Raw genomic sequence first — 72,089 nt, 5'->3', positions numbered from 1 at the left:
GCCATTATCGGATCATTAGTGATAAGTTATAGCCAAGAGTGCTCCAGACCAGAATGACTTACATAAGGTATTCTTAACTAAGATACTTTCAGGAAACACGTATTAACGTTAAGATACACCTTAGGGTATAACCTAGGTTTCGTGAAATCCTGCCCTGTTCCAAGCTTTCAGTGAAACAGTGCCAATTAAAGGCACAATATGTAAGATTTTTTTATTAAAATATCCAAAAACCACTAGAACAAAATGTGTACTTAAATTATCCCAAATGTTTCCAACAATGTTTAAATTGAGAGAAATCCACCATTTTAACCAGTGTAATGACCCATGTCATTGCATCGCCTGTAAATGACATCATATACTGTACGCTTTACCTTTAATTTCTGGTTTTACTTCCGTTGAAACCATGGAAACGCCAAAGACGCTTTAATATATTGTGGTTTGGTTTGCCAGGTCCGCAATTTTCCATACACCAAACATTTGTAGCATGCCTTCCATCCAATAATCGCTAAGAGCTTTGTTACTTCTGATAAGAAACAAAGTCTCAGCTTTTAAACTCTGTCCTTTTTATCACTAAAGTCAAACAATAAATGGCGCTGTAGCGCCTCAGTTCAAGTTGTTATAGCACAAAATAAACATGAATGCATATCAGACGGTGCTAAAAGATATAGTGCAATTTGCTGAAATGTCTCATGTAGTTGATCATTCAGCGTTTCAACCGTGGAACAGCTTGAGAGCAATGTCACTTACAATGTCAGGAAAGTTACCCAAAGTTTACAGTTCCAAAGTTAGCTATGTAGAAAGGGAGCTTTCTGTTAATGATGTTTGAATACATTTGTTATGAAGACAAGTGTTCATGAAAACTACTTTATGCGCAACTTAGCCTATACAAACATTTGTTTTTTTTTTATTTGCGTGTAATTATTAGCCTATATCTAAAATAAATAGCAGTGGAATGTAATAGCTTGGGCTCTTTTATGAATTTCAACCTCTAGTATTATGTACCAACTGAGCGAGCCGTATTAGTTTACAGCAAATTTGGAGATTTTTTTCTAGCCTGGTCTTACCAGACTCTCGCACATTTAATTTGTACAGAGAGTCTGGCCACTCTCCATTGACAAGCGTTTACTTCCTTGAAGGCGGGAACTCTGTTGAAGTTTAAAACTATTGGATCTGCCAAGAGCCAATCTAAATCTGCCTTACCAATCGCTAACTTTGGTCGTGACGTTGGTCATGCGCCGTACGCCTTTTGTTTCTCACATGGAAGTCCGTAAAAATAAATGTGCAGTCACCTCAGTGATAAAACCTAAAACTCGTGCATTCGGATTGTGACATGATTGTATGCTGTAAATAAAATGTCACATGCTTAGTATGATAAGAATAAATGCTGCCGTAAACAACGGCCCAATTCAAATGTTTACGTGCTTTTCTTCTTTTTATTTTTTGAGCGGTGATTAAATATATTGCTCTTGCAAATACTTGCCAGCATTTAAAGAAATACAAGTCTAGAAATGCATCCAAATTACAGCACAACCGCACGGGGCTCTGCAGTGGTCAAAAAGGATATAAAAACGGAATGAATGGCTTCGTTCGCATCTTTCTCCGGCGCCATTACTGAACTACAACTCAAACTAGCGCACAACATCAACGCCATCGTTCTCAGCCACTCCCTCTGTTCGCTGATTGGACCGGTTAAGATTTGTTTGGAGAAAACCTAAGAATGTACCGCAGTCCCAGACGGAGTACTGAAGGAAAATTAAAATTGAGTGGAAGTACGTAGGAGGGCGGAGCCAGGCTAGATCCCCCTCCCCCCCTTTAAAAAATGTATTTATCAATATTGCCAGATATGATTCAGCAGAAAAGTTTAGTATAGGTGCAAAATTTTGGTATCGGTGCATCTCTACTACAAACCTATGTGTTTATGATTAGAATTAATACATTAAAATATTATAAATAATAGTCTGCAATATCAAGCTTTAGCTAATGAGATTGGAAGCCTTGATACATTGAACTTACAAATGGCCGCATCTATTCCTACATTAAAAATAAGGTGAATAGCTGTGCATTATGCTCATTTGCACTGCCGACTGTTATTTACAGTACCAACTGTTTACATTTGCATTTCGCACCTGTTTCACTGGTTACGTTAGCAGTAAAAATATGTGCTCAGAAAAGTCTAAACTATTTTGTTTGTGAAGTATTGTCATGATATCCATGTCAGGCATTATATTTAGGATCCTGATAAAACAATTTTGCAATAACAAATTGGACATTTGAAATTTGAACAAGCAACTAGAAAGTTTGAAGATGTGTAAACTAGATGTAGTTATAAACTGTCATTTGTTCCATGATGTTTGGATACTAGAGTTTCCTGGGTGATTGTTTACAGCCTTAAGAAAGTCCACTCCAAAGTCTCTATGATTGTCCCTAGATTATTTTAACTGTGAGACTTTGGCCTCTTTTGAAAAATCCACCAGGCAAACATCAGATTCAAAAAAGCACACCTTTCTCCAGCAAGCTGCACAATTTGCTGTAGCATTCATGTCTGCACCACAAACATGCGAGACAGGATCCGTGCAAAATGTGAGAGAGGCTTTAATACTTTAGTAAGTGCCACTTATAATAGACAAAAAGTTTGGTATCGGTGCATGAGCCTGTTTATCATAGTAAGGCCAACAATATTGAAAAAATATATATAAAATATATATAAAAGCATGAAGATATATAAAACTCTATAGAGACTAATTTGCACATGCAATTTTATCTATCTATTTGAAGTGCATTACACAACAACATCGCACATTATTAGATAGCCAATTAAATGCCTTTTTAAATTATCGTGCAACTTTTTGGATGAGTAGTCTCATGCTAAATGCTCAATCTGAAGGTGTTGAATTCTGGTCTAGCATTTAAAAAGCCTGGTAAAATGCTGGACAAATAGCCCCCTTTTCTTTGGGTTTTTATTCCTAGTGCTGGTCATTATACCAGGTTGAAAGCCTGCTCTTTTGTCTGTAATTTACAGAGTAAACAACCAATAATTGCAGTCAGAGAGAGTGAGGGAGATTTTCTGAGCAAGAGTGCTGAACTGAATTATTTACAACCACAGATATACACTATATTGGCAAAAGGTTTGGGACGCCTTTACATGCACATGAACTTTAATGACATCCCATTCTTAATCCGTAGGGTTTAATATGGGAGTCGGCCCACCCTTTACAGCTATAACAGCTTCAACTCTTCTGGGAAGGCTTTCCACAGGGTTTAGGAGTGTGTTTATGGGACTTTTTGACCATTCTTCTAGAAGCGCATTTGTGAGGTCAGGCACTGATGTTGGACGAGAAGGCCTGGCTCGCAGTCTCCGCTCTAATTCATCCCAAAGGTGTTCTATCGGGTTGAGGTCAGGACTCTGTGCAGGCCAGTCAAATTCCTCCACATCAAACTCGCTCATCCATGTCTTTATGGACCTTGCTTTGTGCACTGGTGCGCAGTCATGTTGGAACAGGAAGGGGCCATTCCCAAACTGTTCCCACAAAGTTGGGAGCATGAAATTGTCCAAAATGTCTTGGTATGCTGAAGCACTAAGAGTTCCTTTCACTGGAACAAAGGGGCCAAGGCCAACACCTAAAAAACAACCCCACACCATAATCCCTCCTTCAACAAAATTTTAACTTGGCAAGTACCAAGGCAAGTACCGTTCTCCTGGCAACCGCCACACCCAGACTCGTCCATCGAATTGGCAGACAGAGAAGCGTGAATCGTCACTCCAGAGAACACGTCTCCTCTGCTCTAGAGTCCACTTTGCATTCCACTTGGTGATGTAAGGCTTGGATGCAGCTCAGCCATGGAAACCCATTCCATGAAGCTCTCTACACACTGTTTTTGAGCTTATCTAAAGGCCACACGAAGTTTGGTGGTCTGTAGCTATTGACTCTGCAGAAAGTTGGCGACTTCTGTGCACTGTGCTCCTCAGCAAGCGCTGACCCCGCTCTGTGATTTTACGTGGCCCACCACTTCGTGGCTGAGTTGCTGTTGTTCCCAATTGCTTCCACTTTGTTATAATACCACTAATAGTTGACCATGGAATATTTAGTAGTGAGGAAATTTCACGAATGGATTTATTGCACAGGTTGCCACCCATCACAGTACCACGCTTGAATTCACTGAGCTCCTGAGAGCGAACCATTCTTTCACAAATGTTTGTAGAAGCGTCTGCATGCCTAGGTGCTTGATTTTATACACCTGTGGCCATGGAAGTGACTGGAACAACTAAATTCAATGATTTGGAGGGGTGTCCCAATACTTTTGGGAATATAGTGTATGAAGAGTAGAGGAATCTGATCCAAATCAGCATTCATTGCAGTTTCTTCTTCACTTGCCTAAACCCTTTTTGGCATTCACAATGGTCCAAATGTATCTTCTGCATTCAGTGCTTTAAGGTCCATGTTCTGCATAGGTGCTTGACTCCAGAATGGGTCAAATTCTGGCTTCCAGCGATTTATTATCGGTTCACAAATAGAAAGAGCTTGATTTGAAAAGAAAGGAAAGGTTAAAGCCATTCATCACACAGCTGAGTGAAGGCCGCTTTAATGTCATTAAAGTTGACATTACTGAAATGTATGCCCCCCCCCACAGATAAATAAATGATTTAAAAAATGGGGGAATGATGATTTTCACAAATTAGGATAGGCTATTAGTATGCATATTAGCACCTGTTATCATTTAGATGCACATGCAATCTGCCTTTCCTGTTCTATTGTTTGAACTTTAACTGTCGGATGAAACATTGAACTCAGATGCAGATGATATGAAAGGATGTCAAGACCCAATTAGCTAGCAAATCATGTAAAAGATCAGAGTTAATGTGTTTACATAGTAAATGAAGGCAACCAGTTATGTATGGTTTCAGCTTGTGCCATGAATATCAGATCAAATGTCCTCCGGATGTCAACAGCCTTTTCAGTATGGTCTGAGAGATTACCAGCAATTTATAGATGAAAGCTATTCTGTGATATAAATTTAGTTGACCTTCCATTTTTTTGGAAGGTTTATTTGTTTATTTGTATAGCACATTTCATACACAGTGGCAGTTCAAAGTGCTTTACACAGAAATGAAGTTAAAATATTCGTAAGTGAATAAAATAAAAATAAAAAAATATATAGTATAACCTGTATCTGGAGTGGAAGAAAATTGAGAGTCAGGTTTACGTTAAAATATTATAAACATTTAAACATTCCCCTTACAGACAAATCTTCCTGGACTGAACCACCAGGGCTATCTCTACAGATCTATCCGTCAGAGCAGATCTAAATGGATCGTCCTCGTGCTGGAGGGATTCCGATTTATCGCCCTCCTGTCTCTCAACCTCTTCCACCCAGACAGCCTTAACAAAATAAAAATAATAATAATAATAAAAAGTATAATTAAAACAGTTATAATAGGAATTTAAATATATAAAAATAAAGATGAAATCCCCTATCTGGGGTGGAAGAAAATGGAGAGTCAGGTTTATTTTAACCCTTAATCGGCCCTTGGGGTCCAGCTGACCCCACTGGACTTTTCATCTCAGGGCCATGAGACTCAGTGACTTTTCCTAAATAATCTATCTAAACATGCACAAAAAATCTGGGCTTGATTTGATTTTGGCAATTTTTACCGTTTAAGTCCCTCGGGGTCAGATTGACCCCACATTGAAAATGAATGGGAAAGTGTAAAAAAAAAAAACTTTTTTTTTTTCACTTTTTTTTGTCAATTTTTTTTCACTAAATCCAGTATAAATCTGAAAATTTCTACATTTATATCAAGGTCTGGTCCTAGAGCATAAACACAAAGTAGAACGAACTTTCTATCTCCTACACACACACGTACACACACACACAAACACACACACACGTGTGTGACTGCAACAGAGAGTATTTTTATAGAAACTGGCAAATAAAATCAACAAAACTGGCATAAATCTGAAAGATTTTCATACATAAATGAAGGAGCACTTATACTAGAGCACAATGCAATATGGAACAAGCATGTTCACTCACACACACACACACACACACACACACACACACACACACACACACACACACACACACACACACACACACACACACAGGTGTCTGGAGCATTTTTTTTATTTTGGCAATGAATGGGAAAATGTAAAAAATGCACTTTGTTTGTAAAAAAAAATCAACTAAATCCAGTATAAATCTGAAAATGTCTACATTTAAATCAAGATCTGGTCCTAGAGCATAAACACAAAGTGGACTTCCGGGTTAAGCATGGCGTGAGTAGGCGCACATGAGTGTAGCTCCCGACCGCTTTCGTTTATTTGGTGTTATTTTTTCCATTATATGCTCACTACAATAGATTGTCTGGCAGCTGTTATTACTTAAATCACGGTGGAACAAAAATGGTAAATGAGTAAAAAGCAACTTCGGAATAAAACTGGCGACAGAGACGGCGAAGCTTCGAGCAAGGCCGACGACATGGCGCCATTCCCTGCGGGCGTAACGGCGTTACCTGAAGATCTCGAAAAACTCCGGTCAGCGCTTCTATCTGACATTAGTAGTTCATTCTCTTTTAAAAACAGAACTGGCCGGCGCACTGTCACCCGTAAACACGACATTGGAACAAGTGAAATCCTATTACGAAGCGCATGATGACAAGCATCGCATCTTCAGATTCAGCAGGCAACAGCGGGAATTGTCCTTTCGTGGACACAAGGTGTTTTTCCACGAGGATTTCAGCGCTGAGTTGGGGAAAAAGCGAGCAGCGTTTAAAGAGGTGAAGTCTCGGCTCTACGAAAAGGGAGTCAGATTCGGTCTCTTGTAACTTACCCTGCAAAGCTCCGTGTTACTCATGATGAGGGAAAAAACGCACTTTTTTGGCACGCCAGAGGAAGCCAACGAGTTCTACCGTTCTAACTGGAGTGAGGAATAATGTGTAAGGACGTCCCTTTTGCCTCCTCCGGTAAGATAAAAAAAAAAAAAAAAAAAAATGTCATCGCAACTGTGTGCAAAACCCGAGGTGGCGCAGGACTTCTGGCTATCTATCTTATAAGCCGGATAACGTACTCAGTTTTTGACACAATTTTTTGTTTCTGAACTAATTTTAAAGGGAGCTTCACTCATATTCTGTATGACTCCTTTTGATGTTAGTTTGTATACTGTGGAAGTTTGTCGTTAACATTTATCTGCGATCATCCTCTGTTGGGGAATTAGATCTAGGAATTATAATGTTTTGTTTTTGTTTTGTTTTGTTTTATTTTTTTCTCTCGGTTGGGGGTTCCGGGATGGGGGTGGTTTGGGTGGTTGGCAGCTTTGTTTACCTCTGGATTCTGTGGTATCTTTCATCTCATTTTTGTCATTTACAATTCATGGCTACAACTTATTTTACATGGGAACCCCTGCATGCTTTTAATTTCTGTTTTATACAGGTAATATAGGTGATGATTAGGGATGCACCGAAATGAAATTCTTGGCCGAAGCCGAAGCCGAATAATAATGAAATGCTTGGCCGAAGGCCGAAGGCCGAATACCGAACGCGGTGTTTCGCATTTTTTTCCATTTATTTTGCCAATATTTTCACCATTACAATAATTAAATAGTAAAAATTAGCTTTTTACTATTTTGTGTTGCTTTTCAGAGAAATAAATCAAATAACAAAAATACAATTTCAAAATATTTATTTAACACTGAACATTTTTTTAACATTCCAGCAGATATAATACAAACAAAGCACAATATAACTTAAAATAAATAAATTAGTAAAATAAAAAAATATTTTTTATTTGGCCATCTTTGAAGCCTCCCTTCTTGAATAGCCTATGTTAGGCCTATAACTGACTGCTGAAAGAATGTAACTCTGTATGTCTACAACAACAAATGTGCATTGAATAGTGCAAAAAATGTGGATGAACCCACAACAAATAAATAACCGTCCCAGACATTAGCCTACTTAGCCTACTTCTTCAGGAAAAGTGGCAGGTTCTTCTTTATGAAAAGTAGCTTCTCTGCTTTCTCACATGAAAGTCGGTTCCTCTTCTCATCGATGACATGAGATGCAGCACTAAACAGTCTCTCGCTGTCGGTGCTTGTGCATGGAGCAGACAAGTACCTGCAGAATAGTTGACATTTTTATTGCAGTTTTCTGACAGTTGCTCATTTCAAAACGAACAATGTCTTCAAGATAATGACATGGTTGAAACAGTGTAGTCCTACTATTAAACTACACTGAAAATAGTTAAATTTTTTCACAAAATACATCATATAAAATATAGGTAGTAACACTTTACAATGTTTCCTTTTGTTAACATTATTGCATTAACTTACAATTAGCAATACATTTGTTATGGTATTTATTAATCTTCGTTAATGTAAGATAATAAAAAATATTTAGTTCATGTGAGTATAAGTGCATTAACAATTTTAACAAATAGGCCTACCACTTTTGATACTTTTTAATTCAAAAATTAAAAATGTGATACTTAATTTTAAGACTGTATTAGTAAATATGAACATTAAGATTAATAAATGCTTTTAATAAGGGGTTTTCATTGTTAGTTAATGTTAAAAATAGAAACTACTTATAAAGTGTTACCATAATCCAAAATATAAATAAAATCTTAAATTAATTTCCCATACAAGTAGCCTACCTGCGTGCCATCTGCGCCAGGTCGGGAAAGCGGCCTTGATTGGTCCTCCAAAATTCGAGAGGGTTATTGCTCCTGGGGATTGGGACTTCTGAGAGATAACCATCTAACTGTTGAGCGGTTGAGCTTGTCCTCTGTCTTGCAAATGGGTTATTCTCTTGGAGGATCTCATCGAACATGTCAGACAGCGAGACTGTGCGCGGCTCATCTGTAGTACGAGCGCGCTTACTTTCTGCGCTGTTTTCATCTCCTGCGCTGTGCATCACCTGACCGTCTCCATCACTTAGCGGCTTTCCCAAATCCAACTCGGCCTGGATCATTTCTCGTGTGCGCAGCTTTTTCCCCACATCCAAGTAATGATCTTTATATCGTGGATCAAGCACAGTCGCGATGCAGTACAGGGGTTCTGAGTCCGCCTGACTAAATCGTGTGCTGACAGCTTCTAAGAGCGCACTTTTAGTTGTTTTCACTCCGTGGTCTGTTTCAGCCTCTTTGTTTAAAAGACGCTTTAGTGCTGCAAGTAAGGGTATGACGTCTGCCACAGATGCATCAGATGAGCTTATCTCTTTTGTTATCTGCTCAAAGGGGGCGAGAAGAGAGAGAACGTTCTCGATTAACACCCACTGGTATGCGGTGAATGTCGCGGGCAGGTCATGATCTGCTATGTATGTAGCCAAGACTCGCTTTTGCGCAAAAAGGCTTTCCAGCATATAATATGTACTGTTCCACCTTGTGCTCACATCTTGTTGGAAACGTTTCTGTGGCGTTCCGAACTGTTCTTGGATAGATTGTAGGCGCGCATAGGCAAGCGGTGAATGCTTAAAATGGCCAACAATTTTCCTGCCTATCGCTACCACATCTGCTATACTGCGCTGACTCAACAATCCCTCGTTGACCGCCAGTTGAATTGTGTGTGCCATACACCGTATGCCTTTCAGATCGCTATCTTCCATGGCTTTAGCCATATTTCTTGCGTTGTCACTGACTACCGCATGCACTTTAGATCGGTCGATACGCCAAGTGTCAAACATGTTGGCGAACGCCTCGGATATGGCTATAGCTGTGTGGGACCCTCTAAACTCTTGTGAGTGAAGCACAATCTTTTGTAGCTTGAAATCTGTGTCGATCCACTGCGCAGTTAAACTCAGCATACTGGTGGGGCTCACATCCGAGCTCCAAATATCAGTCGTGAAGCTGAGGGCTGCAATATCTGTAGCCAAGAGCTCATGGACGTGAGATGAAACGACGTTATACATCTCAGGCAAGCACACGTCTGAGAAATACCGTCTACTTGGCATGGTGTAACGGGGCTCAATATGGTCTATAAGCCTGCGAAATCCAACATCCTCTACAACAGAGAATGGTTGATCATCCAATGCGATGAATTCCATTATCCTTTTAGTAATACCTTTAGCTTTGGCACTGTCATTGGTAAACTTTTTTGCCTTTTCTAGGAAGTCAGCCACAGATGGAGTGGGTGTCCTAGGACTGGGAGGAGCTATTTTCCTTTTCACTGCTGCTGTTGCCGCTGCCGCCGCCGTGTCTTTCTCGTACTCTGCATGATGTTCCGGGTGTCTTGATTTTAAGTGATAAATTAAACTTGAAGTGCTGTACGTTTTTGCAGATGCACCCCCTCTGGACAATTCAGCAGAACAGTGTCTGCAAACGGCCGTTTTTGCCTCTTTCTCTGACACTTTAAAGTGCTTCCACACTGCTGACATGTTTGCTGCATAAAGCGCGCGCATCTCACTCTACGCGGGTTACTATTTGATCGCGTCATTAAAAACGTCATTGTTCGGCAAAATTTATTCGGCCTTATTACTTATTCGGCCGAATACCGAAAGTGCTTTTTTTGGCTATTTTCGGCCGAATAATTTCGGTTGCCGAACATTCGGTGCATCCCTAGTGATGATGATGATAGAGGTCATCCTGTGAGGCTGATGTCATGGAATGTCAGAGGATTAAATGGTCCTGTTAAAAGAGCTAAAGTTTTCTCCCATCTTAAATCTTTCAAACCAGATATATTGTTTTTACAAGAAACACATTTAAGACTGAATGATCACAATAGAATTCGTAAGATATGGGTCAGTCAAATTTTTCATTCCAAATTGAATAGCAGATCAAGGGGGGTGGCAATTTTAATTAATAAGAGGGTACAGTTTATACCTTCTGACACAATCTGTGATCCTAACGGTCGTTACATTATTGTCTCTGGATCCCTCTTTCAAGTCCCGGTGGTTTTAGTTAACGTTTATGCTCCCAATTGGGACGATGTTCACTTTGCAAATAGTCTCCTATCATTAATTCCTAAACTAAATACGCATCATCTGTTATTCGCTGGCGATTTGAATTGTGTTTTCGATCCTCAGCTTGATAGGTCCACTACTAGTAGTAATGTGTCTGATATGGCAAAGGCCTTTTCTCAATTTATGCAACATAATGGCTGTGTGGATCCTTGGAGATTCTTAAACCCATTGACTAAACTATTTTCCTTTTATTCTCATGTCCATCACTCCTTTTCTAGACTAGATTATTTTTTTATAGACAACTTGTTTATATCAATGGTTAAGAAAGTTGACTACTCCGCTATAGTTGTATCCGATCATGCCCCTGTGGTTCTTGACCTGCACTTCCCTTTGAACATCAGGGAACGACCACTCTGGTCATTTAATCCATTACTGCTATCTAATGATAAGTTCTGTAACTATGTCTCAACTAATATAGATAATTTTTTGGAATCCAATAAAACGGATTCAGTGTCTTACTCATTACTTTGGGAGACTTTAAAGGCTTACTTGAGGGGTCAAATATTATCTTATACATCATATGCTAATAAAGAACGTAAGAAGGAACTACAAGCACTCTCACAATCCATATTAGATGTAGACAGACAATATTCTGAATCGCCCACAGCTGAATTACATAAAAAAAGAGTTGACTTGCAGACAAAGGTAAATTTTTTATCCACTACTCATGCAGAACAATTAATAATGAGGACACGTGGTCTTTACTATGAGTATGGAGACAAATCAAGTCGGCTCTTGGCTCACCAGTTGAAACGTCAAACTGCCTCCCGTCTTATTTCTCAGATAAAGGACTCTAATCAAATTTTAACTAGCAACCCAAAAGAAATTAATAATATTTTCAAAACATTTTACTCCTCATTATATACTTCTGAATTCCCTCCAGATTCAACAGATATGGAACATTTCTTAGATAATTTAGATATTCCTACATTGCAACCAGATACAGTGATAGATTTAGATCATGACCTTGAGATTGAGGAAATTAGTAGGGCCATTATGGCAATGAAGAGTGGTAAGTCTCCGGGCCTTGATGGGTATCCTATTGATTTTTATAAGAAATTTAAGCAGAAACTTGCACCAATTCTTTTTGAAGTTTTTAAAGAGTGTTTGGTCGTAGGCTCCCTGCCTCCAACTTTTTCACAAGCATCCATTTCACTCCTTCTTAAAAAAGATAAAGACCCTACGCTGTGTGAATCATATCGTCCTATATCTCTTTTAAACTCTGACTTTAAAATTTTAGCTAAAGTGTTAGCATTTCGTTTAGAACACTTCCTCCCCTCAATAATTTCAGATGATCAAACTGGATTTATTAAAGGTCGCCAATCTTTCTCTAATATTCGTAGACTCGCTAACATATTGTATATTTCTGATTCTTCTCCGCTCCCGGAGGTAGTTATCTCCTTGGATGCGGAGAAGGCATTTGATCGAATTGAATGGCCATATTTATTTGCAGTCTTAAAGAGGTTTGGTTTTGGCAATAATTTTTTGTCTTGGGTTAAGTTAATATATCATTCCCCTTCGGCATCCATTCGGACTAATTATTCTCGATCAGACTTTTTCCCATTAACACGAGGGACTCGTCAGGGATGCCCTCTGTCCCCACTCCTTTTTGCCATTGTGATTGAGCCCCTTTCAATAGCTTTGAAAACAACCACAGTGTTTCAGGGAATTAAGAGAGGGGGTATTGAACAACGTGTGTCTTTATACGCTGATGACCTTTTGCTTTACATCAGTGATCCCATATTTAGTTGTCCTTTAATTATATCATTATTAGGTCGGTTTGGTACCTTTTCGGGATACAAATTAAATTTCCAAAAAAGTGAATGCTTCCCCATTAATAATTTGGCCTTACAAATTCGACAAGAATCATTACCCTTTCGTTTTTCTCCAAATGGCTTTAAATATCTTGGAATTCAAATGACGCGTTCCTTTTCTTCTTTGTTTGAAGCCAACTACAAAGTTCAGTTAAAAAAAGTAAGTGAAGAGTTGGAAAGGTGGCATAGTCTTCCCCTTACTTTAGCAGGAAGAATAAATTCCGTGAAAATGACAATTCTTCCCAAGTTCCTTTATTTGTTTCAGTCCTTGCCGGTTTTTTTGCCCAAATCCTTTTTCCGTTCAATCGATCAATCTATATCCTCTTTCATTTGGGAAAATAAGATTCCCAGGGTTAACAAACATGTTCTTCAGAGGACCCGTAATGCAGGTGGTTTAGGCCTCCCAAGTTTTACTCATTATTACTGGGCATCAAATATTCATAAGATATTATTTTGGCTTCATTGCCCAGAAACAAATTGGTGTTTAATAGAAGCACAAACATGTCACTCTTCTTCTCTCCCTGCTCTAGTGTATTCTTCCTTACCTTTGAAAGCTTCTCGATTTACATCTAACCCTGTGGTACTTTCTACTCTCAAGATCTTTAATCAGTTCCGTTGTCACTATAAACTCACATCAGCATCAGTTTTGGGTCCTATTTACAAAAATCATTTATTCCCTCCCTCTACACTGGACTCATCATTTAAACAGTGGGTAGCTTCCGGGTTGATATGCATCAGGGATTTATATTCTGAAGGTTTATTTAACAGCTTCGAGAACCTCTGCAGATTGTATGACCTCCCACAAAACCATTTTTTCAGATATCTTCAGATTCGCAATTTTGTTAAGAGCAAATTTCCACTCTTCCCTGTCGTTCCTCCTACCTCGCCCTTAGACAGTCTTACTCTCAATTTTAATAATAAAGGATTGATTTCCATATTGTACTCCCAGCTCATATCTTTGGAAGGGTACAATCTGGATAAAATTAAATCCAGATGGGAAGATGAACTGGGCACAGAGTTATCTGAGGCTTTTTGGAGGGAGGCACTTAAAAAGGTCCACTCATCATCATCCTCTGTTAGATTAGGGCTAATACAATTCAAAGTGATACACAGGGTTCACTTGAGCAAGGCATGGTTAGCTGTAATATATCCTGGGCTAGATGCAACCTGTGATAGATGCTCTTTTTCCCCAGCCAGTCTGACACACACGTTTTGGTCTTGCATCTCTCTAAATAACTACTGGGCAGTGGTTTTTAAAACCATCAGTGAATCCCTTGGGGTGTCTCTCCTGCCCTGTTCCTCAATAGCTATTTTCGGAACTCCCAGTGACACTATAACTATTACTTTAACTGCAACCCAAAGGGACATTATTGCTTACACTTCTTTATTGGCCTGCAGAAGAATTTTGTTGAGTTGGAAATCCCCTACTCCTCCTTCTGCAACAGCTTGGCTGGAAGATGTGATGTTCTTTTTAAAATTAGAAAAGATAAAATTTACTTTAAGGGGATCTGTGGACAGGTTTTATTCCAAATGGGAACCCATTCTGTCATATTTTAAAAATCTGAAAGAATTACCCAGTTGTTAACTTTTACTTTCCATATATGTATCTTTCTTTTTACCCTTGTTGTGATGCTGTATTTGATGTCTTGACCTTAGTGTAGTTTGTCTCGCAGAATGGCTTTTGTTTTCTTTTCTCTTAATGTATTAATACTGTAATATTATTACAGTAACAATAATAATATCATTATTTATGTATTGGTATGCATGGGTCCATGCCATGAAAAGTTGTAATGACATAATTGTACTATTTTACCTTGGTAACCACCAGACATTGTTAATTTGTTGTACGTATGCTGCCTGGGGAATGTTTGGGTCTTGGGGTGGGGGCCTGTTATAGCAAAAATAGAAGGAAGGAAATTGTAACTTTCATTGCTTTACTGTAAGCTGTCTCACTCCTTAAATAAAAAAAATAAAATAAAAAAAATAAACACAAAGTGGAACGAACTTTCTGTCTCGCACACACACGCACACACACACACACAAACAAACACACACACGTGTGTGACTGCAACAGAGAGCATTTTTATAGAAACTGGCAAATAAAATCAACAAAACTGCCATAAATCTGAAAAAATTCCATACATAAATGAAGGACTAATACTAGAGCACAAATGCAACATGGAACAATCATGAGAGAGAGGGAAAAGGGCAAATAAAAGAACGATGAAAGGCAGCTTAACTTTTGCATAACTTCCCTATGGACCTCTATTGGATAATGTGGTCATTGCACTCTCTTTCTCTTTAACTATAATTCCTAAAGTTTTTCCACAAACCTACAGATGGCGGTATTCTATCCCTAACACATAGAGCAATGTCCAAACACTATTTATATTTATTTAAGATCATCATTCAAGTGATTTTTTCATAAAAAAATAATTTTTAATGAGCCAATTTATGACCTAGTTAAGTATTTGTGCAGTAAATAGGAAAAAAACTACCAAATACCCACAAAAACACAGCATAAATGTATAGTTGAGAAGTAAATAAAAAAAATGATATATAGTTTTCCATGTAAAAAATTTATATTTCCTTATGCAATCGCTCTGTAAAAGTTTGGGGTCTATCTGACCCCAAGGGACTCAAACGTAAACCCTACTTGAGGGACGATTAAGGGTTAAAAAAATTTGTCAGGTAACCGTGCGTTTAAACAGTACCCTTACAGACAAATCTTCTTGGCCTAACTTGAGGGCGTTCTCTAGATGTTTTACCCGTCAGAGCAGATCTAAACGGGTCTTCCTCGCACCGGAGGGAGTACTCAAAAAATATTTGGTATATAGTGTAGGTAACTGTGCATTTAAACATTACCCTTACAGACAAATCTTCCTGGACAGGAACACCAGGGCTATCTCTACTTTGTTCGACCGTCAGATCGGATCTACACGGTCCTTCCTCTCACCACCAAGGCTATACAGATCTATCCGTCAGAGCAGATTTAAACGGATCGTCCTCGCGCTGGACGGATCTCGATTTATCGCTCCCCCGTCTCTCAACATCTTCCACCCGGACAGCCTTAACAAAATAAAAAATTATAAAAAATACAAATAAAAAGTATAATTAAAATTAAAAATGAAAACAGGGTTAAATTGAAACATAATTAAAGTGCAAGCAGTTCGGACAAAGCACAGAGCTCATTCAGTAAATGCATAAGATAAGGTGCAATCAGTCGGATGTAGTGGCACAGTGCTCATTCAGTAAATGCACAGCTGAACAGATGTGTTTTTAGTCTGGATTTGAAAGTGGCTACTGTTGGAGCACATCTGATCTGTTCAGGAAGCTGGTTCCAGCAACAGCTGGCATAATAGCTAAAAGCAGACTCTCCTTGCTTTGAGTGAACCCTTGGTATTTCTAATTGACTTGATCCTGATGATCTGAGTGATCTGTTGGGTTTGTACTTTATCAGCATATCTGCAATGTATTTAGGTCCTAGGTCATTGAGTGATTTATATACAAGTAATAGTACTTTAAAGCAGCACTAGGTAGGTTTTGCTCTCGGGGTCCCCCTACAGTTGGGAAACAGTATTGTCCTCTACTACTGTCGTAAACTCTGTCATCATACATCGGGGGATGCGCACGTGCATTTGTTGACATGACAACCATGATAGCCCTGAACACTGCAGGAGGAGTTCACCTGTCTATGGAGTTCACATGCAGATGTTCTGCTTGCGTCGCGTGTGAAATGTCTTCATCCCAGGTACAGTGGCATATGATTCAGCATGTCATATGAATATAATTTCATGGGTTTTATTTTTTTTCAAACGCCAAATGATCGCGATGCTCACGTTTACAAGCCAGCGTCATTATAGAAGCCTAGTCTTCAATGTTTGAGTGGCAGGTAATAACCATATAATTATAATATCAAACTACCATAGATGAATCTGCAAATTTGAAAATCGATTTGCATTATAGCTTAAGGCAAGACAAATAAACAAATATCACAGACATGTGAGGTATCCTAAAATATGATTTTGTATGTATTTACTTGCAAGAATGTAGCCCCTCCTCCTTCAGCTCACGCCAACGAGCAAACGCTGGCCCAATGTTGATCCTAGTCCTGCCTTTAATCCGATCACTTTCTCGTTTTCTCTTTTTGCTTTCCTCCGACAAAACCTTTGCTTTCTTATTTTTCTGTGCTGCCTCGGCCATGACTATAACATCCGGCAAACAAATGATAGTTGGGCTCGCACATCCGAATTTAAGGAAGTGGGGGGTGGTGGAAGTGACGTATATGTCGTGAAGCAGTCGAATTTTGTAGTTCTTTTTGTTCTAGGGTTACTACCCGAAACCCGAAGTTTAAAAGTATGATTAAAAATGATACAGACCCCGTCAGACTATGGCAGATGTGTCATTCAACCTATTGTAAGTCAATGTATCATCACAAGAGTCTTGAAAATATATTATGAAGGTTGAAAAGTTACCTAGTGCTGCTTTAAAATCGATCCTAAATGTAACTGGAAGCCAGTGTAAAGACCTAAGGCCTGGTGTGATATGGTCATATTTTCTGGTTCTGCTCAGAATCCTGGCAGCAGAGTTATGTATGACCTGCAGCTGTCTAATGGTCTTTCTGGGAAGGCCGGTGAGAAGAGCATTACAATAGTCCACCCTATTGGTGATAAAAGCATGAACGAGTTTCTAAGTCTTGCCTGGAAACAAAGCATCTAATTCTTGCAATATTTTTGAGATGATAGTAAGCTGATTTAGTTATTGCTTTGACATGACTACTGAAACTCAGGTCTGACTCCAAAATCACACCAAGATTCCTGACTTGATTTTTTGTTATTAGACCTTTAGCCTCAAGATTTGCGTTCACTTTGAGAATTTCATCCTTGTTTCCAAATGTAGTGATTTCAGTTTTGTCTTTGTTTAACTGAAGAAAGTTTTGGCACATCCAACTGTTAAAGGGTTAGTTCACCCAAAAATGAAAATTCTGTCATTAATTACTCACCCTCATATCGTTCGACACCCGTAAGACCTCCGTTCATCTTCGGAACACAAATGAAGATATTTTTGTTGAAAGCTGATGGCTGAGAAAGGCTTCAGATAGGCCTCCATTGGCATTCAGTACATTTACACTCACAAGACCCATAAAAGGCACTTAAAACGTTGTAAAAAAGTCCATCTCACCACAGTGACTCTACAATAATTTTACGATGCGACGACAATAGTTTTTGTGCGAAAAAAAAAAAATAACACCTTTATCCAACTTGTTCTTGTCTTCCGTGTGTGCCTCCACGACGCATGCGAGAGAATATTACGCAGATCCGGCGTTCGGACACATGACCCAGAAGCGATTTGTTTACAAGCAGAGGAAGACGCGCGTATCTAAGCTGTTGAATTCTACATTGATCGTGCTTTAGGTCTCGGCGTAGTGCTCAAAATGGGGTTAAAGTGTGCATTTCATGGATTCCCGAACCTCGGCGCTACGTCATATTCTCGCGCATGCGTCGTGGAGGCACACACGGAAGACAAGAAGAGGTTGAATAAGGTCGTTATTTTGATTCTTAAGTCGTTTTATGGTCGTTTTAAGTGCCTTTTATGGGTCTTGTGAGTGTACATGTACTGAATGCCAATGGAGGCCTATCTGAAGCCTTTCTCAGCCATCAGCTTTCAACAAAAATATCTTCATTTGTGTTCAAAACGTTATTTTGCATTTCGTAATAAAATTGATAGAATTTGAAACCTGAGACTTTGCTTCATATCAAAAGAAATAAATCATGTTTTTTTTGTGTGTGTGCAAATAATAGAATTGGAAACACGCTAGTTTTGTTCAATTAACAAACTGAAAACAGCATAGACTAAAAGATGGATTGGTAGGCCTATTTAAAGGGATAGTTCACCCAAAAATGAAAATTCTGTCATCATTTGCTCACCCTCAAGTTGTTCCAAACCTGTATGAGTTTCTTTGTTCTGCTGAACACAAAAGAAGATATTTAGAAGAATGTTTGTAACCAAGCAGATAGAGCAACCATTGACTAACATAGTAGGAAAAAAAATACTATGGTAGTCAATAGTTGCTCTATCTGCTTTGTTACAAACATTCTTCACTCTATCTTCTTTTGTGTTCAGCAGAACAAAGAAACTCACACAGGTTTGGAACAACTTGAGGGTGTGTAAATGATGACAGAATTTTCATTTTTGGGTGAACTATCCCTTTAAAGGCAAAATATGTAAGATTTTTCCATTAGAATATCCAAAAACTAAGACAATTGTTATACTATGTTTTGTTGACTTGTGTAGGCCTATACATTATCCCAAATGTTTCCAGCAATGTTTAATCAGCTATTCAGCCAGAGAAATCTGCTATTTTAACCAATGTAACGGCTCCATTGAGTCGCCTGTAAATGAAATTATATCCGCGTTACCCTCGATTTCGGTTTAAAACACAAGGAACACCGCACTGCCTTTTTTTGGTTGGTTGTTTTTTTAATTTAGAAAAGAGCAGTTTTTTTATGTTGCTAGGCAACCCCCGAATCTGTCCTGTCAGTCTAAACAAGGTAACGGTCAATACAACGGAAGGCCCGCCTCTCCATTCATTCGATTGGACAATGGGGAAAAAATTTGATGAAGTCGGGCGCTTTTCTGCTCAGAGTTGATTTTTTTTTTCAACTTCAGGTGCTCAGAGCGCTCCTACAAAAATGTGAGGTGCCCGGGGCGCATAAACAGTGCGCATAACGTGCACTGCCAATATCATTTTCTTTTTAGAGGGGTACTTGAGCGCTGGAAAGATGAATGTGTATTTAAACTGGGACGTTTATGTAGTAGAAATGTGAATTTATTTTTGAATTTGGTGCCTTCTAGACCGAGAAAAGACAGAAAATGTATATTTGTCTCATGTGGATGAAAGACAACAACTCCCAGAATGCATTTGCTTTACTGCCCTACGAGGCCACTCCCAAAGCCACGGCTACTGGTTACATCTCTTGCCCACCGCGGCTCCACTCCACCGTCGTTTTGATTTTCATTGTAATAAAATAATTTAGTTCAGTTAGAGAATAGACACTACAATTAAAAACTGAACGTGTCTTTTCAATAACGTGTGAGTGAGCCGAACGAAAGTCGAAGAGCTAAGCAGAGCTGAGGTAAGCGCAGCAGTCATTCACGGCACGTGTCCAGTCTGGCACGTTTTCAGATCGTGCCAATGGAAGCTAAACTTTAATAGGAATTCATTGAAAAGTTGAAACACTCACTTTTCTCTGCACCACTCTGTTATGAATGCCTGAGGCAGGGCCGAGCACATTTACATTCTGAGTGAGATCCCTCCCCTGTGGGCGGGTTGATAACATGCAGAACTAGCTCCCTCTACTGGCTGTAGTCTCTAGGCTCTGGCCAAAAAAATCATCCGATGACGCAAAATGACGATATTTGCGTCATCTGATGATTTTTTCCAGATATAAAATGCATAATTCTCTCATCTCAGGGGGACATGAGGGGCGAAAGTACCATAATTTGAATATACTACCGGGTTTCTACTGATACAAAGCTTAATGCTAAATCACTAAAGTTACCCTTCAACAAATGTGCCTCTCATTGTAAAATATGCGTTCTGTCTGATCGGGGCCTAAGACATGTGAGCAACTGTTTAGATATATTTATTGACAGAAAACAAATCATTAATAGGCTAGCTCAAGGTTAGTTTTCTTGATTTACATACCCAAAAAGTACTAAAATCAGATAACATTTTGTCAAGTGGGCAACATAGTTCATTACATATTGTGCCTTTAAGAATCGATATCGGTTCATCAAAATGACAATCAAATGTTTGTGCAACTTTGTGCATGTCAAAATCTAGGGGTACAAAATTCATAAAGTGCTATCTATGTGACATTTTATTAGCCTATTCTATTCTTAGTCCTGCTTACATTTTGAATTTGAATGCTTGACCATAAGCATATGGTTATGTATCCGGTTACTGCATAAGTGTCCAGCAGGGGACGCTGCTACACCGAACTGAACTGAAATTGGGTGCAAATGGAGTCACTGGTAGTTGTTTACTTATTGAATAAGAATGAAAACAGTATATGGTATATGCAAGAGTGTTTTTGGTGTCTGATAGTTCTCTCTGCTGATTAAAGTTTTATTATTTTATTTTGGAGTTTATTTTGAATTTGGAGAAAAAGTTAATGCGTCGTGATTGACAGATGCTCACTGTCTCTACTTTCCATCTCCAAAATATGTAATTAACCATTTAAAACAAACAATTGTCGTGGTGCTGGCTTTAAACCCAAATAGAAGGGTATAAGAACAGAATAAACTACATTTCAGGAATTTAAAGAACATAAATATTTTTAAAGGGGTGGTAAACCACGATTTAAACCACCAACATCAAGAAATCTTATAATCTTTTGAACAGCTGTTGCTGATTAGTGGGCTTAGAAAACGCTTCAAGAATTTTAATGAACATGAATATTGATAATTGTTTCATACAGAAGTAATAATAAATCTATGTTTGTTTTTTTTCCTAGGAAAGAAATCTTATAATCTTTTTAACAACTGTTGCTGATTAGTGGGTCTTTTGTTATGACCACTAACTGCAACCTATGCAGATAAATGCAGCTTCTTCTAGTAATAATAATTAATTACCCAACAACACTTTAATGATACAGCATTCAGATATGTACACACACATACATCTGTGCACGTATGCTGAAGACACAGAACTCTGTTGCCATCATGTGGGCTTGCAGCGAAGTACAACTCATTGAGGGTAGGCTACTTACAGTTTGTTTTAAAAAACTTTTTTCTTGATTTACCCCCAAAGAATGGAAGTGAAATGTGACAACATGCCCCATATGTGGGATACATTGTTACATGTGAGGGGCACATTGTAACATGACCAAATGACAGCTTAAAATGCTACCTGATATAATCAAAAAAATATCCAAGATACAAAACAATTATTAACTTTTTAAAATAAAATAATGGCAGTTTTTAATCATTAAAAATATACACATTTTTGAGTTGACAACAAACACAGCGCTAAATACAGCTATACAGCATAGTTCAAAACAAAATAATAATAATGAATAATTTCACCCTTTTCTCATGGTTTCTCTGAAGAATTCATAAAAGTATAGAATATAATAGTTCTAATATGGGCTCATTGTAACGCAGTGTTACAACGCATCCCGTGGGATTTAAACATAGACAGTAAAAGTTAAACCATTAAAGGTGAACTATGTAGGATTTTTGCAGTAAAACATCCAGAAACCACTAGGCCAGTGTTATATATTTTGTTCAGTTGAGTACTTAGAATATCCCAAATGTTTTCAACTATTTGTAAATCGTGAGAAAATTGCTATTTTAACCAAGGAGCCGGGACGTGTGAGCTATGCGTGTGAGGGAGTCGCCTGTCGATTGCGTCATATCTGCGTCACCCTCGGTCTCCGTTTTTATTCAGTGAAACACTTTACTCTCACTGCATTGTGAACAAGTGTCATAGCAGCCGCCGAGCGAACGTCATAACTTCCTTTTCAACACACTCAGATATATCTAATACGATAAACAGAGCTGCGTTACCTCACACTCAGCACTGGAGAAGAGGAAGTGCCGCCGGCAACCGTGTCATAATAAAAGTCCCGCCAGCGACTATGCCATAATAACAGTCCCGCTCTTCAATCGCTCCTGCGGCCTTGCTCAGCTCCACAACACTCGGTCCTGCTCTGCTTCAGACTACAGTAATGTTAATAATCGCATCCATGAACATGATTTCTGCAGAGTCCTATCCTGACTGTTTCCCACCGGCTGTGAGGTGAAAACCACGTCCCGAGATTCTGCGCTCAAACGTGGCGTCATCAAACTACGCCTTTGTTTTGAACAGGCGACCTCTAGTGGACGGAAAAGTTACATAGTGTAGCTTTAAAGTTAAACCGGCTCGCGTCTTCTGCTGGTTAGATCAGCAGTTTCCTTTCCTTTCGGAGGTCTTTCATATTGCGTATGGGAAAAGCTCCTTTTCTCGAGAATATGAAGCAAAACTTTTATTCATATAAGCATTTATGCAAAACGCAGTGCCGCTGCACAGCAGTACAACAGAGCGAGCTACGCACTGATTGGCTGTGCTGCGGCAACTGCAGGAACCTATGGCAAGGCGGCTGAGAGAGCGAGCCAATAAGAGTCGCCAGAAAAATCCGCCGAAAAGGGTCTCTAGAATTAGCATACTGAGGCTATAAAAGACTGTTTCGCAGTAGGATTCAGATTTAATCTCCTTCAGCGATACCGTCGCTGACCTCCAGAATTAAGCAACCGAATTAAGAAGGTCTGCGCCTTCAACCACCTGCTGTTCCAGCTACGCCATTCGGCACGTTATATCCTTTTAATTCTGTGTATCTGTGCGTGTGTTGCCGCTGCAACCACACTTCCGAAAAGAGCACAAGCGTTGTTTCATATGTCTCGCACCAACTGCGGCTCGTGCAGAGCCCCTCTCCTCGGCAGCGACCGCTACATCATCTGCGTGGCGTGTCTTGGACGGGACCATGTGCAGGTCGCGCTCTCTCGAGGCGGCTGCCCGAGTGCAACGAGATGGCGCTGCAGACCCTGAGGGCTCGCCTCACCACCTTCGACCAGGTTCCTGCCCCTTCCGCGCCTCTTGGACCACGCAGGAAAAAGCGTCGCAACCAGAGGCCACCTGAGCGTTTGAGCGACTGCGCGCCGGGTAATTCCCCACGTGCCTCGCCCTCGCCCGTCATGTTCACCCAGGAAGAACAGCGCCCCTCCCTTGCAGCGGCCTGTTCTGTTTCCTTCGGTGGACCAGCACAAGAGGAGGAGGAAGACAGCCCCAGCCCCATGAGTTAACATGGAGTAGGCTGGACGAGTGGTTCCTGGAAAACTGCCGCCTTTCCTCCCCTCAAAAGCCCGCCCTCTTCTTCCCGGAGGTACACGACGAGCTGACGAAGTCTTGGAAATGGCCTTATTCAGCTCGCGCCAAATCCTCCTTTTCCTCAAAGGATAAAGGCTACGAGAGTTTCCCTCCCCTCGAAGAGGCCGTCGCTGCGCACCTCTGCCCACCCTCCTCCAGAGGATGGGAGGCCAGGGCGCAACACCCCTTGAAACCTTGCCGCGCCACTTCAGCATTCGCCAGTCAAGCATATGCCTCCACCGGCCAAGCTGCCTCGGCGCTCCACACCATGGACGTCCTTCAGGTGTTTCAGGCCAAACTCCTCCGCTCTCTGGACGAGTCTGTTCCTGACTCCGAGACTCTGAGGGACCTGCGCAGTGCTACGGATCTAGCCCTATGTGCTACTAAATCCACCGCGCAAGCCATAGGTAAGAGCATGGCCAACCTGACCTGTTTTGGAGCGGCACCTTTGGCTCAATCTAACTGAGATGAAGGATTCGGACAGAGCCCCCTTCCTGGATGCCCCCATCTCCACCACTGGTCTCTTTGGTCTGGCAGTAGTGGGTTTCGCTGAGCATTTCGCTTAACGTTTCACAGAGGCGCACAAGGCGTCACAAGCGATGAGACACTTTTTGCCCAAACGTTCCAGTTCTTCCTCTGGCTGTCAAGCCAAAGCGCTGCTCCCTCAGCCTGCTAAGGCGGCGACGACGACTTCACGGCCTCGCTCAGCATCCATGACATGGCAGCGTTCACGTTCAACAAACCGCAGCAGGCAGCCTGAGCGTCGGGGACCTCGACCCAAGGCTGTGTTGAACCCAGAGCCTCCGAAGCCGTCCTAGCTACAGGGAGAAAAAGAAGGTGGTTAGGTCCCACCTCGGCCGGACCCCCACCTCGCCCTCTCGGTCTCCCAGTTCCCTGCAAACAGGTGACTGGCGACTTCACTTCCACAGCCAATGAGCCCACTGTCAAACACGCTCACCTGTACACAAACGCCGTTTTCACGGCGACCCAAATAAATCTCAAAAAGAGCTTTTTCTCTGTAGTGAACGTGCCCACCCCTCAGTATGCACTCCTACACTTAAACACGCACGCACTGTCTTGTGCCATGTCTTGTGCCAAACACAAACACTATCCCCTCAGAGTTACAAGCACAAAGCAACCAGGCTGCCGGGTCCCCACTATTAGGCGACCCTCCCCCGTGTCAAATCCAACCCCTGGCTTCTCGGGCCCAGGCCTGGCAGGCCATCCCGGTATATCAAATTAGGTGTTGAACATAATAAAATGAGGTTACTCGCTACAGTTCACTTGCAGACCCCCGCGCTTTCGCGCCGTGGTCAAGACCTCGGTGAAAAGCAGCGTCAGTCACGTGCTTCGCACCGAGGTGTCGAAACTGTTGGAAAAGGAAGTGGTGGAATCCGTACACCCGTCACTAAGCGGGTCAGGCTTTTACAGTCACTACTTCCTCGTCCAGAAAAAGAACGGAGGCTTCAGGCCCATCCTAGATATCAGACGTCTGAACAAAGCGCTCATGTTTCGCTCATTCAAGATGCTGACAGTGAAACAAATCCTAGCGCATGTTTGCCTGGCGGATTGGTTTTTCACGATCGACCTGAAAGATGCCTACTTTCACATTCAGATAGCCCCTCACCACAGGCCATTCTTGAGATTCGCCTTCGAGGGGCGGGCTTATCAGTACACATTCCTGCCATTCGGGTTATCCCTGGCACCCCACACTTTTACGAAGAGGGATGCGTATACTCAACTTCCTCGACGATTGGCTTGTAATAGCCCAATCAGAGACACAGTTGATGACCCACAGGTCCTGGCTCCTCAACCATCTAGAATGTTTGGGTCTCAGGATCAATACCGCCAAAAGCTCACTGTCTCCCACCCAGAATGTTTCTTTTCTGGGGACAGTCATAGACTCAATACACATGAGAGCGCGGCTTACGTCACAGCGGTGTGCTCTCCATCCAGAGCATGGCAGCGTCATTCAAGGATGGTGCTTGCGTTCCTCTAAAGCGTTTTCAGCAGTACTTAAACTGGGTCTATTACACATGCGCCCCCTTCAACGCTGGCTGTATTCCCGCATTCCGGCTCACACATGGAAATCAGGCCAATTTCACATCAAAGTGAATCACAGCTGTGTCAAAGCTCTGGTTCCTTGGAAAGCGACCGCCTGGTACCAAAAAGGTGTCTGTGGGCATGGTCACGAAGCTGAAGTGTTCTCGACAGATGCCTCCACCCTGGGGTGGGGCACCCTACATGAGGGCAAGCCAATCTCTGGCCTGTGGGCAGAATCCGATCGGACAACATGTCAGTGGTATCCTATATAAATCGCCAGGGCGGTCTGAAGCAGTGGTGGCTGGTTATAATTTTTATAATGGCGTTTTTTTCTCGGCGGGGGGGATAAATACAAAGCAGTATCAAGATGCATGTTGACTAAATTCAAGCATTAAAAAGAAAACAGTGTCGTCACTTTTATCGTTTTACACATTAATTTCTCACATATAATTGCATGAGGAAAGGAAGAACAAAAGAAAACAGCAACAACAGACTAGCATGTTGACTACTTGAACATAAATTTTGCTCTACTTTCTTTCTGGCCAGCAAATTTCTCAATGACTCTCTGATTAAAGTCAGTCATCTCAGTAGAGTCATGACGTTTGCATTTTTCAGTCAGATATTTGAGGTCTCTTACCCCCGTTGTTGTCCACAAAACTTCTGTACCGACACTTTGAAATAAAAGACAGGGAAAGCAATAAAGGGCATTGCTAACAACACATCCAGCCAGCCACCAACGTTTCTCATAACAATGCGCGTGAAGCTGTGTAGCTTCATCCTCTGTCACTGGCCTGCTGCTGGATTTGTAAATCGCATTGGTTCAGTTCGGGAACCTTGATCCTTTTTTTTTCTTCCAACGAACGCCTTGTGAAAGAATTTGGTTTAACTGCTGTCATCTCTACGAAAGTGAACATCCTAACAAGGTTTTGGCGGAGTCGGAGTGATGGTGTCGCCCGCGCACCATAGCCGCGCACTTTTGCTATAGTGGCCAAAAGCGGAAAGTTGAATGAAAGGTGACGAGAACCAATCAGATTGGATAAAATAACACGCATCCAATTCTGATTCGCCAGGGACGCAGCGACCTGCGTCCGGAGGAGGATCTTTAAGAAACCAATTAGAGACCAGCTTCAGGTCACATGCTGCGCATAGATTTTTGTACTCAGATAGACATCCATTTGTCCGGCATCCCTCGCCCATGAAACCGCATGAAACATATTGATGAACATATAAAATAGTTAACCGATCAAAGCCAGTTTTTATTAAATGCTGAGGCTCTTACTAACAGCTGGCACGTCGTATGAGTAAACAATTTTATTTTTATTTAATTTTTATATCATTTTTGTATACATATATATTTCTGGAATTTTGATGGGAGCGGCGCCCCAGCGCCCTCTATTGACAAGCCGCCACTGGTCTGAAGTCAGACACTCTACACTCCATGGCGAAACACCTCCTTTTATGGGCAGAGCGCAACACAAGCTCTCTGAGAGTGGCTCACGTGCCAGGTATCCTGAATCAGGGTCCGGATATGTTATCCAGGGGCGGCATTCCCCCAGGGGAGTGGTCCCTTCACCCACAAATGATTAAGTTGATTTGGAGCACCTTCAGCAAGGCGGAAGTAGACCTCTTCACCTCAGAAGACAATGCTCACTGCCCAATATTTTTCTCCAAACGCAGGGATGCGCTGGCCCACGTTTGGCCCAGACTCCCTCTGTATGCTTTTCCTCCGGTCGCGATGTTGCCACAAGCCATCAAAAAGATCAGAGAAACGGGATCCAGAGTGCTTTTAATAGCCCCACTATGGAAAAACCAGATATGGTTCTCCGAGCTGATTCAGCTGTCAGACACAACCCCATGGCGAGAGGGAAAATCTGGCATCCCCATCCGGAGTTATGGGCCCTGCATGTATGGGACATCAACAGATAACCGGGGACCTCCCTGAAAGGGTTGTGAATACTATTTCTGAAGCCAGAGCCCCCGCAACCAGGCGGCTCTATGCACTGAAATGCTTAGAGAATATCTGTCGGTATTCTCTAACTGGTGTACAGCACGAAGCCTCGATCCATATGTATGTGAGGTGGCGGAAGTGCTCTAAAGAGCTAATGGACGCGGGTCGTTCCCCCTCCACGCTCAAGGTATATGTTGCTGCCATAGCAGCATATCATGCTAAGGTCTCGGGACAATCATTGGGTAAAAGCGAACTCATCGTGTGCTTTCTTAAAGGGGCCAGGAGGCTTAACCCCCCTCCCTTCAGAGCACAGGTCATTTCACTGCTGGCCTTACCCGCGTCACAGGAGGAAAAAGATGCGAATTTGCTCTGCCCAGTCAGAGCGTTGAGAATATACCTATAGCGCTCCGCCCCTTTCAGGCAGTCGGATCAGCTCTTTGTATGCTTCGGTGGCCGCACTAAAGGTTGTGCTGCCACGAAACAAAGACTGTCACATTGGCTAGTGGACGCGATCTTACTGGCGTATAAGTCTAAAGGTCTCGTTTGCCCTATAGGCATCAAAGCCCATTCCACTAGAGGCATGGCCTCGTCGTGGGCATGGTCATGTGGCATTCCTATGGAAGATATCTGTGCGGCGGCAGGCTGGGCCTCTCCATCCACTTCTATCAGATTCTATAATTTGGAGGTTCCTGCTTTACAGGCTGGATTTTCTCCATTTGATAGGCTCTATCAACCAATCTATGGGCCCGAATTACTTCCTATAGTGTCCCATTCTTCATGTACAAATTGCTTTCACAAGCATGTTACATTATTCCATAAGGCCCGACTATGTCTGGTCAGGTGTTTCATACTGCCCGATTCTATCCGGCCTTATTCATTCCCTTATATGAGGCCCACTCTTGTCGGCCTCCCCAGGGATTCACTGTAACCCATTTTTAGTGTCTCCGGTTCCTCAGACCAGTTTGGGTCAGTCAGCGCGCACAGCGTTTTAAATTTGGTTCCCATACGCAATATGAGAGACCTCTCGAAAGGGAACGTACTCGGTTACTCACGTAACCTCGGTTCCCTGAGAGAGGGAACGAGTATTGCGCTCCGCGCCGTGCTTGTGCTTCTCAGGGTATCGCTTCAGTCGATTTTTAAACCTGAATCCTACGGCGAAACACGGTCTTTTATAGCCTCAGTATGCTAATTCTAGACCCTTTTCGGCGGGTTTTTCTGGCGACCCTTATTGGCTCGCTCTCTCAGCCGCCTCGCCATAGGTTCCTGCAGTTGCCGCAGCACAGCCAATCAGCACGTAGCTCGCTCTGTTTTATTGCTGTGCAGCGGCACCTGGTTTTGCATAGATGCTTATATGAATAAAAGTTTTGGTTCATATTCTCGAGAAAAGGAGCTTTTCCCATACGCAATAATCGTTCCCTCTCTCAGGGAACCAAGGTTATGTGAGTAACCGAGTACGTTATTATACTGTTAAATAACAGATATAAGATTAAAATAATATCAGATTTGTGCCACCTGGTTTTGCATAGATACTTATATGAATAAAAGTTTTGCTTCATATTCTCGAGAAAAGGAGCTTTTCCCATACGCAATAATCGTTCCCTCTCTCAGGGAACCAAGGTTATGTGAGTAACCGAGTACGTTACTATACTGTTAAATAACAGATATAAGATTAAAATAATATCAGATTTGTCTTATTTTAAATAAATACAAAAAACAGAGATGAAAAACAGATTTTTTTAATTTTGGCGCAATTTTTTTTCTAAATAATGTTGAAATGGCAACTAGTAAATAGCCTACACTAAGTTTCGTCATCCTGGCATGTGTGGAAAGTTTTAAACCATGCGTGTTACCCCTAACCCCGCATTAGGTTGTGACCCGCGCTCCCCTACACATGTTGCAAAACGTCACTTCATTCAAAACTATTTGAACACACTAAGTGATTAGCCACATACATACAAAACTACACAAGAATGTTGAAAAGGTAAAACACTCGTGTCTTTTGCTTGTTCAGTGTGCAGTGGAGTGTACAGGAGTTTGCCATAGCACTTATACATAAATACACTGTATATAGCCTACAGTATGTATGCACAATTGATGAACTTCACAGTTATTGAACTGAACTGACCTGAGCTGAATAATGACACTATTGGCTTGTTAGAACTGCTTTACAGCAGCATTTTAATTTGTTACTAATGTAAAGCTGCTCATATTGTGTAAAGGTGACTTGACTTGTATGCATATTCAGTACAAAATAAAGAGAAATGCAAGGTTAAAACATTTATTTGTTTCTCAAAACATTGAGTTTTGATTCCTAAGTGATCAGTTTATGTATAAGCGTTTTACACACGAGGTGTTCGTTTTGAGTGATGTGTCTAATGCAGGGGTTTTCAATCTTTTAGATGCCACGGACCCCCAAATATGATCATCCCTGCGTGTGAGAAACCCCCATCCTAAAATGTATAAAGCATCTGTCTTTTATAAACACTACATTGATACACAAAAAGAATATTATAAATCTAAAATTAGTTTCAGTTACATTATATAATTTGCTCTACTCAATGTAGTAATTATATTTATTTCTTATTTAATTTATATTATTATATTATTTTTTTCTTATTTAATTTTAATCAAATTTTATTTATTTATATCTAATTTATTGCTTTACTCATTTATTTTAATCTAATTGTATTTTATTTCATTTTTTTTACAGATTTTTTCTACACTTTTCCACGGACCCCCTATCTCGTTCTTGCGGCCCCGTTTTAAGAACTGTGTTTAGCATTTTTACAACTGCAAAATGAGCATAAAGCACATAATGTGCTTGTAGTTTTGCAGACTTGGTACCATTTCTAGTGTGTGAGCAATTTTAAAAAACTGTATAAAAAAGCAGTCCTATTCAGACTTTTAACATTAAAGCGGGCTGGTTTAGTCTCAAAATAAACATTTACATCATACATTTACAAAGTATTCTGTGATTAACAGAACTGTTAAGATTGGCAGTCAATAAATAAATAGACATTGCCACACAAGTTCTTAAATTTTTTTCTTTTATTTTTTTTCTTAGTTTAGAACATAAAACAGTATTGTGGATCTTACCACATACACTATGTATTCACATAATACACCATACAGCTACAAGGAGAGAGACCAAACAAAAGATAACACTTTTTACATACTGCATACTCAACATGAAAAATAGAACCAAGAACAATCTTTAACTCATAAAGGAATGTAGCTGCCAGTTTTTTCTTTATTTTTCTTTTTCTTTTTTTCCTTTTTAGACATTTTGTCCTTTTGATGTTTAAAACTGGGCATGATTTATACTCATAACAGTGAGTGCTGATAGAGGGGGCAGAGTAGTGTGTGTATTTGAGTGAGTGAGTGAGTGTTGTGTTTGTGTGTATTCGTATGTGTTGGTGTGACAGTGTGGCCATAGGGTAGATGTGAGTAAAGAAAAAGAACGAGTATATTCAATAAAATGACAAAATGTTTAAAATTTCAGAATGGGTGAAAACACATTTCTGGGCAGTTAAGGTAGCACCAGATATTAAATTAACAGTCTATTCACATCAAAAGCATGAGAGTACCTATTCCTCTACCTGCCATCATGCTCTTCAAGTACCACTTCAATTATTTAGGGTGATGGCTAAAAAGGGAAACTGGATCAGTTGGAGTGCTTTTTTTATTAAACTGTGACCATCAGAAGTGTTTCAGAAATAACCATGTAAAAAGATTTAAAAATGATCAGCACCACATAGGTTTCCTTTCAACTACTCTCAAAACGAGTTCACATATCAATTTAAGAGCCCAGGAACTGTAGCAACAGTTTTTGCCAAGAGTCGTTTCCACAGTGAACTCTAGGGGGTAGCACCATGGTTCAAAAGCCATTTAGGGTGAATGACATTGCGCTGGGCTTCAAGAGCTGTCTTGAAACTCAGTTATTTCTTAACTTCAGGGGTAAGTCTCACATCTCAGAGAACAAGTGACAATCTAGATAAAATACTGTCAGTGCAGACTCAGAGTTGTGTAAAACTTACCCCACACAATATTTAATAAAAAAAAAAAAAAAATCAGCATTACATGATCTACCTGGAGATTTGGACTGAAAGCTGTCACATTTCAAACTGCAAGTTTAAACCTGATATTATGTTCGTTCTATGGGTAATTTTCATGTAAAGGAGATGTACTTCCACTCCCTTTCCAAAAAAAAAAAATGAGAAAAAAAAAGCGAGTCCTGAATCCTTGCGAACCGAGTCAACACGTTCACATTTGTTTCTTTGTTCTCCATTAGTTTATGGTTTATAGATGTGGATCAGATGCAGGGGAAGGAAGCTGATGACAATGGTAGTACAGAGGTATTGGTGTAAGTACAGTACTCACGAAAAGAAGGACAGCAGTATCTTGAGTAGACCGACAAAGCATCCCGCTTTGTGGTCTGTTGTTGACGGCTTGACATACAGACAACTGAAGACTAAAAATTCAGGAATCATTCATAATTAGGCCATCATCCCTCACCAGTTAAATAATCTTACCTAAATATTTAACTATTTACATTTCTATCTCTCCCAATAAAATTCCTTTAAAACAAAAACTAGGTTTCAAGTTGTCAATAATCCGTTCTTATTTTTTTTTCTCCTCATTAAAATCAAGATTAAAAGTGCTTTTATAAAATCCTCTCTTCAATATTTACAATTTCTCTAAAATGAACAAACCCAAAAAATAAAATGACAGCAATCACAATAACAATAATCATCATCATTATCATATAATAAATAATAATAAAAAAGTAGGTACGAATGTGGATGTAGGCAGCAAGCCTGCAGTCTGTAGCGCCTGTGTGTTTGTAGCATGTTGTGACTGGGACCAGTGTCTGTACAACATGAGGTAAAGAGCTTTAGGACCACTTACTGAGCACCAGGATCTCTCCTCTGTGAGTGTCAAGCATCTTACAGCCCTGTGTAAACCAGCGGCAGCCCTGCATTGCTCCCTATACGAAGCTCACAGACAGGCATTCACACTGGCACACGTACATTCTTACCAGCGTGCATGTTTAGGAATCCATACACAAATGCACACACACACAAACACACGCATTGTGTACTTATAGACACACTCGCACAAACAACTGCGCTGAAACTGTATGCATTGCCATTCAGCACCATGAATTCCAGGCGTGGGGGATCTCTCGGGCAAAAAGAGAGAAGAGGGCTGCTTACAACAAGAGGGGCAGCTTTACAGGAGCATTAAAGACTCATAGTAGCACCAACTCCAAGAAATGTGCTCTGTCTGTTAGGCTGGTGGGTTTAACCAGCAGTGGGTAAGAAAACATCCCAAAAATAATAATTTAGCACAAAACCATCATCACAAATGGGTATCTAGAGATAAATCAGGACATGGAAGACATGTTCAGTTTACACAGGGCTGGTTGTGTTGGGAATCCCATACATAAAACAAATCATTGGTAACTAACGGAACCAGAAGTCCCTCTTTAGCTTTAACCCTGTGTAGATCTTTTTTGGACAGTCTGCTGACTGAAACCAAGAAGATCCACTGATGTTTCAAATCTATAGATACTCATCTGTAGATGACAATTTTGCAGCAAGTCATGTTTTTTTGTTTTTTTTAAATGCTGATTTCTTACCTACTGCAGCTCAAAGTCTTCACACTACAGTCACTTTGAACACATCTAGGGTAAATCAAGCAGAGATTGCAGAATTTTTAAGCCAATAAAGAATTCACTGTTTGAGCAGTGTCTATGTGGAAATCACAAGCTTAAGACCCATGGTGGGTTATCTGCAGCTCTTTAGGGCGTTTTTTATGGAGGTGGATTTTTGCTAGCACTATCAGCACCTTAGAGAACATAGTCTAAAAATGTCACATGGGTAGTGAAGAATGGCCAATGAAACTGCAGGCAAATGAGTCAGCACCAATCAGATGACCTGATGGAAGGTTGAGCCAATTATCGGGACTGGGGGGGGTCCCTGTCACTGAACATGACTGACATCCGCTGCTAAAGAGCACCCAGGTCCAGCACCTGCCTCGATATTGTGAGGGCAAAATTAGAGACACTTGAGACAGAAAAGAAGCACCATTTGAAGGGATGAGAGACTTTACAGATTTCATTAGAGTGGCACCAAACAGAAAGGCCCAAGCTGGTGTCTGGCTCTCTCTTTCTTGTGCACGTGTTCAGTGACTAGCGCAATATAGAGCAAATACTCTCTAGTTGCCTTAATGCAGTCACATAAACGTGATTTGCAATGATGTGAAGGCGCTTCATTAATATAGAGATTGTTGAGGTTGGGAGAGGAAAAAAGCGCAACAAAAAATGCTGAATAGCTTGTCCTCATGTTCATGTTGAACAAGTGAGAATGAAGAAAGGAAGTCCCTCTTAGTCCAGAGGGTAAAAAAATCATAATATTAATAAAAATGGTGAAAAAACAATAACATTAAAATAAAAAATAGTCATCTTCATAATATAATAACAATACCTGTAATATCAACATTGACAGTAACAATAGCAATTGTAATAATATTGATAATAGAGCAATAATAATCAGGATCATCAAATTCACTTAAGGAGGGGTAGCTATGGAAATCCCTCCCACGTTGGAGAGAGCAAGAGCACCATAGACAGCGTGTCCGTTTGGGGAGTTCCCAAACTGCTGCCAAATTTTGAGGTAAAAGAAAAAAAAAGTGAACAGTGCCCCTTCCTCTATTATCCCTCCCATGTGGTGGCCTGAGAGGTGTTAGAGCTAGAAGAGGGGAAGCAAATGGTAAAGGTTCTTATGATCCTTATCATTTCTATTCCCATCTCTGGCTCTAGGGGGCAACAGTTTACAAGAGTTCACACAAATCGACTGTAAGGACCAGTGAGGTGTGTGGACGGGTACGGTGAAACTGTGACTATGGTGGTGGTATGCTGTGTGGGCGCCATTCGTGTCATCACACCCTCTCGTTTGTCCTTGGTTTGTCCAGGGGATGGGCTTGCTGATCCAGCCGCCCACTTGCGCTTTTTCCCATAGGCCTTAATTTCTTCCTGTGAGAGACCCAAAAGAGCTGCTTCTTGTTGCCGCTGTCGTGCTCGCTCGGCCAGGAGTTTCATCTTGGATTCCCACAAAGCCAGACCGTGGCAGGGCTGGTTCAGGTTCTTGTGCTGGTAGAAGACCAGGGATATGCGGCTTGGGTGAGAACGGTCGGGCCTTTTAAGTGGCGTGGTGGCATGGAGCTCCCGACGGGCACACTCAATCAAGATGGAGCCATGAGCAGGGGCCACTGCAACTCCTCCAATGTTGGGATCCAAGAAGTTGTGTTCGCTGTCTGACCACACCTCGTCTTCATCAGGGTCACGTTCACTCTGGGTCTCTGCCTCACTGTCCCAACATGCCTGTCCATTCGACCTTTGCAGGGCATCAGGAAACAAGCGTCCCTCAGGAGCCGGAGATGGTGTGCTGCCCGCTACTGATCCACCACCAGATTTCCAGGCTTTCTCCTGGAGTCCCAGAGGTGCAGAGCCTGCCTGGGAAAGCATTTTATCAGGGAAAGCACCAGCAGGGTTTCCTTGCCTGATACCACCAGCGCTGTAATCCATGGGACCGTAAGGACCCCACGCTTTAGGCTGTGGACTAGGTGCAGGGCTACCCCACTGTCTTGGGGTGGATGGATGTGGAGAGGGTGCAGGTGATGGACCGCCTTTTAGGGATGGGGATGGAGATGGGGCAGGGGATGACATTAGAGTGTTAGGACAGGGATAGGAATTCCACTGTTGCTGATGTGGATACTGAGGGTGTTCATGTTGGTGAGGGTGTTGCTGGTGGAGCCTCTGCTTATCTGGAGTGAAGGGCAAATTAGTTGGACCAGTTCTAATGTTTCCATCCCAGCCTTTAGAGACTATGCTGCCGTTTGGTTTGTGCTCAGGCCAGCCTTCAGGATTTGGCGTGGTACTGGGAGTGCTAGGGCAGCTCTGAGCTTGCCCATCCAATCTGCCATCATATAGTGGCATATCCATGGGCTCCTGCTTGATGATAGGTGTTGAGCGGTGGGTCTGCTCAAGTGACACTGATGGAGTACGACTGGGTGGAACAGGAGACTGCGAAACCTCAGAAGGGTGTGTGTAGCCTTGAAGGGATGCATCAGCCATTTGTTGCTGTGACTGCCCAGGACGGCTGCGATAGGCCTGTGCCATTTTGGCTTGGAGACACTGAACATCTGGCTTTTGGTCAAATGGTGTGGCAGAAGGATCTCCAGCTTTGGGCCAGGCTCCGTTATCATATCCCAAGAGCTCAGGAGGAAAAAGTGCACTAGAAGGGTAGTTGTAATAACGGTAGCGTATTTCTTGGAGGTTAGGGTGAAAGCCATTGATGGGGCTCTGTGCAGGAGGTTGGCCGTTGGTAGGGATGTGACCTCTTGCATAGTTACCAGGGTAGGAGAACGAACTGCTCATGCTGTGGGGATCAGGGGTTGTCTTGCCGTTCCTTAGTGCTGGGTAGCCATGTATGGCTCCATTGAAGGGCTGGAATCGGTCGACAGGCTCTTTTTTGATGGTTGGTTTCACCTCTTGTTTTGGAATAGCTAGATAACAGATAAACAAAAAAAACACACATTGCATATTAAATGTATACTTTATAGCTATTGAATACAAAACTTTCAATTGGAATGGCAAATTCCATTTAAATAATAACACCAATGTGTCCAAAGAGCACATCTCTAAAATACTCCCACTTCAGATAGATGAATGGTTTGTCCTTTACTTTGAACAACCATTAATTTATATAACTCCCTTTAAATTTGAATTTTACATAGCCTACTTTACGTATATAGAGGTAAACTGATATTTAACCACTGACCTTTATTGCCTTGCTGAGGTTGGGGTGACTCCACGTGGTGCATCTCCATCTTGACGGTCTTCTCTGGGGTTTCTGCAAGCTGCAATTTCCTGTTTTTCTTCTCTGATGCTGCCTTTTTGGCCTCTAACCGACGCTGCCGGCAGGATTTAGCAGGTTCTGGAAGTTTTCTAACCTCTCGACGGAAGTTAGAGAGCACCTGGAGGGCTCCTGTTTGCATTTTGAGACGCTGGTTCTCCTCACTACCAAATTCATCGGTTGTAGAGATCTTGTAGAGCGGAAGCACATGCAGCTGCTCATCTTCTGGAATTGTGCCCACTTTGCGATTGTCCTCTTTCGTAAGAGTGCACACCTGAAAGTAACAAAATTAGGAAGTGTAAGGCTAAAGTAAATAGCAACTACTTCCACCATAGGGTCCATCTAACTCCTAGTACCTGTTGTACACAAAAATGTTCACACAAAACACAACAAGTGAATCATTTTTATTTATGTTCATTTATTTGTACAGGAATAATTCGCAATGCATGTATTGTAACAGTAGTACACTAAGCAGTAATGACAGCCCTGGAAAGCATTCAAAATTATGAAAACATCTAAAATGGCTTCTATAGACAAAACTATACAATGACATTTACACAAATACATGTACATATAAATGAAAATTGATAACGTACCACAGTGCAGCCATTGTGGAGGTTATGCTGGTCTTTGTGAGCATGGGCACAGAAATCCATGCATGCAGTGACTCCTGAAAATGGCCGTCCTTCCTTCAAACCCAACCGACAGTCTGAAGCAACGTCTTCATTTAAACACTGGGTAACAGGAAAAAAAAATATTGTAAAAAAATTAATTATTTTCCTGTTTATTTCTTTAACACTTCCCGATTCCGTAATTCACTGTATACATATAAAGTTCTGGAACATTAAGTTCCGGATGGTATGAATTGTGAACCATTCAGTGTAGTGTGCCTACACTGACTAATAGTCAAACAAATAAAACAAACCTGGTTACTGAAGGCCTGGGGAGCCAGCCGCTTATATAGAGGGGCCACATGTGTGGCCAAGTTTTGGAAGTTATCCCTGAGTTCGTCCTCCTATACAAAAATGAATAAATAAATAAATCAATAAAACTGTATTGAGCTTTTATTGCCATGTCAGCATCTGTGGCTACTTTCATGGCAAGATCAATATATATATATATATATATATATATATATATATATATATATATATATATATATATATATATATATATATATATATATATATATACAAAATTAACACAGTGGTAGCAAAAAACTAACAAAACACAAAAACAACAATTGATAACCATCTCACATAAATATAACAAACATTATATAAGATTTTTCATTTCAATATTTGATAAACAAAACTTTTATTCCTGGTGAAACATTTTTAAAAACATCCATTAAAGAACTATCTGTGTAAAAACGTTGAATAGTGACATTAAAACCAAACCAGAGCAAAATTTGACAAAAATTACACATTGGTGGTACATCACTGTTCAATAAAAACAAAATGACCAATTCAGCATCTTGTGTAAACAGTCTGATCACGTCTACTCTCAAAAATAAAATTTGCAAAAAAACATTTCATTTATGATTGGATTAACTTCATATAATGTACTATTAACACAGCTATTCCATTCCATCTGCCATTTTTGATATAGATCTGATGGAGGAATTTGACAGTCTGTATTTCTCAAAGAGAGAGCTTTTTGGATGCGTCAGATTCTTTTTTTTGTTTGGCCAAATTTCACGATATTACATTTTTTGAGGCATAAATGGGTTTGTGCAAGTCTATTCAAATTGATGTCCATGTTCTCCAAGTGGGATTTTATACAAATACCAAAAGGACTAATATACTTCTGTCTGTCTTCATACAAATCTTGATACTGAGGGTGAAAAACTGAAGAGCAAGCTGGATTGCATTTGTTTGCTTTCAGCTTAATTGCATAGTGAATAGCAAGCTCCAACCGTCTTCTATCAAGAGATGGTTCCTTTGCTTCAGTATACAGACTTTGAATAGGCAAATTCCTGAATGGTCCTAGAGAGAGTCGTAATCCTAAGAGGTGTACAGTATCCTGTATTTTGATGTACGATTTTCTGGATGACCCATAAACTGCACTCCCATAATCCATTTGGGATCGGATCAGTGTTCTATAGAGACGTAGAAATATAGTACAATCTGCACCCCATTTTGTTTTGGCCAGTACCTTTATGATGTTCATTGTTTTTTTTATTATTCTCCCCTTCTTTATGTGCAACTAACCTCTTTGGGGTGTTCTCCCTGCAGTCTGAACTTGCGAGGTTGTTTGCTTCGAGCATACTTGCATCCATTGAAGTACATGCTCCAGGAACAGCCAAAAGAGAAGGAAGCTCCACAGGTCTCCGAGTCCTTTCCTTGGCATGCACAGGTTCGACTGCAAAAGGCACCCAACATGGTGTCACTATAAACTCTTACAATACATGACATACTCTGAGGCCTTTCCTTAAAATATGCTTGATTACAGGACTGCCTTTATGTAAGCGTGTGATTAAACTGTATTTCTGATGTATCTCTGCAATATCAGTCAATAATGTGACTTGCATAAACAATTATTTAAATTTTTTTACACTGACTCAGAAAACAGTCTAGATACTCCGCTGCAACCTAATATAATAAAAGGAATGACTCAGAAATTGTCTTTAGGTCAACAATTTTTGACAGTGAATCATCCAATATAACTCCACCTGATGTTTGAATGATGCACCAGTGATACAACATGGATACTTCATATCCAAATTAGTCCAACTTTACAATCATTAAACAAATTAGTCCACCCAAATTATAATTTCCTGTGACCTCTTTACTACATCTCTCGAAGACACAAAAGGCCAAAAATAAAAACATATCAGTTGTGTTCAAAACTCACTCGTCATTGAGTCCACAGCGGCGGCTGGTGGGGTTGCCGTATTTAATGATGGTTTCTGTGAGTTCTCTGTACAGTTTATCTCCCAAAGCACGGGGCACACCTTCCCAGGCCAAGATGACAACAACAATAACAGAATTGGCACAGCGGTGCCCAGGCCTTTGCTTCACAACGCATAACAATTTCTCTTTCTCACTGCCGCGACGAATCACCTACAGAGAGACAGTCAGTAATACAGGAAGACAGAAGGTTCTAAGAAACATGCATGTTTAGCTCAAGTGAACTCCAAACCATCCTAATTATACAGGACTTTCTTAAGCCTGATTAATTGTCCGATCGTTCAGGTAACCCAATGACTATGTATATTAGAAATATGTCGTTTTCCATCCACACTTACCCACTTAGCGATAGGACATCCCTGAGAGCTCTTTCCTTCTCGTCCTGTGTAAACCACCTTCTCAATACGAACGGCTTCACCCTTCTCCCCATACCTGGAATAATAAGAGGAGAGAAGGGGACATAGGTAGCTCAAATTAAACAGTTTGATAATGCAACATGAAAACAACAGCCCATCTCAATCTTAATGAAGACCCATTTTAAATTGCTTTATACTTAAATCCTTGATTTCAAATCAAATGTAAGGCAGTCAGAGCCAATGTGGAGAGTTTGGTATAGTTTCAGTAATGCAATTATGATATTGTGATATGTTGGAATGTATTGAACGGTTACATATGTGACGCGATGCATATCATATAGTGAAGTAGTTGGTGATAGTCCTTATGTTTATACACATTTGTATGATGGCCCACTATCCCAGTAAACAATTGCTTGTCTCCTCCAATGAAACTCTCAGTGCATGAGCATGACAGCAGCATGTATGAAGTATAAATACTGTTCAGTTATAACTACACAGTCTGGTGGAGAAGCTTCCGAGATCCACAGGGGTGGGCTATAAGGTCAAAGGCCACAAAAGGGTCAGGCTTAGGCTTAAGAAGGCTATAGCCACTGTCTGACAGACAAACAAAGGGGAGGTTCTACCTCTACCCACCAGCTCCCCCTCTATCTCAGAGGAGAAGACTCAAGCTATAGAAATTACAGCTACTATGCCCTCAATCAGCTCTCAAATAAAGCAACGAGAGTGGACAAGTGTACCAGAGGTCAGCAAAGGTGGAGATACTCTATCCAAATGGGTCAAGGAAGTCTTAGCTTCTGTATGCTTACAGGGGAAAGGGGGCAACACCCTGTGGAGCTTTTCATATTCCTCTTCACTGCTGAATGATCACAGGATCATTAAAGTATTAGTTAAAGTTTTCAAACCTCAGGGAATATATCAAGTAATCTCATATATAGCAAATTAACTTGATTTACAGCATAAATACAGTGAACATTTTGAACATATGGACCCTATATGACAGCGCTGCTGTAAAGGAAATGTTGTTTCTTTTTGCCATGTGTATCTAAAAAAACCTACAGGATACTCATTGCTTCAAGTTTTAATATATACCCTTTATACCGGTATATCCACCACCGTTTTTATCACTTCACCACCTTCTTTAATTTCCTCTAAATTCTTTCTTTCCCTGCTATTCATTGTCTCTCTATCTCCCTGTCTCTCCCCTGTGTCAATCTGCTGATGCCAATATTTCCTGTTACTCCTGTTGGATTCTGGGTCAGGAATTCCCTGGGGACAAGATCACAGAGAAGGAAGGTGGGAGGAGGGGAAGGGGAGAGCAAACGGCAGAAAAGGAAGATGCTTATCCTCAGCTGGTTAAGGATCTGTTGCCAGGATCCAACTGCCAGTGCTTCCAAACAACTCCAACGGAACAATGAAAGGGTCGCTAGAGAACTCTTAAAGGAAATGACGTTGGGTCAGCAGTATTCCTCTGTGGTTTTTAACAGTATAATTTTTTTTACAATATTTTAATCTATAAATTGATTTTCATTCGAGTTCGTCTGATTGTTACTCATTGTATGTGTATGAGAATATTTAACTCTATCTTTTTTTGGTAACATTTTACTAAAAAAGGACAAGACAGAAAAGGCAATTGCTAGGAAAAAAAGGAAGCAGGCAGACCTTTAAATTCAACATTCAAAATAGTTTCCCCAGCCAATTATATTGTTTTAATAGTAGATCAAGAAAGTAACCAATAGGTAGACATTTTGGTTTTTCATTACATTTTTGTGATTTTAATCAATAAAAACTTGATTTTCAAGTTGGATCCCACATGGCCCTTACATGTCCTGTAGGTTGTGTTTGCAAACAAACATGCCCACGACAAAATCTGTGAAGGAGACATTATGGAATGCAATCTGAACCAATAATGATTTACAAATCCGACTTGTGCCTCTCACCTCTCTTCCATCAGTTTTCGGACTGAAGCTACGTCTGGCCCAGACCCCAAATGGTTGTAGTATGGGCCCTCGTCCTTTTCTAGGATTTGGTCTACGAGGAGACAGTGAGTGAATGAGAATGCAGGTTAAAGCATGGACACACTATTACACAATAATGGCTAATTTTGTTGGCTAATGTGTAATTCCATGAGTCAGTCATTTGTGTGGGTGAGCAAAAAGAGAGGAAGTCTTATGAAAAAAAGAAAGAAAGAAGAAAAACATCTAGTGGATGCATACTACCTGCTTACTCAGCAGGGTAAAATACTGTGCCAACAATAAGTGTAAGAATAGCTAACAATATACTGTAGGAAAAATCAAGTGCTTTTAAGAAGCACAGACTATGAAAGAAAAAAACATACAAGACACAAATATATACACTAGATATATTCTCCCAAGATAAAATCAATATAAAGACTGTAGAACTGCTGAATGTACTACATATGGGATGTGTTTGGTGTGTTTGTAAGTATCAAATGGCACTGGGTGTTCCCTGTGGTGTTGACAGAGTGCTATAAGGATTCACTATGGAAACCTCCCTTCTATTGTCCTTTGCTTTTAGTAACAGTCAAGCTCCAACAAGTGTTCAGGCACAGCTTACTACCCTTGAATGAACACTTTCTTAAACGATTTCTTTCATATTTGGCAAATAATTTTAACAATTACATATCACACTTAATACGGTTTAAATAATAAGAAAAGCTTATTAGAATATCTTCAGTTGAAACGTGAAAATAATTCTTAGCTACTGTTACAATGCAACATGACACATTTCACACAGTTCACCAAAACCGAGCTAAGAGGTTGCAGTCCATCTCTTCTCACCCTGTCCTCCCTAGTCCCTCCCTTCTTTGATGTCTGGCCACAGTATATCATATGATATATGAGCAGACACTCTTCATTATTACTGCCTCCTTTGGAGAAACTAGCTGTACTCACTGTCCCAATAGCCTGAACATAGACAGAATGCGCTGCACTGCACTGGCCCAAAGAATTACAATGGGCTCCTTTCTTCAAAACTATTGTTCCTCTGCAAGAGGCACAGAGAACAGACTGCAGAGCAATGCACGGCCCCTGATAAAGCGTGCATTCTCAGACATGGCCCAACACTACCCTGAGAAATGTGCTGATGCAGAAATTATGTGATAAAAAAATAAACATTTTGCTCTTCCTGAAGGGAATTTTGATGATCAATTTAGTCTGTTATAGTCTAAAGGAATAACCCTAATCCTAACTGGTAATAAAGCTAACTGTAATGAAGCTAAACTATTTTAAAACATAAATTGAGCTGAAAAATGTCTGTGGTTAGGTGGGTTAGCTAAGTAGGTCTCATAGTCTGATCAGTACAATGTAAGGGGAATGTAAGAGGATGCGGGGTGCTGTGCTGTGATGTGCTATAACGTGCTATAATGTGCTACAATGTGCTATAATGTCACAAAATCTCAATGTCTGTTTATATGCAGTTATATATTGTTTGAGAATGTGAGTGCTCTTGCCCAGTTTTCTAAAATTTTTGCTGGACCAGTCTTTTTTATTTTCTCACACTTACCTACGCAGTCACAGGTGGGAAAATCAGGTTGGGAATTTTTCCCAGGTGTATCCAGTAGGTTCTTGGTGGGAGTGTCCAGGTAGCGCAATGGTGACTCAAGAAAACCTTTAAGTGAAGGGGAGGAGGGAAAGATATCCTTGGTGGGGGTATTCAAATCATCCCCCTCTCTGTCTGCAGAGAAACATGCAGTTGTGGAGAGCACAGTCACACCACCAGATGACTCAATCTTTATACGTTTATTTGGAGGGGAGAAAGGTGTGATGAAGGGGTGCTGTTGCTCCAGAAAGGCATCCTGAGCAACAGACAGGGGCTGCCCAGAAGGTTTCACGTCCACCTCACATTCCTCACTTTCCTGTTTGACAGTACAGAGCTCCTCAGATAGCAATGGTGTTTTTTCCTTCAGTCTTTCAGTCATGTCCTTTTGACCTTCATCCATGGGCTCAGACTCATTTGTGGGAACAGGAGGGCAGTTGACTGGCTGCTTTGGGGATGGTGACTCGGGTCTGGTTTGTCCTGAGTTTGGTTGTGACTCGGTCACCACTGGCTGAGCAGGGCCATTCTCTGGGGTCTCTGCTGCAGAAGCTGACGAAATGGTGTCCCCAAACTCCTCCTCAAACTGACGAATCAGCTCTTCAAATTTTGGATCCAAGTTACTGAGGCCAGCCAGAGAAGGAATTGGCTGTGTTGTAGAGGTTTGAGGCGTGATACTGGTTGTTGGGATGCTGTCATTTGGCCCAGCTGGGCCTGAGCAAGCTATCACCTTCTGGGTGGATGGTGCTAGGACCGACACAGGGGTAGAATAAGAATGACTGTTTTCAGAGATAGGTGCACTACTGCTATTGAAAATGAATTCCTGAGATTGAGCTGGAGCTGGGTGGCTCTCAGCCACCTGAGAGGGGGGAAGCCCAGCTTCCATGCCTGGTAGAGATGGAATAAGCTTGGAGAGGGATGGTGCATATCCTGGGGAGATGAAGGGAGGTGTCGATATTGTAATCTGTTTCTGTGGGAGAAAAGTTGGTTGGGAAGCTTTCTGTTTATGCTTCTTGATAACAATCTGTTTGGGTTTTGGAAGAGGTGTGCCTAATGGACCAAATAGCCCACCCACTGGCTGCTTGAGAAGAGGAGAACTTTGAGCACTCTTTTTCTTTTTGGGTTCTTTGTGCTCCTGTTTGATGGTTACAGGACTCTCTGGAATAGACTGTGGCCACCATTTACGAAGGTTCTGACAAGCCATGGGGGCTAACGGACTAAAGGCAGGAGAATTAGAGAAGAGGTTACGTTTATGATGAAGGTGCTGCTGTAATGCTGCCTGAGTTGAGTGCCTAATGGTGGTTGAAAACTGCTGACCCTGGAACGGCTGCTGGCCATTTACCATCCCATCCTGGCCCATGACTGCACATCCTGAGCCCAGGTACTCCTTTGTGTCAACCTCCTGCTTGATGTGAGGCACCCCAGCAAGGCTGCCCTTGCAACCATCCTGCAAGCTGGGGTGAAGGAGTGGGAACTTGAAGGCTGAGTTAGTGTACTTTCCACCGGTGTCTCCAAGGAGTTGCTTTAGCTCGGACACTGGGTCAATGCTGCCTTGGGATGGGTTTACAAAACGAAGCTGGGACTCTGTGTTCTCCATCATCCATGGGTTCCGAGGGGAGCTTCTCTCGCAGCTTCCAGCTGTGCCCTGGTTCCACTGCTGGGGTCGAGGATTAGGGGTGGATGGGTGTATGCTTGTAAATGGGGACTTGGATGATGGGTATGGCGAAGCATAGTGAGATGAGTTAGGTGCAGAGGCCTCACCCTGAGACTGAGGTCTCTGCTGCTCCCAAGATGACACCTCCTGGGGGTAATGTCCTGGAGGGATGGACTGTGGGATAGCAGAGGAGGAAAAAAGAGGACCAGACGATGAAGAGACCACTTGTGGCATACTCTGGGGGTAGGAAGTTGGCAGATGCTGATGGTGATTTGCAGGTGAAGACTCGCCTGGAGGAACAACAGTTTGTGGGACAGTGGCAGACAACTGGGTCAGAGCCTCAATTGCAATAGCTGTTTGCAAACTAACATTTCTTTCCTTGGCTATGGACAGAACACTAGGGGAGCAGGGAATAGGTGCTGGTGGGCCAAAGGGTCTAGGAGCAGAAGGCAGGCTAACAAGGGGCTGTGAATTTGTGTCTTGCATACGCAAGAGGTTACCTCCACATTGTTGAGGTTGGGATTGAGAATAACGATGCTGTGCATGGGGCTGTGGAGAAGCACCCACGATCTTACAGGAACCTTTGTCCTGGGAGTTAGCCACCATTTTTATTTGCTTCTCCAGCCACTCCAGGTAGTCAGGGCAATCTGGGCCATCACAATCACAGTTAGGTGGCTTGTGGCCATGACGGGCCTTGCTTAGTGCTGCCTGAAGAGTGTTTAGATCTTCAGGGGGGCACAACTCACCATCCACACCTTTCTTTCTGGCCTCCTCACCTCCATTAGACATTTCCTGATGGAACCTTTCATACAGCTGAGCTGTAGGAGTCTGAGAAGTTTGATGGTTGGTGTAAGGTGGCAGTGAGCCAACAGTAGCAGAAAAGGCCACCAGGGTTCGTGCATCCTCCATATCCACATCATTCACTGGTATGCTGGCACTTTGGCCATTCCAAGCACCCTGTTGAGATTCAGGATTTGAAGACTTCCCAGCTTGCTCAGGGACCCAGCCCGGTGTCTGGGAAATACATCCAGCCCCCTCATGGTAGTCATGCTGGTGTTGCTCCCTGGCCACACCCCTGACTTCTTCATCACAAATATTTTCTTCATTTGCATGTTTGCTAAGCCCATTAGACAGTTCATGGTTTAACACGCCTTCTTCCAGGCGGTCATGGGACCCAATTTCCATCTGGCCTCTTCCTCTGGGGCCATCCACTGAACCCACCACAGAAACAGTCTGTGGAAGAGCAAAAAAAATAAGTTACTTGACAATGCTTCAGCAAACTGACTGTTGACATATATGTATTAAGAGTGTGTATCCTTTTCAATCTTTGTAAACATTTTGTAGCAATGATATGTTATGCAATGATTACATCATACAAAAATATAGGGCAACTACTATTTTAATATATTAATTGCAGACTAATTCAAACAAATATCATAGCATTTGTCCTGGAATAGTGACATAATCATTGACCTCTATTAACTAAACAACATACTCTGACTCATACTCTGGTTGCTGCCAGATTTGAGAGAAGACTACATAATAATTTGTCTCATGGAGATCCCTGGGTTGTCTTATGTTATTCTATTGCGCTCTCTCTGTCTTTTTTCTCTGCTCGCAAGAAAACATAAAATTGATTATTGCTGTATTGTTTAATTTAATTTATGTCAATGAGCAGACACTACTTAAATAGCCTGGGCCTACCTGTACATTTTTCAAGGGCACAATGGAGACTGCTTCAACCAGTTCAACTGTATCATGCAAATACAACCCCATATTTACAATTATAATACAACTGGTAATGCCCAAGTCAACATACTGAGAAACTCGTTCTAGTTCCTGGTTTTCAAATACACTCTGAAAGGGTTCTTGAAAGGGTTAAATGTTGTGGAAACTGTGAACTGGCTCCCAGATAAGTGTGAAAGGGCAATATCTACATGCAACCATCTTTGTGGCACTTTTAAGTGATAATGTATCTCTAAAACACACCATATTATCATAAATGTATGTAAGTGAATGATTTTTATAATGCCTTCAGTGCAGCTTCTATGTGAAAGAGTAGATGAAATGAAAACCTGTTTGCTGCACTGAAGACAAACACAGAGGACTTTGTCCATGGTGAAGGCATATCTTAGAAAAGAGGACCTTGTGGTTTTATCAGGTTAACTAAATAAATAAAAAAAACACTAGCATACATAACTATTCAGATGTCTTAAGCCATAATTCTGTAGAAGCATCTACAATATTTCAGTATAACTTTTTTTTGCATAAAATGTTTAACAGTTTAAAAGTTGTTTAAACTGCCGAAACAAGACATGCATGTTCAAGAGAACCCTTAATAATAGTAGCTCTGTAACTAAATGTCTAACCCTCTCTGATTGTGCCTTCATTGTGACAACACTTTAAATGGGTTATACTGATGGGCAGCTGTTCAGACACTTTCAATTCACCTTAACTGATGGTGTTTGGACCCTCATGGGCTGTGTGCCAGCCACTGGAGCAGACTGTGTTTCAAAAGCATGTGTCAGACTAGTGCCCCACTTACCAACAATGGTCACACTTTAACTCTTCAAAAAAGCTGAACCACACAATTGTTACAACAGGCTATTTTCCTGTTTTCAGTGATGCAATAAACACCCACGTGCATACCATCACACAGAAAACTTTCACAATATAGTCTTAGTGCCACCGCAGAGTTCACTAGAACACACTTACACGCAAAAAAAAAGTAGATAGTTTGTATTTCAAACATGAGAAAGTTGATTTATCACATGCACTGTGCAAGATGTGTATCAGATTCTTTGGATCAGGGACACGCATATATATGCCGTACACCTGCAAATACACACCTGTCTGACAGCAGAAAGCACGTGCTTAGGCAATTATCTGAGGCGTGCCAGGGCTTTCATCGCTGCCAAAACTCTCTCCCTCTTTTTACAGACACAGAGCTACTACTACTACCAAAACATTAACACGCCCAACCAGAAGAGACTGTAAAACCGGTTTTACTCAGAAGTATGAGGTGCCCTTTAAACTCTGTATGTTGCATCTACTATTTCTCAGAAATTACACACAATTAACAGCTGTCTCAGAGGTTGACAGCATAAAGCCAAAAAAAAAAAAAAGACTGCAGATGGGATTTAAAACCTAGTAGTAGACAGCTGAACACGGTAAGACACACAACACAGCCCCCCCCACCTTCCCGTCCCCCCGTACTCTGGTGTCTTTCACAATCAAAATACAAAGCTCAACCATACAGAGAAAGAAATTAACAGATTGCCGTCTACTCACAGTGGTCTAGCTGTCCCAATAACGTTGCTGGAGAGACAAAGGTGGGAAACGTGGACAAGAAAGTGCATGGAATACGGCTTTCCAGACAGTGCCAAATAAAAAAAAAAGAAGCCAGCCGGTGGAAATCCACTATGGGTTTTTTCTCTTTCAATCTTTCTTTCTTTATTTCTTTCTTTCTTTCTCTCCCTCTCTTCTCAGTCAGCCAGGCAGTGCGGCACACAGGCGCACACACACTCACGCACGCACGCACTCACTCTGTCATACACACCTCCCCCATGCACACACACTCGCTCTGTTTCTCTTCCTATCACCACTGTCGTTTCTCTCTTTCTCCCTCTCTCATTATGTCTCTCTGCTCCTCCCTTCCCTTTTTTCTATATTTTCCTTCTTCTTTCTGCTTTTCGCATTCACCGTCTGCTTTGCCTTACAGCCCCCACCTCTCTCTCTCTCTCTCTCTCTCTCTCTCTCTCTCTCTCTCTCTCTCTCTCTCTCTCTCTCTCTCTCTCTTCGTTTGCTCGCTCACTCCCTCCCCCCTCCCTCGTTTTCTCCCTCCCTTCATTTTTCTCCTCCCCCTCCTCTTTTCTGTGTGTGCAGAGTGAGAGAGGCCATTATCTGAGCCACACTGGGCACGTACGATGGAATGGTGGAGCGTGCAGGAAATACAGCCGCTGCAAAACGTAGAGACAGAGAGAAAGCACGAGTAGCAGACTGGCTGGCTACTGCACTAAATAAAGGACTGTTTGAACACAGATCTATGGCTTATGTGAAAGCAGAGATGCATGCAAAACAAAAATGAGCAGCTATGTTATTGTAGAGGTGTCTTCTAAGATGGAGGCTGCAGTGGTTAAATGCAGACGTCTACTCAGTCATCACACAGCAGCTGCCATTTAGTGTTTAAGAATAATACAAACAAAAACAAGGAAAGGGAAATGACTGGCTCTGATATATTTATTCCTGTCATTATAGTGCTGTCTATTTGAACTCTTTATTGGCATGCGCTTTATACTGCAAAACATCATAAGATGCTGATTTCGAACAGATGTTGGCTAGTAGAAGATGCTTGCAGACAAAACGTATACAAGTGCTATTGCTTAACCAAATCCTGAGAGACTGTCAAACTGAAAGGAATGGCAGTCATCTACATCATATACGAAGCACATACATGGGTGCGCTTATATAAACCGCAGATATAAGTGTCAAGCAGCAGCAAACAAGACTCGAAGCCGAGGAACACAGGATGTGAGGGGGAAAGCACAGCGACTGTCAGAAGCAACCACAAGGTACAGGGAGGTTAACGGGAACCGCAGAGAGATAGGAAGCTCAAAGTTTTGGGGGAAAAGACAACGGTCGACACACAACACACATGCATTTATGCACAATTTTGCTGCCACTTAACTATTTTGACTTGTCGATGGTGCTTATTCTGTCGGAAGCGGGAGAGAGGCGACGAGGTGCTATTGCAGCGATACAGAAGGGGCAATGTTCGTGTGAAGGACTCGAGGCTAGGGAAGAGCAGAACATAGAGACCACGATGGTAAGTGAGTGTTTGGTGTAACAGACGAATTTGCTATCAGTCTCGCAGTCTTAACAGTGTTCTGCTTACTCTTTTCTGAGCCACTCTTGCGCTTTCTTGCCTGCCTAAACACTTTGTTTCATGCCAACCCATCTCTTCGAACTCCGAAGCTTCTCAGCTGGGTCTCTCACACTCGCTCTTTTGCTGGCATCTTTTCTATCTTTACCTCTCCTTTCTCCATGAGCTTATTTTTATACTCGTTCTGTTCAGAGAAAAACATTGCAATCGTCTTTCACAGTCGCCAGAAAGCCCCTCAGTAGAATCGCTTTTGCATTATGAGGATGCGATCGCATACTGCATAACGCGCAATTTGTATTAACCCGCATAACCTCTTGCCATGTCCGCGACTCTCGTCTTGTCGTCTTTCCTTCTGATCCGTGTTTTTCTCTCGCGCTCGCTCTCTCGCTGTTGAGTCCTGCCAGTTGGATCGCCAGCATCAACACAGTGAAGGCAAGGCAACCCCACGGACAAACACACACAGACCCAAAGCCCGAGCGGAGAGGTAAAGTGCACTGTCACCAGCGGAGGAGAAGTGAGTGAATGAGAGAGAGGGAAAACGGAGAGTGGGAACCGTTATGACGTTGCAGTTACGTCACCACTATCATTCAATGCTCCCAGTCGGCGATAGAGGGCTGGGTAGATGTGTCATAACACATAATGTAGATGTGCCTCCCCTTACACACAAACACATTCTCATTCACTCGCCCGTCTAAGCGTAGTCCCTCGCTCCTTTCAGCGTGACACAGCAGTTATTGTGCCCTGTAGTTACCTCACCCTTCCTTTTGCAAGTTAAGGCGCATCTATTCCGAGAGGAGCAAAACCAGAGCACTAACAAAATATGTATCAATGCAGAGCTGACATAATACTGATTACATGGCAACATTACTACATGCAACATGGCAACTCACATACACACATTTAAAGGGATAGTTCACCAAAAAAAAAAAAAGAAATTCTGTCATCATTTACTCACCCTCATGTCATTCCAAACCTGTTTGACTGACCTTCTGTGAAACGGCACTGGACCCCACTGACTTTCATCGCATGAACAAAAAAACTAAAAGTGGAATTTAAAAATACATACAGGTTTGGAACAACATGAGGCGAGTAAAAAACAATGATAGAATTTTCATTTTTGGGTGAACTGTCCCTTTGACAAATTTTCTTTGATGCGAGACACGACACTAGCAGGTGGATAATATTGAAAGACAAAAATGATACATACCTGGACAATATAATCAGCTCTACTAAACCATACAGGAAAATCTTGAATCTTTACACAGAGTATACACAGAGGACCTTTGCTTCTGCATTACAGTAAATGCCTGAGCTGTCTTGTGTCTTTTAAAATATGAGAAATCTTAACCAAGCAAGCCACAAACATCCACAGTGTCACAAGACAGCTGATCATTGATCCAAACACAAGAGACACGGGGGATGTGAAACTAAACAGGTCTCAGTAAGACGACGGTAATACACGGAAACTTTTGGCATTTCAATAAGATCCAAAAGGTCACCACTAAATGCTTTTTCTAGCAAATTATTACTCATCAGACAAGTCTCACCTGAATCTTGAAACACCGTTAGAATACTAGATATGCAAGGTCACGCTTAAGATATGAGAGTCGTTGATCTACTCTCAGTAGACAGGAACTGAAATTCACTGCTAGGCAGATGCAACTTGCTGTGGTAGTTATCCTGTAACAACTATGGACAGAGATGGTGTTTGAGGGCACAACATTGAGTATGTCTGGGATTAGTGCTATATTATACTGATAGATTGGCCAGGCTGATTTTGAGAGTGCTGACCAGTAACCGTTATACATTTACATTAAATTTAAAAGTTTGTTTTCTGTCTGACTAAAGCAATAAGTCTTCTTTTTAAGAAGTCATGTGCTTTAATCTGACTTGTGGCGATGTTCCACAGCATGAAACAGTTCGGTACGGCTTGATCCGGCTCACTTTTTGGTGCTTTTCCATTGCAATGTGCAGTTCGGTACGGCTCGGTACGGTTCGCTTAAATAGTACCAACCGATACTAAAAAGTGATGTGTAAACACTGCAGACCACTGATTGTTCAAAGAGAATCTTCACTACCGTCACTACCATTATATGCTTTTGTGACAGTAATATAGTGGTTGAGACTCTAAACACAATGCTAAATACAAGATTAGTTTACCCTTGTGCGCTGTCGGGCAAATCAAGTGATGTTGTCATCTGCACTTTGTTGTACGAGTGCCCACTCTCTTGTTTTTAGCAGTATTTTGTTTTGCTGCTATCTGCCTCCTTTGAAACAAACGTATTTGTATTGTAGTTAAAAACATCCACATGCCGAGAAGTAGAGGTGGCAAAATTACAACGATCATTCTATAATCCCACCTACTTTAAAGCGGTGCTAACTGCAGTGGAAAACCAAACGGAGCCAAAGCGAGCTGAGCCGTGCCAGGCTGAACGGAGTCGTACCATGCAGTGGAAAAGCGAACAAGCTAAGCCGAGCCGTACCAAGTGTTACCATGCAGTGGAAATCGTTATGAAATCATACCAGAGCGATATTTGCAAACTAACAGACCAAGCTGTGAACAGCATGTATACACATTAATCAGACTACATTTAGCATAAGGGACACACCACCTCTTTTTAACGCTTTAAATATTGAATCAGACATTGTGTCTTGTATACTTTAAAGATTGTAGTTTGACAATGCAAAACCCATTTTTTTAGATATCACTATCAGCAACAACAAAAACTGTTCACAACTCAAGTGCAGGTCCATTGCAGTTCAGCGGGTCTGGGTTTCAAACACTAAGTCTTAGGAAAACAGGACAAATAATTAAACAATGATTTCCAATTCTTTACCAGCAACATCTAAACAATACTCATGTTTAATTAGGAACTCTCAGTTTAAGAATGCATCTGATTTGCAAGTTCTCAGAAAAACAATGACTGATACTGTAGTTGTTACGGCATTTGATGATGTCTTTTGGTTTATCAGTCTAGAATGACTAATTCATTGCTCATCTCAGTTCACAAAAAAAAAAAAAAATCAAACCCCCACCTACACAAACCCACACACAAAAAGCAGAAAGGAACACACACGCCCATAGGAAACAGCAAACGCATAAACACACACAAGGATTCAAACATTTCTGTGAAGTAACTTAGTATACACAGTATTCTAGGATGTATATGTATAGATTCTAAATACATAGTATTCCATAAGCCTAATATCCCCAAAGAAAATTCCAACATTCCAGAAAGTAGAGTTAAGAAGAATAAAGATAAAAAAGTATTTTTGTCTATTACAAGTTCGTCCATACTCTTTCCATCTCTCTCACACACCTCCCTCCCTCCCTTTCACTATCTATATTTGCTTACTAAACCTCGCCCTCCAGTCGAGAGCTGAAACACTTTCACGTGAAAAGATAAAACATGCTTGTGCTAAACTAGGGGCCCAACAAGAGGCTAAACCACGGAAGACTTTCAAACATGTTTTCTAAGAATTGTATACGACTGCGTGCAAGGGCACACGCACACACTCAAATGAACGCAGAGCGCTCGCACGCGCACACGCCAATGCAAATAAGCTTAGGGTCACTGAGTGCATTAGGTCTGGGGCAGATCATGAATGGCACAGACAGTCATTGAGACTATCAAGACATCCACTTTGATTTCGACTTACCTTTCCATTACTTCCCTTTGTAATTCTCATATCTTTAGTTCTATCTATTGTTCTCTGCCCCCCAACAGTTTACTACCTCCCTCCTTGCCACCCAACCTCGTCCTCTTTCTTTTTGCGTGCACCTTATTTTTGGCGTACACTAACGTGATGCCTCTTTCTTTAGGGCAAGGCTGGTAGGTCTGTGAGGTAGAATGTAGGATGTCGAATGTAAATGTATGTGTGTGCATGTCATAATTCGTTCTCCCTGACACATGGCACATGCAAGTCAGCACGCACAACTCAGCTGAGAGCCCCCTCCTCATTTTACCCCACAAATACTCACAAAGGGAAAGAGAGAGACAGAACGAGAGAAAGAGAGCGAGAGAAAGTGAGAGGGAATCAAAGCAGAAAAGACATAAGGAAAGAGGGGGAAGGGAAGGGAGGAGCCACCCTCATCACTCAGTAAGATGGTGGGAAAGGAGGAGGTATGAGACGGAGGAATAACACAGCCTAAAGAGTGGTCTTTGTGCAAGAAGTTTTGGAGGAGAAGGAAAAAAACTGAGGTGAAATTTGATGAGGGGGATACAAGAGAGAGGAAAGCAGAAAATAGCAGACTGGTGCAGAGATGAAGGCTTGAAAGAGAAGAAGGACAGAGAGGATTGAAAGACAATCATGTTGAAGGGGATAGATAGATGACAACATGCAGATCTCTTTCAAAATTGGAAGAAACCTGATACAAAACCCACTCAAGGTTGGCTATATACTCTCATATGGCTTACAAATAATCCATCAAATAATAATAAAAAAGATGTCAAAAAACTCAAAACTTAATCTATGTTAGTCTAAAATCTGCCACTAATAACCCAAAAACCTTATTCTGTTCAACTTCTAAGGCAAAAGAAGCAATAAGAGAGAGATAGAATACTATCTCTCCAGTTCTGCACAGTGGCTGGTTGCCAGCCTTGTTTCTCTCAGGAGTAAGGCTAAGATTAGCTCCCCATATGTTCAAGTCAGGCGTAGCTGCTCTTAAAGGGCCAGGGTCTCTTTGAAAATGGTACAAAGTACACTGCAGCACTGCATGCACTGTTTTGTCTCAGCCTCTCTTTCACATACAGTTGAGCACAAATGCCTTCCAGAAAAAGTATGTGAACCGCTTGCAGAATCTGTGAAAATGGGAATAATTTTAACTAAATAAGGGGGATCATACAAAATGCATGTTATTTTTTATTTAGTACTGTCCTGAATAAGATATTTTCATAAAAAATGTTTACATTATAGTCCACAAGAAAAAAAAAATTGCTTAATTTATTAGAATAACCCTCATAAAAAGTTTATGAACCATTGATTCTCAGTGCTGTGTGTCGTTCCCTGGATGATCCACGGCTGTTTTTTTGTTTTGTGATGGTTGTTCATGAGTCCCTTGTTTGTCCTGAGCAGTTAAACTGCCCAATGTTCTCCAAATAAATCCTCCAGGTCCTGCACATTCTTCAGTTTTCCAGCCTCTTTTTCATATTTGAACCCTCTCCAGCAATGACTGTATGATTTTAAGATCCATCTTTTCACACTGAGGACAACTGAGGGACTCAAACACAACTACTAAAAAAGGTTCAAACATTCACTGATGCTCCAGAAGGAAACACAATGCATTAAGAGCCGGGGGGTGAAAACCTATTGAATTTGAAAATCAAGGTAAATTGTACTTAATTTGTCTTCCGGGAAACATGCAAGTATCTTCTGTTGCTTCTGAAGGGCAGTACTAAATGAAAAAAAGATATATTTAAACAAAATAAGAAAAATGTGGACCTCTTCCTGCTGTTCAAAAGTTTTCATGCCCCCCCCCAGCTCTTAATGCATTGTTTCTCCTTCTGGAGCATCAGTGAATGTTTGAACCTTTTTTAGTAGTTGTGTTTGAGTCCCTCAGTTGTCCTCAGTGTGAAAAGATGGATCTTAAAATCATACAGTCATTGCTGGAGAGGGTTCAAATATGAAAAAGAGACTGGAAAACTGAAGACTGTGCAGGACCTGGAGGATTTTTCTGAAGAACATTGGGCAGTTTAACTGTTGACTCATGAACAACCATCACAAAACAAAAAAACAGCCGTGGATCATCCAGGGAACGACACACAGCACTGAGAATCAATGGTTCATAAACTTTTTATCAGGGTTATTTGAATAAATTCAGCTATTTTTTTGTCTTGTGGACTATATGTAGACATTTTTTATGTAAAATATCTTATTCAGGACAGTACTAAATAAAAAATAACATGCATTTTGTATGATCCCTCATATTTAGTTAAAATTATTCCCATTTTCACAGATTCTGCAAGCAGTTCACATACTTTTTCATGCCACTGTATAAAGCGCAGTTAAACTGCCCAATGTTCTTCAGAAAAATCCCCCAAATTCTTCAGTTTCCTGGCATCTTTTGCAAATTTGAACCCTCTCCAGCAGTGACTATGATTTTGAGATCCATCTTTTCACACCGGGAACAATTAAGGGACTCAAAGACGACTATAAAAGGTTCAAACATTCAATGATGCTCCAGAAGGAAACACAACGCATTAAGAGCTGGGGGGTTTATTTATAACATTTACTTATAAATAAAATTGTATTATATTTTCACAGATTCTGCAAGCGATTCACATACTTTTTCTTGCAACTGTATATATACACATACACACACAAACTTTACAGAGTGCTTGACTCTTGCATTGTCAATAAAATATCTTGACAGAAAATGTATGCACCTCTTGAGGAAATAAATGTTGTGATGTTATTTCCATCAAGAGGTGCATCAATTTTTGGTCAAGATCTTGTGTTGACAATGCAAGAGTCAAGCACTCTGTAAAGTCTCCTCCAGCACATCCCAAAGACTTTCAATGAATTTAAAGTCTGGACTCAGGACCAATTCAAGTGCGTCTTCATGCTCCCTCCCAACCATCCTTTCACAATTTGAGCCTGATGAATCTTGACATTGTCATCCTGGAATATGGCCATGTCGTGTCTTCCTACATGGTTGTTTAAGAACTGAAAAGCTACACACTCCACCAATTAGGGTTAGAAGAACTGTTGTTAAACATATGACATGCTAGAAACATAATAATCACTGCAATATTGATCCAATCATAGACTCTTAAGCATCTGCCTATTTAAATCAAATACAAACACATACATACACACACACACACACATCTCCAAGGTAGAAATTACAAATCACCAGGGGGTAAGATGAAAAGAGAGATAACACACTGATACTGAGCTAGTTCTCAGCTGACGTGCCACAGTACTTCCTGTACATTCATTTTTCATTAACTGCAGTAGTGCAGTCATCCATTCCACAGGAAAGGCAAAGCCACAAGCAAAAGTAAAGGGCAAACATGTTAATGCATGTGTGGTTGACTTTACCAAACATAAAATTGAGAACAACTAGGTACAAAGGTCCTGGAAAGACAGTATTTTGGTTAAAAAACATGTATTAGGCCAACAAGCAATGGTCTCATCATGCACTCCTTCCTAGCATAACAAACAACATGTTGGGGAGTATGTCATTTGTCTGCCACTATAGTTCATCTATCCGCCATCTATCTGTCACTGGCCAGAAAAACAGATAGTGTCTCACCAAATTCAAGGCATTTGTTGTGATGTACAAAAAAAAGTTTAAAGTTTATTAAAAGTTTATTTAAAAATTTAAATTCACTACTTCAGCCTTTAACTATACAAGTTATATTGGTTATTGTGTTATCTTAAATGCATCTGCACACAACTCCAAGTTTCCAGTGCATTCATGATGGTTCATCACAGAGCAGTTTTATTTACAAAAACAGACAAGGATCTGCAAGCATTTATCTTAACTGTATCCTTTTCCAGCCTCCTGACATTGCTCAAGCCTGGATAGTTGAAGCAGACGCTCTCAAGGATCATCTGAGTATGTTTAGCCTGCTTTGTGAAGAATCCAACATATGTTAAAAGTAAACACCTTTCTCATACATTTGCTCTTTCTGTCTACACACACACACACACACACACACACACACACACACACACACACTTTTAATAATTAATCAAAAAGTTAGGTATGTTTATTTAGCGTTGTGAATTACAAGGACATTAACATGTCCTCATAATATAGGAGTGTGACCAGGATCCTGAATAAACACCACAATGTAAGGACTTTGGGTCATTATTATTTAAGTCAAACCAGTACACACACACACACACACACACACACACACACACACACACACACACACACACACACACACACACACACACACACACACACACACACACACACACACACACACACACACACACACACACACACACACACACACACACACACACACACACACACCTACACACAGTCCTATTTGACATTTAAACATTTGCAAAACAGGATGCATGTCTGCTGAAGTGTCACTTTTTAAAAGTTGAAATACATTTTTGTACACCAGATTAATATGAAGAGACAATTATCTAGTTCAGTCATGAAACTCATGCGGGTGCATAGAGGGTGCAGGCTGATTTTACATGCACTTTGCATCATTACCACATGGCACAAGCTGATCCTACAGCCAATGAGATTGCTTGCTAAACATTTAAATAGTCATTTAAATATCAGAGCTCCTTTGAAACCTTCCACCTCCCCCAGTTCCACCTGCCTAGATCTGCTACGAGATTTATGTATGTCTATTCATGCAGAAGCAGCATCTTACATGCTCACAGCAGCATGTTGGTGTATCTGTTAGCAGTAGCAAGTACATACTTGCTCTGCAGCAATAATCAACAGCAGCAGCAGCATAAGCGTAGCAGATCCAATCCACCAATACCAAATACATTAAAGGGATAGTTCAGCCAAAAATTAAAATTACCCCATAATTTACTCACCCTCAAGCCATCCTAGGTGTATATGACATTCATTTTTTAGAGGAATACAATCAGAGTTACATTCAAATATGTCCTGGCTCTTCTAAGCTTTATAATGGCAGTGAATGACACTTTCTTCGTCAGTTGAATACGGAAGGCGGTCTGCCTCATTTTAACTATTCCTTTAACATAGCCAATAATAAGTATGCCAGTTCTGACCTGATTTCCTGAAAGGTACACTGTACTGGTATCAAAACATTGCTCTGTTTGTTTGCACATCCCAACCTGGCACACCAACCAACTATATGACCAATGACAAACAGGGATTGTTTTTAAATACCTGTTTGAAAAATAGTTATTTTTTTCAAGTTTGATTTTGTTGCATAGGTTATATTTCATGTTATTATATTGTTTAGTTTATAAACATAATCTGTTCTATCTGTTCTTCTAAATAAACTAAAAAGCCACTTTTTATTATTTATTGTTTTATTATTTCAAACTGAATGACACAATTCCAAGAACATGTAGTGCTTACTATGGATTAATTGACAAAAGTTCTCTTTTGTTATATGATTTAACACTAGCATTTTTTAAAGTTACAGAATTCAAAACATTTTGCATAGCAGGAATAATCCAGTTATCAATCAAAAGCATCAAAACAATCAAAAGGTTAAGAAATTAACTGTTTTTTGAAATTGTTTTGTGCAACAAAAAGGTTTTGTTACCTTTGTTACAGGTAAAAACAGATATACAAAAAAAAGACCAAAAAAAAGAACAGTAAAGAACAACAAATGGTTGTTAAGAATCAATTTAGTAACATGAATCATGCCTAGTATGTGCTACTAAGAGGGTGGTATATTTAGCTAGAAAATCCTTTTTAGGTCAATCGCTGGACTTTGGAATGTTTGGGGTTGGGTGAATAGACAAAAAACAGACCTAATGATGTTACACAAACTAAGCTTAGACTATAGATTGTGTATGTGTTGTTTTTTTTCCTTCAGGAAACTGGTCATGTGGTTAAATATCAGCTAATTAAAGCCGTTTACAGCTATCATTTTTAACATCCTGTTTTCTCAGAAGTGAACTTTTTTTTTCAAAAGTCTCTGGTAACTCATAGTGGAATCTGTAGAATACAACCAGCCTATACCAGAGTGAATTACATTGTGACCGTATTTTCAGGAGTGCGATGAAATGAAAACAAGTGGCTTCCTGCCTTTCGCATTACCTTTAAACGCTCACACTCACAAACCATTTCCCCTCGCAAGGACACATTCACATATACATACACACAAATACCACATCACGTGAGCAGCCACATGGGCGGGTCTGAACTATAATTACAGCCGTGATGTCATCTGCCACTCACTGTTGCCGAAAAATCTAGGTCACATTTAACCCTTTCCCGTCACGCCAGGGGATTCCACACACCGCGAAATGAACCATTACTACAGACTTTCCATGAGCTCTTTAATGTGGTACTGCCTCCCATGCAACTTTCGGAGCCTGTTAAACGAATAAACTCGGGTGATGATATACATTTACCCCACAGATCAAACGCTTACAGTAGAATGGCGTTATGTTATGGTTATCCCCACAGCTACAGTACATTACGTCAATCGGAAGCCAAGCCAAAGGAAAGAAACACTACACAGAAAAGACACCTCTTCAAGGAGCCTCGAATTTCTGGGTATATTTGAGTAATTATATAACAATACAACTTAACGTCACCGCATGCTCAGTGTCGCATCGTAGCAAAATGCCGTACAAAGCTTGACAATGCCAATCCACAGACATCCAAAATCAAATTAATTTGAAAGCAAATAAGCATGTGATGCAAGCCATCTTCTCACGGCAAACTGGCAATTTGTGGCCGAGCGACAACAATGCATGACAGATGAGGGGCATGTTGGTCAACTGGTAAGCCACAAAATTGAGACTACTTTCAGGCAAGCAAGATTTAGCTGTACTTTAACTGAACGTGTCTGTCTTAGGTTATGTAATTCTTTGTGAGTGTGTGAAGGTGTACAGGATTTAGCAGCGATGCATTTGATCATACAAACCAAAATAGCCAGTTATAAATGAACTGGCATGGGATATAAGTTCTAGATTCAATAACACTGAGTCCCGGCCAGAGCTAAAGCAAAACCCGCCGTTGTGTAGTCAGAGCGCAAAGAGGAGCACTGATACCGCCGCTGCTGTCGAGACTGTCTGCTCGATTTTAGAGCAGTTGCACCAATCACGATTACTCCTACGTGCGATTCAGCATATTTGTTGAGAGTAATTCGCCACTAAAGCTCTCAAGGCTCGTCGAGTCTCTCTACCTCTGAAGCGACATGTTACTCTAGTCCATAAACACTCCGCCACGTGCTCGCTCACACGGACACACACAAATACCAGCATCGTCATCACGCATGCGTATGTGTATGTGACCCACTAACTTTTACTCCCTTTACCTCAGATGACTGGAAACTTTGGCAGTCCCGCCCGCCACTCTTTTCTCTGTTCCCGGGCTTGACACAGAGCACAGAGAAAAAGGAAGACAGACAGACTGACAGACTAAGCGAGAAAGAGAAAGTGAGTGTGAGAGAGAGAGAGAGAGAGAGAAAGAGAGAGAGAGGCCACCTCCTCCTCCTTCTCTCTTTGCCAGGCGAAGCTCACGCCTACGTCTCTTCCAATAAGCGCAAAGCCCGGGTCTCTTTAAACCGGGGCCTAGTCCACGCGATTGTCCGCTCGCCCCATTCTGGCTGGAGAAGACACACTACAGCACATCGCTGCGAAACGGACCCTGGCATAGTACTAGGATCTGAAACGGAGGCCACAAACACAGAGTCGCACCTGCAGCACGCAGGTGGATGCCTGAACGCAGCTGTCACTTCAACCCCAAGCAGACACGCTGCATCTGGGCACGCATTGGGCCTGTTGAGTCACGCAAAAAGCACAAATCATCAACTGCAGCTCAAAACATTGTTTCTCAATCATACCCATGCGCTGAGGAAAACCTCAGGGAACTAGAGGACTATCAAATATAGTTGACATTTGCTGTAACAAGATACATACAGAGAGACAGCTGGTCAAAGGTTATTTAGCTCACCTCTTTAGCCAGGTTTGGAATTATGGACTGGGTTTTTACGTCTTCAAAATATTCCACCTTCCAGGACAATCATGGAAAAAGAAAGGGAAAAAAATTGATTTAGAACAATCAATAACCATCAATGACAATAAAAAAACACCATCTCATAATTATCCAAACCTTCATAACCCATGACAATTAGCGATAAAAAAACGTTTTGTCCTGTCATAAGTCATGAGCCAGAAAGGTTTTAATTATGAAATAGATCATTTACATGCATAAAACAGAACATGTTAAATAAATGATCAAATTCTGTCCTTTATATTTATTCAACCCTGCCAATTATGATATAAAACATATCTGTAGGACATAAAAAGACATTTAACTGTGAGCTAGTTGTTTCTGACCCCAGCTTTTCTATAAACCAGTGCTGTTCAGAGCCCCCCCCCCCCCCCCAAACACCCCATCTGCCATTACTGTCCGTCATTTTTCCCTGTGCTAATAAATATTTACCTACTCAGCCTCGCTGCCTTTGCGTGTTGCTCTTCGGTGGCGAGAGGTATCCCCCATCAGAAGACCCGAAGCATTCTCTCTGCGTCTCCCCACCTCTCTCTCACTCTCTTTCTGTCTGTCTTTCTTTATCTTTCTTTTCTTCTCCCTCTCTCTTCTGGTCTCTGTCCATTCAGGAAGCCATCTTGTGTTCTTAATCCTGTTTTACATTAGCTCTCGTACGCTCTTTCGTTCTCGCCCTCCCTGCCGCTCTCTCTCTCTCTCTCTCTCTCTCACTTCCTCCAATTCATGGCTCGACCACATATACACAGGAGCATTTTTTTTTTAAAAGGCAGTGTGATCGCTATCACTGCTGCAATAGCCTCCTCCCTCTCTTTCTTTTTCCTCTACCCCCCTTCCCCCCTCTCCAAACGAAAAAGCTAAAAGAATACGTGATGTGAATACTCCCCCCGCCTCCTTTCCGACCTACACACACACACACTCAACAAACGCACGCACGGCGACGTCACGCCACCGATAGCTCACAAAGACCGGCCGTCGGCCAATCGGAGGCAAGCATGGGCACTGCTGCTAGGGTGAAACAGACAAGAGGAGAGAGAGAATGAGCGAGAGACATAGAGAAAGAGAGTGCGAGGGCGGGTTGTGCTAGATAAAGAAAGAGAAGAGGGCGCGTGCTGTGAACAATGCGTGTGCATGTGCGTCTGTGCGTTTCAGACTGGGGGGAAGGGTTTCTCTCTCGTGCGCTGTGGCTGTCAATTATCTAACCCGGCTTGCCTTCCTTAAACAATGGCTCTGGAATGTGGTATCACTGAAGACCATCTGTGTCTCGGCTGCCTGCAACAACTGGACTGGACTGCACACGTGCATGTGCACGCCGTGTCTTTAGTACCACGACGCAGGCGAACAATGTCACTGACAGAGAAACACACATATCCGATCCTCTTGATCCAGCCAGTGACACACGATCAGCTGCCAACAGTTGTTTGAGAACACAAAGGAAACATACAAATTCTTGCTTTCTTTCATTCTGCCAACCAAAAAAGTAGCCCATTATGAATACCATATGAGAACGTATAGCCATTTTACATTCGTCTGATCTTACATTGCATCGCAAATGCTAGACAAATCGCAGCTGTTTTAAACGCTCAGGGTTGACCGACTGTGCAAAGCATGTGTGCATGCTTAAAATAGCAATCTAAATGCTTCAATTCTATAAACCATACACAGTAAACTACAACCTCTGCTGGCCAGACCTACAAAAGCCTGCTGGATGGAAATGCGCAAGGTTATTTCGAGTGCAACAAAACTGACGATGAAAGGTTGGTAGCGTGCGGGCTTCCATTCACAAACAAGAAAACAGCTATTGCGATCAACAAAATCAGAAATGTGAAATTTAAAAGCAGGTCAAAATTTAATTATTTGCTTTCATTTTACTTCATAATCCTCAGGATTTGCCTGTATTTTCCTTAAGCAGAGACATGTGGAGGACGAGAGTGGAGGGAAGCGTGCGCTCAGGCTTTCGAAGAACGAGCGGACGTTTGGTGACGCAGCATTTGTGATGAGAGTGGATTACGCAGCGTGGGAGTTCCAGTAACACTGTGTTCGTGCGTGTGTGCATCTGCGTGAAAGCTTGCAGTAACCACGAGGCTAGGGAAGGTTGCGCTATGGCACCAAATTTCTGGTGAACTTTTTTATTTACGCTTCTAGCATCATAAGAAACAATGTGAATGCAATTTTGAGGTTTTGCCCAATGGAATCGGCAAAGCGAGAGAGTTGCGATTCAAATGCATTTGGAATGACTGCCGTCCTCCTGATGTTATCTCATCTGTTTGCTTTGACACAGGCTGAATCACCTGGTTCGTCACGAGAGCCAAAGTGGTCATTAATCTCCTTCCTAGCACTCTCACGACAGACCAGGTGATTCAGGCTGTATCAAAGCAAATCCCCTTTAGGCTGTCTGAAAATTGTCGTAATCCTACCTGTGACCCCGAACCACTTTTACACACACGCTCATGCAGAGTTCTCGTGATAAGACTGCAGAAACATCGTTAGGGCTTCGTTGTCAATGAATAGCTACGGTCTGTGTGTGTGCGTGTCTGTGTGAGTTTAAATGAGGGTTGAGACATCGTTGTAATAACAGAAGGATTAACAATACTAATTAACTCCCTCCTCCCACTTTTGTCAAACAATGGCACCTCAAATTCAACTAATCCACATTGAGTTTCTAAGACCCTGCTCCAATACACAACTTAACCCATTCACACACACACACACACACACGCACACACACACACACACACACACACACACAAACACACACATGCCACACGCGCACGCAAGCCACACGCGCACGCACGCCACTTGGGCAAACTCCAACTTTGGCCATGTTAATTTAACATTAATTTAAAGTTTTTAACTGCATGAAATCTATGAAGAACATGTCCAGGTCATATTTCACCCAAAACTACAAAAAATATAGAGAAAAATATAACATAAAATATGATATTTGTAGGATAACAAATTACTTTTTACATTATTAAAATTATATAAATGTATATAAATTCATAAAATGTATATAGTGAGAGTATGTATATATATATATATATATATATATATATATATATATATATATATATATATATATATAGTACTTGTAAATGATGGTAGTATTTGTTTTACTTTAATTTATTACAGTAATTATATTTTGCTGCAATAAAGCTATTAGTAACCATCATCACTGAGAATAAGAATTACATAAAAACTAAAACGATTACCCAATTACTGTAGTATTAAGTTACATTTTTCTGTATGAATGTAAACCCTAATACCTGAGCTACCCAAATAAAAATGTGTTAAAGGGGTCATAGAATGACATTTTTGTGCAAGTTAATATGATTCTTTAGTGTCTAAATGAAAAGTTTGTAATATACTTTAATTAAAAATTCTCATTAGTATTGTAAGAAAACACTCAATTTACCTGGTCAAAACCAGCTCAGTTTTTAGCAAGTCATTTCAGTGTATGTGACTTTAAATGATAATGAGCTTTGCTCACCCCGCCCCCTCTGCTCTGTGGGGCGTTTGGTTCGACCCGACACAACACCACAACACACGTGGAGTGTTGCCTTGACAACATTTGAGGGTATATTTTCGAGAAATAATGGCAACGGGAGTCTCTGAGGACACATCTGAGCAACCTTATCATTTTGAACCGGAGTCGGACCAGGAACAGATGACGAACCCATCGAAGTTCGAACAGGACGTTTCTGAATGGTTGGTTAACGTCATGTCACTTTGATCTATCTTTGTACTGGCAGAGTAGCGTAGTTGCTATGTGTTTACTGATGTGTTAGTTCATTGACAGATTGATGTTATGTTATAAGATTTTTTTTTTTACATTACTTCTTAATCAGTAACAGACACCGTTATAAACCATGTACAAAAGTAAGCTTAGTGTGTTACCACGTTAACTTTATCACCCGAGTACACAGTTTGTAATAACAAACATAACGCGTTGTTCATTATAAACGTGGGATTATGAATTATATTGAGAACGTCATAAACAGAAAGCATGCCGTAATGTAACTTACCCTGTAAACATTAGCCTCATTCATCGTGAAGCGTGCAAGCGATTTATAAAGATTAATATAAAGGTTAATAAAACGTTACACTCACATCTTCGATCTTCCTGAGGTGCAGCAGGAACACGATCCTTTTTTCAAGAGCAGCTTATTAGCAAAACCTGCTTTATACTGACGCTCGTTTATAAAGCCGTCTGCTGAGAAATGATTGCGCAAACATTGACGTTGATCGGGGGGGAATATTCCCTTCTAAAACAAAACTCAGCACTGCAGCCACTGGGTCTTCAGCAGTTCGGATTTAGGAACATCAAAATGACTGCTGTGTTCGTTATTACACCCAACAACACAACACCAAAATCGCTTAGACGCCATTCTGCTCCAGAGTATCAACAATGGCGGATTGATGACAGCTCGCTCAGGGCGGGTCTGTGTTGAAACGCTGCTGTCAATCAACAATCTTAGGAGGGGCGTACACCGTGTAACGTCACATGGTCGGACGGCTCGATTTGAGACAGGGGAAAATATATAAGGAGATTAAAAAAAAACACTGGATGTATTTTTATCAATATAGGATGGTTGTGTACAGGCACTGCCAACACACATTTCCGTATAATCAACTTGTAAAAGTGCATGTACCATTCTATGACCCCTTTAAGTTTGTATTTAATTTATTGATAAAAAAAAAAAGTGAAACCTGCAAGTGGTACAACATCTATACAGCAGTATAGTCGTTGCATTGAAACTATGTCAAGGAGGCTCTCATTTGTCCACAACAAAAAAAACTAAAACAAAAAAGCATAAAAATAAACAAAAAAATCTCCAGCAAGCATAGCATTACTGGAAGAGAGACACAGCCAAATGACAGCGAGAGAAAAAAATAAATGCAAGAAGTGTTGTAAAACTGCACTACTTTTAATGCATGTTAAGATTAATACTCCCCAAAGCATCAGTTTCAAGCAGTCTAACATGACTGATGCAGCAGCCCTGTTGATAATCTCTATATGCTGTAGCACTGACTGATACATACTGCAGTGAACGGATCAATAAATGGGCTGTGATAGTCATTTGTGAAGAGCCCTCTTTAGTTTGCATTATTTAACATTGCCATTCATTTTCAAATGCACCTTTTCACATCTACATCGAATATAAAGTAGATTTAGTTCTGCTCATCTTCAAGACACACAGAAAGCCAGCAGCTACAGTAATTATTCTCATTCAGTGACTGGTTGGGGTTTATTAGCATTATTGAGTGCTGCTACCTGCCATGCACGCTGGGTCTGCATTCATTCTGACTCGCAGCAAAACTCTGATTGGTGAAACAGGCTATAATGTGATTTGGTTGCCAGGCAATAGTGAAGTCAGCTGGTGGTATAGTGCAGAGGTCAGCTCAATGAAATATGGCCAGTTTGGACACTGTAGCACAGCAAGGTCTGTTGTTCCAGCTCTTAAAAGACTACATTTGTCCAATCTCAATCTCAAATTCAACAAGGCAGGTGCTCAGAATAGGCTTGTGTGCACGCGTGCCAAGTGAAATGCGTTGTGAATCTGGATTTGGATTAGTTCACATTTATGCTACAGGGTTTCTCAGCATTCAGTGATTTATTAATTAATGTTTTGCTGCACATGTGAGATTTCAATGGGCAGATTTTAAAGCCGGTCTCTTTCATGTGCTCAGTGAAGTGATGAGGAGGGAAAGAGGGTGGGAGAGGCGAGGGGGGATGGGTGACCCTGACAAACACACACACACACAGACATTTAAATCTAATCCACCTCATCCTTTGTCTGATTTTAGCTAGTAAACAAAAACAACAAACTGGTCTTTAAAAAAAATTATTTGGCAAAAAAAATCTCTCTGTTATCAGAAACATCTATTACTATTATTTGTTTTGGGATTGAGATAACTAGATTTTTACATTTTCTGAAGGAAATGCAAGTAGCCTGTATAAAGTTCTGGATGGATGCTAGCTGGTTCCTTTCTGGCTCAAGTCAAAAGAGTCCACTGTCAAGTCTCTGATGGTCTTTATATTTGGCCCAAATGCCCCCTTCAATATTGTGGCAAGCAGGGTGGGGGCGAGAGCCGTGGGAACGGAGCGAGGCCGGTGGCATGAGTGCTAATGAGTACACCGGTCTCGAGTCTCACAGAGGAGATCCGGAAGGGTAAAAGGAGGAGTGACGACAGTGCAAGAGGAGAGAGAAGCAGGCCTGGGCTTTATGTTGTGTTTTATTATGTAGCTATTATTTATTATTTATTCTCTTTCTTTATTAGATGCGGCAGTGTCCATGAGGTTTTGTTTTTGTTGCTTGTTTATTTTATGATTAAAGTTTACGTTGATTGTTTGTCGGTTCCAGTCTCCTTCTTCCCTGAGCCTTTAACCTTGTTACATTGGTGCCGAAACCCGCTGAAGAAATCGGGCAGCACGAAGGAGCGGTGACCACCTGTGGTGCTGGAGCAATTTTGCAACAGGTGGGATGGAGAGCTCGCTGCCATGCTCATGGGTCGAGGAGAGCTGTCTGTGAGGGGATGGAGGAGTTGCCAGTGTGGAGCTCATTGGAGCTCACCTGTGGTCGGAGGAGCGATCGTCGTCTGCCAGGAGGTGGAGTACAGAGCCATTCACCGAGAAGCATCCAGTACCATCACATGGCTCCGCGAGTGAGGGCCTCTCAGCTGGTTGAGGACCAAGTGTCAGTGTGTCTGGAAACCGGACCAAGATTTTTTCTTTCCTCTCTCCCCTCTCTGTCTCACCTCATCTTTCCGTCTCCTTTTCTCTTGCCTCATCTGTCCTTACCCCAAGGTGCTACGCCCCCCCCCCGTGACGGGGGTGGTTGGTGGGTGGTTTTGGGGATTAGAGTGCAGTCTCGAGGGCAGGGCAGGGCAGTGCCAAGAGCCGTGGGAGTGGTGTGAATGGTAACAAGCCACTCTTGAGACTCACAGAGGAGCACTGGAAGGATAAACGTTGGAGTGACGACAGCTAAAAACGAGAGAGGCCCAGGCCTGGGCTATGTGGTGTTTTACTATGTCTATATGCGTCAGTCGTCCATGAGGGGCTTCCACTTTACTTTTGTTTTGTTGTTTGTTTATTTTATGATTAAAGTTTATGTTGATTGTTCGCTGGTTCTTGCCTCCTTCCCTGAGCCTTTAACCTTGTTGCAAATATAAATCTGTTATTTTTTTTATTTTTATTCAAAAACATAAGTCTGATCGGTTAGAAAGTAAAAGCCCATTTCTCTGCAACAAGACACATAATTTTGGTGCATAATCATGTCTATAGCAAAAACGATGAGGTACTAGTTAAATGCCAATAGGCTCCTTAAAGGAATAGTTTACCCAAAAATGAAAATTAGACCATGATTTACTCACCCTCAAGCCACCCTAGGTGTATATGACATTCTTCTTTCAGACGAATACAATTGGAGTTGTCCTGTCCATGAAAAATGTCCTGGCTCTTCCAAGCTTTATAATGGCAGTGAAAGGGAAGTCGATAAAAGTGCATCCATCCATCCATCCATCCATCCATCCATCATAAAAGTGCTCCACACGGCTCCAGGGGGGCTAATAAAGGCCTTCTGAAGCGAAGTGATGTGTTTGTGTAAGAAAAATATCCATATTTAAAACTTTATACAGTAAAATAACTAGCTTCCGGTGGACAGCAGTACGCATCGATTTACGACGAAAGAGTAACCCTTGACGCAGAGGATAAAACGAGAATTTTTAAAAGAGAAATGCCCGGAGGATTTCGATAAGAGAAGAGGGGCTTGAGTTTGTTGCCCAGCCCTATCCACGAAAGGCGTTAAAGCTTGCATTGCTCTTATACATCACGTCAGCGGTTACTCTTTTGCAGTATGTCGACTTGGCTGTCCGCTGGAAGCTAGTTATTTTAGTTTATTTAGTTTTAAATACGGATTTTTTTCTTACACAAACACATCACTTCGCTTCGCTTCAGAAGACCTTTATTAACCCCCCGGAGCCGTGTGGAGCACTTTTATGATGAATACATGCACTTTTATGGACTTCAAACAGAACTACCCTTTCATTGCCCTTATAAAGCTTGGAAGAGCCTGGACATTTTTTAATATAACTGACTGTATTCGTCTGAATGAAGAATGTTATATACACCTAGGATGACTTAAGAGTGAGTAAATCATGGGCAGATTTTCATTTTTGGGTCAACTATCCCTTTAAGGTTCGAGATAGTAATAGGCTATAGGGTTCATTGATAAAATGCTTTGTGAGTGAAACTGTAATACATCACTTTGTTGCTTCCAGCATGACTTCATATAGTCCTTATACTTGGAAATCAACAGCTCTCTGTCTAACACTTTTCATTTACAAGTATTAATTTGTTAGACATTTTAATTCATAGTGACTGAGTGCATTCAGACATTCAGTATATCGTTCAAAAGTTTGGGGTCAGTAAGATTAAAAAAAAAAAAAAAATTTATGCTTTTATTCAGCAGGACACATTAAATTGATTAAAAGTGACAATAAAAGACATTTATAATGTTACAAAAGATTTCCATTTCAAATAAATGCTGTTCTTTTGAACTTTCTATTCAAACATTCTGAGGGAAAGTATAACAGTTCCCACACAAAGATTAAACATTAAACGTTTTTCGACATTGATAATAATAAGAAATGTGTCTTGAGCACCAAATCAGCATCATCATTCTGAAGGGTCATGTGACACTGAAGACTGGAGTAATGATGCTGAAAATTCAGGAATAAATCACAGGAATAAATTACATTTTAAAATATTTTCAGATGGAAAAAAGTTATATTAAATTGTAATAATATTTCACAATATTGCTGTTTTTACTATATTTTTTATCAAATAAGTGCAGCCATGGTGAGCATAAGAGAGTTCTTTCAAAAACATTTTTAAAAAATCTTACCGACCCCAAACTTTTAAACAGTGGTGTATTTGTACAAACAAAATCAACCAACATGATGAAATTGAGGAATGCACTATCAATTTAAAAGCTTGTAGGAAAACGTAGTGCTTTAGTGTGAGCTGAAGCTAGTCAGTCTCAGTAGTCAGAGATCCGTCTCTACATATCTACAACCCCTTTTTCTAGCTAAAATATAACCAGAAGCATTCCATGCCTTGAACTGTATGGTCAATAATTAGGTTGAGGGAAAATGGAGGGAGAGTGGGCAGGAGTGTAAGAGAGAGGGAGTACTGTTGTTTCCTGTCATCGAATCAAAGATCTAATTCTGTCCATTTCCCACACAAGCACACAAAGACATGGATACCTTTCCCTCAATTGTCCTCACTGTCCTTTGTGCTTTCTGCCCTTTCTGTTTATTTGCATTTCTCCTTTACCTTTCCACGGTTTCTCTTTTTCTTTTGCTTTCCAAACTTCTTATCTACTCTTTCTGGTTCTCTTTTTTTGTCTCTCGCTCTATCCCTCCCCCGTTCTCCTTCCTCTTCTATTTGGCCACAGGTCAGCCCCCACGCCTCCAATGGTCAAAGGTCAAAGAGCAGAGTATATAAAGTAAGCAAAAGGAATTCTCTGCACTGAGACTCTAAACCTGCTCAAACGCACATATACACACACAACTGGGACCCATGTGAGTGTGCTTACCCTCAAAATAAAGAAAAAAGATCCTAAACTCTTTAAGCTGCAGTAGAAAAAGAAGAAAGTAAACGTTTAATAACCAAAAAAGTAAATTAAGAAAAACAGACATATAATGTGGTGCTTAATAGGCTCAATAACTATTGCTCATACTCATTTTACAGAATGCCATATAAAAGTATTAAACTTCTGTGCATTACAGACAGTTTGTGTTTCGGACATGAATGATACCTCAATTCGGGTGGCTTGGTAAAGAGTAATGTGCTATTACTATTTAAGAGACTGAATTACATCTTTTTTTTTTGTCCATTAAAAACATACTTAAGTTTTCTTTATTAAGTATACTGGTGACACTTTACAATAAGGTATCATTTGTTAACATTAGTTAATGTATTAACATGAATTAATAATGAACAATACATTGGTTACAGTATTTATTCATCATTGTTAGATGTCAGTTAAAGGGATAGTTCACCCAAAAATTAAAATTAGCCCATGATTTACTCACCCTCAAGTCATCCTCGGTGTATATGACATTCTTCTTTCATACGAATAAAATCTGAGTTATATTTAAAAAGTCTTCCAAGCCTTATAATGGCAGTGAAAGGGTAGTTCTGTTTTGAAGTCCATAAAAGTGCATCTATCCATCATAAAAGTGCTCCACATGGCTCCGGGAGGTTGATAAAGGCCTTCTGAAGCGAAGTGATGCGTTTGTGTAAGAAAAATATCCACATCTAAAAATGTATCAAGTAAAATATATAGCTTCCGCCAGATCGAAAAAATCGGAACTGGTGTGCAATGTCGTCATATGCAGCGTAAGCATTTTGAACTGCGAAAGGCACTACACTTTTTCCGTAAATTGAATACAGAAGGCGATCTGGTGGAAGCTAGATCATTTACTCTATAAAGTTTT

At 41.0% G+C, this 72,089-nt stretch overlaps 2 protein-coding genes across 4 annotated transcripts; both read right to left on the bottom strand.

The window, feature by feature from the left end:
- Positions 1-8,644: 8,644 nt before the first annotated feature.
- LOC307125441 (zinc finger BED domain-containing protein 4-like) lies at positions 8,645-10,366 on the bottom strand (the record flags this gene model as incomplete). Its single annotated transcript, XM_079815290.1, has 1 exon — positions 8,645-10,366. One exon carries the CDS (start codon positions 10,364-10,366, stop codon positions 8,645-8,647), a length of 1,722 nt encoding a protein of 573 aa, XP_079671416.1.
- A 20,584-nt stretch (positions 10,367-30,950) lies between these two features.
- On the bottom strand, positions 30,951-62,507 carry tet3 (tet methylcytosine dioxygenase 3). 3 transcript variants are annotated; one of them, XM_079814847.1, is made up of 11 exons: positions 62,028-62,507; positions 61,536-61,592; positions 43,374-46,290; positions 41,789-41,879; positions 39,834-39,927; positions 39,440-39,648; positions 38,797-38,947; positions 37,509-37,598; positions 37,180-37,317; positions 36,509-36,857; positions 30,951-36,233 (listed from the first exon to the last, which is right to left on the bottom strand). In XM_079814847.1, exons 3-11 carry the CDS (start codon positions 46,240-46,242, stop codon positions 34,510-34,512), a joined length of 5,715 nt encoding a protein of 1,904 aa, XP_079670973.1. In that variant the 5' UTR covers positions 46,243-46,290; positions 61,536-61,592; positions 62,028-62,507; the 3' UTR covers positions 30,951-34,509. The 3 variants fall into 3 exon arrangements, with proteins under 3 accessions (XP_079670973.1, XP_079670974.1, XP_079670975.1); XM_079814848.1 differs by having other exon boundaries at positions 62,032-62,383; XM_079814849.1 differs by lacking the exons at positions 61,536-61,592; positions 62,028-62,507 and adding an exon at positions 48,349-48,828.
- Between the last annotated feature and the right edge of the window lie 9,582 nt (positions 62,508-72,089).

Source organism: Gobio gobio (genome assembly GCF_949357685.1).
Source record: "Gobio gobio genome assembly, chromosome: 4".
Classification (NCBI taxonomy): Eukaryota; Metazoa; Chordata; class Actinopteri; order Cypriniformes; family Gobionidae; genus Gobio; species Gobio gobio.
The sequence above is the reverse complement of the archived record's forward strand: the minus strand, read 5'-3'. Positions and strand labels throughout refer to the sequence as shown.

Coding starts and splice junctions, on each gene's coding strand:
- tet3 (XM_079814847.1), bottom strand. CDS start 46,242: ATGGAAATTGGGTCCCATGACCGCCTGGAAGAAGGCGTGTTAAACCAT. Junction 39,928..41,788: donor CGAAAACTGATGGAAGAGAG/GTGAGAGGCACA, acceptor TTATTATTCCAG/GTATGGGGAGAAGGGTGAAG. Junction 37,318..37,508: donor CCCAGGCCTTCAGTAACCAG/GTTTGTTTTATT, acceptor CCTGTTACCCAG/TGTTTAAATGAAGACGTTGC.